The sequence below is a fragment of the Micrasema longulum genome, unplaced genomic scaffold (genome assembly GCF_059751315.1).
Source record: "Micrasema longulum isolate JH-2025_06_02 unplaced genomic scaffold, ASM5975131v1 h1tg000039l, whole genome shotgun sequence".
Lineage (NCBI taxonomy): Eukaryota > Metazoa > Arthropoda > Insecta > Trichoptera > Brachycentridae > Micrasema > Micrasema longulum.
The window spans coordinates 35326-107414 of NW_028277246.1; the positions used below are offsets into that span (position 1 = coordinate 35326).

A 72089-nucleotide genomic window follows, 5' to 3' on the forward strand; every position below is an offset into this window, starting at 1 on the left:
TACACAACAATTGATGTAAAAGTATGTACAATCATGTATAAAATAAATAATACACTGACACTCCGGAACGTGCTTGATTTCCAAAAGTCTTTAAAAAATTTATTACATTTTTAAGCGAGCTTTTTTGCTTGAATTGGAGTTTATAATCGCTTTGAAGTGAGCACTTTTTATTACGGAAGCCTATTCAAAATAAAAATGAGAACTATTTTTAATGTTTATGACGTAAGGAACGCGGACTAATTGTTTGCGGTCATTCCATTGGCTTGTTTCGATCATATGATGTCGATATGACAAGTAGGTAGAACATACCGAGGTAAGATACAGAGAATACAGAAGTTAAGTATACCGTCTCGATATATACAGATGAAGATAGCGATCATAATCGAGGCACTGATCCTCACACTATAGTTAGAATAATTAGAAGGAACATACCGTTTGCAGTTAAAATAAGCCTTGTACATAATAAAGTTAAAAACAAGAAACTGTTTTTTGTAAAAATGCGACTTATAATAGTTTTGCATCCAGCCAACGATTTATGTGTTATCTTATCGAGAGGACTTTGTACTTTTGAATGTTTATTTTTTAAGAGATTCCGCGAATGACGTTTTTAATTTCCGGAATCAGTCATTTTGTGTGTTATAGTGTAGTGAATATATTTTTTTTATTAAAGAAGGTAAAACATGAACAGAAAATAAAAAAGGAAAAATAATGAAACCCACTAAACCGCAAAACCAGCTTGTCAGCAAGTTTCTTAGTTTTCCTTTACAAAGAAAAACGCTAGAGAAATTATATAAATTTAAAAAGTAATATAAACATTATTAAAAAAAAAAGTAATTGTATAATAAGTGTTCTTTGGCCATACTTGTTTACAAACTTGGTACTGACAAGCTTTCACGTCGTGCTAGCCTTGTATTATGCAAATATAAATAATTTTCCAAATTAAAAAAAATGCATTGGTCCAGGCGGAATCAAGAATACAATGATGTGTGAGAAATAATGTAGTGAAATAAAATATTTGGGTGTAATGATAGATTTGAAACTTACGTTTCATCAAAACACTGAGATGGCGATGAAAGAGATTGCAAAAAAAAGATGTTTGGAAGAATTAAAAGAGTTGTCGATAAGGATTCAAGCAAAATTATTTTCAAAACAATTGTATAATAATTATTGAACCACATATCGAGGGGTTGTATGAGTTGTATAAAATCAAAACCAGCAATCTGACTTTTTACTAATTTGCGGTAAACAAGAAATTTTTTTTACGCTTTCATCAATTAGTAAAATTATTGCATGTGTATTGAATTACTTTAGTTAGAAATTTCTAAATATATTCTATTCATCCTAGAATAGATTCAGTTTTAATTAAAACAAAAATCAATTATAGATTTTTTCAGATTGCTGTTATTGATACTGAATTTCAAACTTGGCTGCATATGATTCTAACCGAATGTTATATTTCTGCTTGCTGGTTTTATTTTTTGTCATGTTCAAATATTGCTGTTTTTAATGATTTATTTTTTAAATTTATTGCAAAAAAATAGTATGCATACTTAATAACAGGGAATCTTTATAAAACTAATTAATGGAAAATGAAAACGGAGTGTTCTCTGTTTATGATAGTCTCCATCTAACATGGCTCAGCCTGTTCTAAGATGGAGATTTTTTATCTTTAGAGCATAAATAGTCCTACTACTAATACTACTACTACCATCACGCCATTTCCCCGTAGGGGTAGGCAGAGAGAATGGACCGCCACACACGTCTATCCTGGCATACAATCTTATCTTCTTCCACATTCATACATCTTGTCATACATGCCCTTCGGTTCTGTCTGCTTTTAACAAGACTAGACTTAAGATTTTGGTTTATTTGATCATGCCACGTCTTCCTTGGTCGTCCTCGTCTCACGTTGCCGTTCATTTTTTCCATATATACTTGTTTTACCATTCTTTCGTCGTCCATTCGTTCTACGTGACCAAACCATCTCAGAGACCTTTTCTTAATCTTATCAATTATACTTAACTCAGATTTAATCTCGCCTGATTTCATCATTCGTAACCCTGTCATACATTGATTTCCCACACATTCGTCTAAGAGATCGAATTCCAACAACGTTCACTCGACTTTCATCCTTCCTCTGCCAGTTCTATGTTTCACTTCCATACATAAGTGCTGGGACTAAAACTATAGACCTTTACAAATAAAACAATAACATAAAAAAAGAAAAACTAAAACTACTTCATTATAAATGCCTAGCTAATCAAATGTAAGAAATTAAAAATCGTTATTATACAAATATAAAGTATATATATGTGCCAAGAATACATGTTACTTAAACATAAATAATATAGTATAATATATAATAAAAAACAATATAAAGCAATGAAATACATAAAAATATATAAAGTATTATATAAAGTACCATAATGATTATCAAGTTCGAATTTAATAGGGTTGTGTAAATTAAAACATCATTTTTTTTGTTACAATCTACTTGAAATATTTATTACCTTTTTTTCTACTACTTTTATTTAGTTATTAATACAGTTAAAATTATAAATACAAAAAAATTAAAAGACTCATATTTTTACTTTTGAATAATAATAAAAAAAAATGAATACGAAGCTCGTTCGCAGATTGCTGCATTTGATAATAAGGTTTTTAAAATCTTATTTTCCGTACCAAATTTATGTTTTGAATAGGATGTTACTAAATAAGCAAAAAATATTTCATGTTGCCCCACCGATTTGTATAAAATTGTCGGATTGCTTTTTTTGATTCTATGGGACTGATATACAGTTAGAATTTTCGAAAAATATATATTTTTTATATTACATTTTCGTAAAGTACGTATATTTAAGTACACAGACAGAAAAGTCGATCCGGCGATTATTTTCGAAGTTACACGCTTATTTGTAAGGACGTGTCAGAGCGTTTGAAGGTAGGAGGCTGGAGCGTCGGCGCGGCGCTTACCTAGAGCGCTGTCCCTCTTATTTACCTGCATATTTAGAGCACACAAGAGGGAAGAATGGTCCGCAGACAACAAACACCAACTCGAGTTATTAGAAGCTGCCGAAGGGGCGGAGGGTGTGTTATATGGCCATGGAATAGACGACTCGATGTAAGTTGAAAAAAATATTTTTTTACTCTATGTGAAGTGCTTTTGAAACTTTAAACGAGTTTTTCTCAAAACTATGTTTTTAAAGTCGGTGATCAAGATTTCTCGGAAACTGCTCAACCGATCAGTCTCAAATTTTAACACAAGCTTTTAAATGTTTTTTAGTAACTAATCGAAGGTTTTTTCTCCCCGATGAATATTTCTTTTTATCAACAATTTAAGTTTAAAAATTTAAATTTTCAAATAAGGTAAGTTATTTTTTGTTTTGTTCACCATTTTGTGAAAAGAACCGAAAATATATTGTTATGGTATTTGTTACAATCAATATAGTGTAAAATTTTCCGCAAACCAAGTTTTGTAAAATTTCCATTGAAAATAAACGTAAAAGTTGCATTTTTTAATTAAAAATGATAAAAGCGCCATCTATGAATAATTATTTTCATATTTTCGTTTAAAATCACCTTAACGTTGAGCGTAAGAAACCATTTCTTGGTCCATTCATAAATACTGTCCAAGTTTTGTAATTGAGTTGATTAAGTGGGTAAGCATACAGCTTTGTATCATCTGCAAACATTTTGGACTTTGTATGATTGCTGGTAAATCTTTAACATCTATCTTTTTATAACTGCTTCGAAGAAGAACAGCCATAGAAGCAGAGAGGTACAAACAAACATACGATCCTAGACATCCTCTACACCACCATCAACCAACGGCCTCGTGTCTGAGATCTAGAAACAGGTTTATCAAAGCCACCTCCTCTGTTGAATCCTCACAACGGCAACGGAGACCGTAGATGGATCCAAATGAGGGTATCCAAGGAGGTGAACACCTACCATACTCCCTATGGATCGCCTTCAATAGACTACGGGTGGGTGTTACACGATGTAAGAAAAATCTCCAAAGGTGGGGGTACCTCTCTGGTGATGATATATTGTGTGACCCAGAACGACAGCCACCTATTGATATTTCCGCTCACGAGAGAAGGCTGCACTCTTGGGGACCTAATTATGGCAAACAACAAGGCGATATCTGTCGGCACATATTAGGGTGGCAGGATAGAATCCAACTGGAAAGGCCAAGTAAGTAAGTATAACTGTTTCCTTAAGACTAATAAACGAAGAAGTTCTATCGCTTGTTCTTGGATGAAAATCGTATGTAAAAGATGTGTCACCTCTGACACGCGTGTCATACATAGGTTACCCATTTTTGCATTGGTGTAAACTACTGTGATTTCTTCGAAATGTATTTTACTCAAGCTAAACGCACTAACACTACAGGATTATATTTTAATTTTAAAACAAAATAGTATTTTAATTTTTCTTGGGGCCTCTTTGATATGCTCCGCTGGGTAGCGTAAATACAATTAACTCTATTTCTTATTAATTTTTATTTTACATGCAAAACGCCAGCAATTGTTTGAAATCAAACACCAATTGCGTCTAGCTTTGATAAAACGTATCGTATTAAAAATATGCCAAAAATATTGCGAATCGCTAGGCAACCTCAATCCGTGACTCGTATTACCACTTTGTTTACAAATTAGCCGCAGACATAATAATATAAATGTAAGATATATGAAATGGAGTTATTTTGCGGTTGTTTTCAAGAACCAAAGTCTATTTCATTTTGTGTATTTTGCAGCCGGTTCAAGGATAAGGATTTGTATGAGGTGCAATGCGTTTTCTTAGAACTACCAGTAATCAAAAAGGGTCTTCTTATTTAAGTGCCCTGTCAGGTATCCTTAACGTTGGCAATCACTCAAGCGACGGTCTCTTTGTCCTGTGCTGCCCTCTGCTGGAATCTTCCCCTTCAGGGAGGGTCCTTTTATTTCCTTTAAACCATCAGCGCTTAAAATCTCTTCAGGTTATCCCTGATCACTGGACCAGTTGTTATCAGGTCATAGTATTTTTTAAAAATATTGTTGTTTATCCTTTGTGCTACGGCGGATACCTTAATCAATCTTCTGAACACATCCTGTGGTCTTGTCCTTTTCCCCCTCTCCACGAATACTGAATGGATCTTCTCCCTACTATCCGTGGCTTTGTTATAAGTCCTGTCGAATATACAGATCTAGTGGCCTTCAAAAAGAATTTCTAGGCTTTTGAAAAGTTTAGTAATAATTTCGGCTAACTGATTGGCAACAAATTGAATCCCAGTCAGCGAAGAATTCACTTTCCTCGTTTCCTCAATACAATAGTAGTTTTAGATTACCCGCTTTTAGCACAAAGATGCCAAGTCTACCAGATTACAAAAAGCTTATTCGGGTGGCTATTTGGTTCGGCAACGAGCCACTTTACTTTATATGTGGGCACCGACAAGGAGACTAAGATCCTTAGATGCTGTGTTCAATATGTAGATGGCAAGGTGTCTTATGCCGCCGAAATATTTGCTCCACAGGCACAGTCCTAAAGCCAGTCCGGCCTTGAATATTACGTTTTAGTAGCCAGGATATCTGTCTTCTTTCAGCCCATCAGCGACCTTCTTCTTCTTTTTTGTGGCAATTTTCACCACACTAATGGGATGTTCTACCCAGTGTCAAGTTATTATTATTTAGATTTTTTTGGCATTTTTATATTTTTTTATGTTGTATATCAAAGTGAGTATGTTAGTATCTTATATTACACCATCTACCACATATTGACAACCAAGTTCCATTCCAACAAGATATTTATTGTTTATTTATGCCTTATTAAGTTAGAACTAATATAAACTTTTAATAACATTACATTTTTTCATTAAAATTTCTCAAGAATATTTTTTTTTTCAAATTGAAATATTCAAATGGTTTCTTTTTCTTCAGGTAACTCATTGTACTGAACTGATAAAAGGGTACTCGCAAAGTTTTGCTTTTGACCTAATAAAGCGCAGCCGAAATCAAGTGAGGGTTAATACTAAAGCCCGCCCAGGGAACTGCAGATTGAACCAAAGCTGTTTTATTTTCCTGCTCCAGAACCAATCTGCAAATGGTAATGCCAGTTGGAAGAGCAATGTCTTTACTCAACCGTTTCTTTCCGGATATTGACATCTTTCATATTTGTGGAAAAAAGTTCAGAGAGGATAGCATCCTTTTAATACAATTGCTGGGTATTTTTTTTACCATCTTTATATATCCAAGGCCCAAAATAGCAATATTATGAGTTTTGAGAATAGATGTCTCAAAAGAATCTCGGGTATGCGGTGGTTTGACTTTGTGAGGAATGAGGTAATAAAAGAGCGCACGCAGCAAACTCCGGTGACAACTGTCGTCAAGCGGAGGCTAGGCTATATACTGCGAAAGCCTCCTGAGAGCCTTAACCACGCTTGCCGACTTTACAAGGCATCAGGTTCTCGACGTCCTGGACGTCCACTGCTGACAGTTTGCCGGCAGTTTATGTCAGAACTTCGGGGCGAGAACCTGACTTGGGAGGACGCGAAGATGTTGGCAGCCGACAGAGATTCATGGAAGCTCTTTGTGGATACCATATGCTTCCACTAGGGAGCGGACATTGAATGATGATGATATATTTAAATTTTAGTATGTTTTATCGTGAAATGTATGACTTGAAATATTTTTTGAATGTACATATTTATGTATAAAATAAATAAATTTAAATTAGAAGCAAAAACTTTGAAAAAAATATTGTGAGATTTCTAATTACGCTTTACCAACTCAATGGAGAATGCTAAGTTAACGGTGTCAAGTAGTATGGTTGAAATCAGTTTTTGCAAGATTTAGGGACGGTTTTGAATTACGCTATTATTTAGGTTTTTATGTCAAGATATTTTGGCATCAATAACTAATTTTCCGTTTTTGGTGGAGATTTCTAAGTTTGCTTCATACCCTCACGTGAATCTGTAAATAAAATAGTCAAATATACACATTTTTTCACTGACGTTGACAATCTACAAAATGTTGTCATGTGAAAATATAAAAGAAAAGCTGTCAGTGGCCCTTCGAGATCCAAGCCACAGAAATATCATAATGTATATCAGTAATGTAATAAGTATCCTTCAAACCCTGGATTTTGGAGTAAAAAAAAGGAAAAGTGCCGCGCCTCTTTAATTGTTCGTTCCATTTTGGAGGTTAGATCAAAATACACACGACACGTGCGCCCTTTGATGGAATTTAATGTAGTGTCGGTGGACTTTGAATATAATATTATTATTAACGAATTGAATGTGAAATTAGTATATTATTATGAAATAAGATACTCCGATGAAATGCAAGCTGTTAAAAGCCTTGACTTCGTTTCAAACCTTGAATATTTTTTGCACTGTTGGCTTGTTCCAAATCATAAACGGCGTACCGCAAAAAATGCCTTTGGTGCCGATATAAAATTTAAATGTTTAAATTTTTTTCCCACGTTTTTAAAATTCCTTTTCGTTGATAATTCTGACATTTGCCCAGCAGGTGAAATAATAATTCAATCGTATGAATCTCACCTACATTAATAAAAGTACCAAAATGTTTATCTTCAAAAATAAACAAATGGAAGATTTACGGAAACGTCGATATTTAAACATTGTTAAATGTTACACAATATGGAAAGTGGCAATTTAAACCAGACAATGACAGATCATAAGCCCTGTAAATGCCTAGACTTCCATATTCCCCTCTTTTAAATGTAAAAAAAATAAAAAATAGAGTTCTTAGGATTTACCCAAATATTTAATTTTGAGGGCCATTTTCAACGAGTTGTAAATATTTCAATTTATTTCAACAGAGAGGGAAAAAAAAATTGATAAAAATTATAGGCATTTACAGGGCTAATGACCTATCATTGGCTGGTTTAAGTGGCCACTTTACACGCTGTGTAACATTCACCATTCTGCCCGTGTTTGAACAGCCACATTTCCTCAACTCTTCCATCTGTTGATTTTTGTCAAGTAAAAGAGCTGAAACCTTTATCACAACAACAACATAGGCTCTCTCTGTTGAAATAAATTTAAATATGAATAACTCCCTAGGGAGGAAATCCAGCCAGTCTGCAAGCATTTGGATATACTTAAACATTGTTGAGTTGTAAATAACTCACTATTAGAAAATGAGAATCAAGTTGGGGTAGAGTGGAATTCGAACCGCGGACCTTTGAGCCGCGAGTCCGAGTCACTAGCCACGGACCACAACCCGATTCAAATGTGTTCCCTCTCCGTTGCTATAAATTTTAATCTAAACAACTCCCGAGGGAGTAAAATCCAGCCTTGTCTACAAACATTTGGGCGAACTAAAAATATTGTTGTAAACAAATGAAAAGTGACTTTTCTGAAGCTCGGTGCTCTGTGCTGTAATTCACCACTGTAATTGAGCCTCCTGGTCTGTTGTTGTGCCAATAAAAATTATAATAAAATATTTACAAATTACAATGGAATAACATAGAAACTAAACGAAAAAAGAACGATGGATATCAATATGTAAGCAAACATAAAAATAATTTATTAATTTATTATTGTCAAACATTTCAAAAAATGTTATATCATATTACTATATTTCAGTGGCGAACGGTGTTTTTATTTACAGGTAAGCTTGAAAAATTTTCATTTACTTGTACCTTCATAGTAAGTATATAATATAATGAAAGTGATAAATATATACTATAAATTGTTATTTTTTCTGTGGTTCTGTGTGATACAACAACTCTCATCTATGAAATCAACTCAAGCGACGTAATTTCGTGATATATTATAAATATTGTGTAGCTATATTAGCCATTAATTTAACACATAACTAATATAAAAAAATTAAAAAATAGCACAATAAATTCAGTCAGTATTAGGTATTCTCATTACGATTGAAATGTCAATTGGCCGATTTGTTCAAGAAATGAATAATGCCAAAAACGGCCGCGTCGAGCGCCACGTGTGTTGCGAGTCATATGTCAAAAGTATCGTCTCAAAGAAAAATAGCTCTTAAGAAATACTGTTTTCAAAATCAAGAATCTTTAGAGAATTTGTGTAATCAGCAAGTTTACTCTAGGAGAAAAATTCCGCCACTAGGCAATATGTTTAAAATATAAAATACTTATTTGTATGAAGAAATAAGCTGGAGTAATCGGCTAATTACTCAATGCTGGCGCTGAGCGCGCTTTATTTATATTTGGAGAAAAATACAAATTGTGGCAATGTTTGTTTGTTATTATAGAGAGTCAAATATAATGGTAAGCTACGCATAATCGCTTCTATACACGGTTCGCCCTTGCTATTTTTATATAACCATACATATAAGGATAAAAATAGTTTTTTACTCAGATATTTGTCAATAGATATGCGACTCTCGTCTTGTTTACGTTGATTGAACATCAAGAAATTGATATTCGTGTTAGAAAGAAAACATGAGAACTTCTCCGAACTAGCAAATAACATAATAAATTTTAGACACGACTTAAAAGATACAGGAGATAATTTTTTTAACATAAGTAGAAATGTTGAACAAAGTTATGCAGAAAGCAGCCAGCCCACAGTTTAAAAAATACATTTGTGTTATTGGAGGCAGTAAGGTTAATTCTATTTTCTGCTAAAAAAAGCTAGGCCCTCTTTTAAAAAACTGCAACAATCACCTGAAAACAGTGTTGATCACAAAAACGGTGTTTCTGAATTTGTAGAACACGCCGTTTCCGCGTAGGGGCAGGCAGAGAGTACAGAACACCATATCACTCTGTCTTTGCATACAGACCTCGCTTCCTCTACATTCATACATCTTCTCATGCACGCACGCCGATTATTCCTACTTATGACATGTCCATCTTCAAGTATTTGATAGACTTGATCGTGCCATGTCTTTTTCGGCCTTCCTCGTTTTCTGCATCCATCAACATTCGCGTCGTAGATTCTTTTAGCCGTTCTTTCGTTGTCCATTCGCTCTAACCAAACTATCGCAGCATCCCTTTCTTGATTCAGTCGACAATGCGTATCTCAGGCTTACACAGTTCACGGATCTCGATATTTGTGCACCTATCATACATCGTTTAACCACACATTCACCTGAGGCATCGCATTTCGACAGCATTTAACTTACTTTCATCATCATTTTTTCAATTCCATACTTCACTTCCATACATTAGAGTTGGCACTAGAACTCCATTGTGAACTGCTAGTTTAGCCTCCTGCGATAAACATTTGTTTGCCAAAGCAGATTTCAGTGCATCGTTCACCCTGTTCCTGGCACTCACCCTCCTTTCAATATCTTTTTCGGTCTTTCTATCCCTAGTAGACATACTTCCCAGATACACAAACACCCACAGCACTAGAAAATTCTTACGGTATAGATTGATAGTAACGTAGCGTGTAAACTGTCCATTTAAACCAGCTAACGACAGGTCATAAGCCCTGTAAATGCCTAGACTCCCATATTCCCCTCTCAAAAATGTTTTCCCTTTGTTGCAACAAATTTAGATCCGAATAACTCCCTAGGGAGGAAATCCAGCCAGTCTGCAAACATTTGGATATACTCAAAACATTTTTGAACACTCTTCCCCACTTTAGAAATAATTATTGTTTCTATGGATAAATATTACTATAATTTAAGTTAGTAAAATAAAATTGTTTTCTTCAACGAACTCAAAATGAAAGGAGAATATAAATGTATTATATATACAATGAATTGAGATATCATGTATGAAATATATAACGATGTAGAATATAAATTTATGTGGCAGGTTTAACAATTTATGCTTTATGAACATATTTTTTACAAATGACGTTTAAGCGACAAACTTGTACGCAATTTTTATTAGAAGCGCAGTCGGCGGTCATAAGGCGTGACGTCAAAATGACGTGATGCCAACTGCGAGCCGTTTTGTATGTGCTTATTTTTAAAACCGAAAATCGTAAATGAATAATAGTTTTGAATACATTGATAATATCATTAGAATCGTAAAAATCCCCTCTAAATCTATATCAATTTTTTAACTTTATTCTTGTCTTGTGAAAATACCCACTGTATTTATAATAAATAAATAATAGATCATAAAAATCCACAACGCAATTTACAATTATGTGAGGTGAGTTGATATTTTAAATATTTAGGTGTTGAAATCTCGAACCTCAGCGACCTTTAGTCCAAAGAGATATCTGCCTGAGAAATATCGTATGGCACAATAAACACATGCGGATTGCAAGCATGGTCCGTATGTACTAAACGTGTGTCAGACTAATCGTGACGTGCAGTAGAGACGAGGGCAGATACTGCGAGAACAAAAAATCTGCACAGAACGTCAGAGATAGAAGTACTAAAGGCAATAGCAGGAAAAACCATAAGGGACAGAATCCCCAATCAAGAAATCAGACGGACAGAACAAGGAGAAGATTCTGGAAAGATCGCGTCAATATAATGGACAGCTCCAGTATTCCCTTTGCCTTGGCCCGTGAAATCCCAGCTGGTCGCCGCCGCCGTCTGCCCGGAAAACCACCAAAAAGATTGAAAGACAGCTAGAAATGAGCGTCTCAGGAATAATCCTGTAGCCAATAACAGATCAACCGATCTAAACAAAGAAAAATGAGAAAAAGAAAAAGGATTGAAATTGTTTTAAAAAATATGTTATTATATCTTTTAAATATATTTAGTCGCAGGCAAACGAACTAATTTTTTTACCCGAGAGAAGCCAGTTTATGAATAAAAATCAATCTATTGTAATCTTAGCCTGTTGTTTGGATTTGTATGACCTTTGCGAAATTATACATCTTAAATTATATGGCTTTACTTACAAAAAATAATGCAATACATACCAGTAAATCGTTTCAGAAATGGGTAGTGAAGATCGATTAAGGTTAATCGTTCATTCAATATCAATTTTTATGCAAATATCACGTTTTTTCAAACGGATATAGATCGATGCACTCACTTATTCTGCACACAATTGTGATTTTACAACGCTTATAAAACCACTTAAAAAAAATATATTATCCACAGAACTTAAAAACTGTCACAGTTTTCTTTAAATTACCGCAAACAACTACGCAAAAGTCAGTTTTAACTCAGATGATTTAGTACGCGATATTTTTCCAACTAAATTTTCTTTAACATCGTCAATAAATCAACCGAAAACGTATGTCTTCATTGTATATATACGTAAAACACAAAAGTTTTAATAAATTTAACAAAACCATAAATTTCAGGGAAAAAGGTTAGATCTGGGGTACGTTTTCCCACTTTTTGGCCTTCATTCCAAACTCCATTTTCTTTAATCAAAAAAGACAAGAAGTTTCGAGAACTGCCTCGATAACAGTTCGATCGCTAGACCTCTCTTGATGAAAAGTACTCGGATACTACTATTATGGTTCAATGGAAGCCAGAGTTATGCTCGATGGACTTTACCAGGGTCCATTAGTGGTAGAGTGGCCCCATTAGCCGCAGCAAGGTCCTTCCTGGATTGGAGACAAGTTATGCCAATTATTGCTATTTTTACAATCTCATTAACACGCGAATATTATTCTACGACACTTAATATGTATGTTTTAATATGCATTATTTTAATAATAAATGTTAGTAAATATAAATAATCAATTGTTTACCAATTTTTTTAGTTGTCTGATTTCGAGACATGCCTGTCTCTTCCCCAAAAAAACTAATTATTCACTAGAAACTAATTCGGACGAAACGACGACGAGAACACAAAAAAATAATTTGACATAATTTTTTTCAAGCCTGGGGGTAATTCACCTCTGCTATTGCGCCTCCTGGCCTGGGCCCCGATTACAATGAGAAGTTAACAGAGTTATCTTTAACCGTCTAAGTAAAATCGATGATACAGAAGAAAAAATAGATGGTACAGAAATTGCATTCATGACTCCAGTAAAAAACGTAGGTATTATCATTCATAAGCATTCTGGGTGGCACGATCAGGTTAACGAAGTTAGTCATAAACTTTATAGCAGTTTGCACTCACTTAAAAGATTTTTAGTACGTTTTTCTTCTTCTTTTTTGATATTGTATTTAGTGTTATTATTATTTATTATTATGGATAACTTATATAGCGCTATTTTCGTAATATAATACCTCAAGGGCGCTTTACAGAGTGATTATGCAAATATATAAATTTAATTTCAAAATTTTGATTGAAGAAAAATAATGATCTTTGTCACCACATGCTAAGAGTTCAAATGATTTAGAGAACAAGTGGGTTTTAAGTTTCTTCCGAAACATCACTTTACTCTCACAGTTTCGGACCTCTGCTGGGGTAGCATTCCATGCCGTAGGGCCTGCGACCGCAAATGCGCGTTCGCCGAATTTAGTGCGCGTTTGCGTAGCGGTATAATAACTTTTCCTTTCGACGTAGATGTAGCTGATCCAAGCGTAAGACGTCTGTCAGCTAGTTCATCTGGAATGCAGAGTTCCCTTAAATATTCTTGAGCAGAGTTGTGCAGTGACTTATACATAAGCCAACAGAGTTTGTATTCCACCCTCTGTGGAAAACGTAGCCATTGTAATTTCCGAAGTAGTGGAGTGATATGACTGAACTTAAAAATTCCAAAAATAAGTCTCGCTGCGGCATTCAAAACAGACTGTAGGCGAGTCATTTTATTCATTGGTAGTGTAATGTATAGAATGTAATGTATAGAAAACTATAATTTTTGTTTATTTGTATTTTTTTGTTTTGTTTTAATGGCTGCTGTTTTCTTTTAATAAATAAAATAAAAATAAAAACATTTTTTTAAAAAAACCACCACCACCATTGTGATGATATTAAAATTAGCAAAATTATTTAGCATTCACCAGTGCTATTATTTAATTGAGGACCATGTTTTAAAAACCCTAAATGTCACAAACCAATAATTTTAGTGAAAGTGTTTAAACGGATATACCACGATTTTATTAAAGTTTTAAGGTTTTTTATTGAAAAAAAATCAATTTTCAAAAATATTGTATATACAATATACATATTAAGGAAAATGACATGAAAATGAAAACGTGATATTTGCTATTTTTAGACAACAATTTGACCTTTGTGATTTTTAGTGCGAAATATGAAGAATTTAGTATGCATGGTTGAAATAAAAACAGCGATCTTTCAGAAACATGTATAGTATGAACTCTCCATATTTATATTTGTCAAAATATTCAGTAAACACTGCTTAAAGCTGTGTTTCACAGCCTTCTTTATGCCATGCCCCACCGCAGACTTTTCAAAAGTCAGATGCCCCACAGGCATTTTTAAAAATTAAACAGCAGGTTAATTTTCAAATCATTTTGTAATATGTTTGTAAACATATGAACCCCTAATGGAATTAAATAAAACATATTCTAATACATATGTTAAAAGTGAAACAATTACAAAACACAAATTGAAAACGTAATTAAGTAGTTTCATTTAAATTATTTATTGACAATTCTCGATGGAATTCCATTGTAATAATGTAATAACTTATATTTGCATATAAGTTAATAATTTGTTTTTTTTTTTTAATAAATCAGCAGATAGAATTTAAAAACTCACCCTCATTAGCCCCCTTAGTTAGACCCTGTACATTGAAATAAAACAATAAACATTTTTCATAACATAGAATATCCTCTTAAAGTACACCGCAGAAACGTGTTTCGATCATTTGTCTCACTCTGTTCCATTGCAATATTGCGTATTGTATTTTTTTCAACTTATTTTTAAATGTACCTACACATAAGATAATATTTAGTTTTATATAAATTATCCATACACTGTATAATATTCACCAGGCTGAAGATGCCCATTAGAGGGTGAAAGCGCTAATTGGTCCAAATAAATAAGTGGAAGTGTACCAAGTATTTTTTAAATTAATAACTTATATGTAAATATAAGTTATTACATCATTACAATGGAATTCCATCAAGAATTGTCAATAAATAATTTCAATGAAATATCAATAGATGAAAAAAAGCATTATTGTTAGAGCAAGCACGATAGAGGAAAGAGTGTTGTGCTAAAGAGTGCATAGCTATCACGCCGTTTCCCTGTAGGGGTAGGCAGAGAGGATATAACGCCATATAAATAAAGCATTTTCCATTAATTATTTACAGCGTTTTATTTCGGGAGCAGGGTCCCACTAAAATCAATGAAAATAAATATTTGTCTCAGAAATTGAAATTAGCCTTTCACAATGGAGTCCTGGTGCGGAAGCGAAGTATGGAATGTGAAAAACAAGAATGAAGGTTGATTGAATGCTGTCGAGAGATTATGAATATTTTAGAGGAGGTAATATAGAAGTCTAGGCATCTGCCAATTTTTGAACATCTGTATTCCTTCAATTCTTTCATCTGTTGATATTTGTGAAGTTAAAGATCTGAAACCTTTATTTATGCGGGTGAGATTAATCTAATTCTAGTAATATTACATCAGTAATTAAGTAGAATAAAATAAAAATGAAAACAATAATAAAACACAAGTAAAAATTGAAATTGAGGGCAAACACACACATATCTTGACGCCTAATTTATCATTAAATTCAGCTACGCTCGCTACAAAGAAATTTGATGTCCGGATCTAACTTAGTTATTTCAGTCTTAGGTCCCCTCTATGCCTCTATTAGTTATATCCAATCGATTTCGTTTTTTAATGAGTAAATCGCGTATGGCGCTAAAACCACATTCCACCAAATAAGATGAGGGAAAGGGTAATACTAATTTCCTGGCATCCAAAGTAATATTAGGACATTTTGTGTTAGTTTCTTCGCAAATCCATGCCATTATTCCTACATCCTGCGCAGTTTCAGTGTTTTTAGATAATTATTGAAATTGTAACGGGTTTTATTCTATTTTAAGTACAATTTGTCGTATATTTCAATTTTGTACATCTCAGGCATTTTTTTGTATGACCGATGAGTATTCCCCTACATATACATTTTTATATTCTTATAAGTATAAAAAAAATGGTATCAACAAATTATTCTTAAAAACAAATAATGAAAATTAGTTTACAGTAAGTATATATGTGAAAATAATATAGTATACGGTAATCAAAAATATTTGATAAATTAATATCAGAAAGAGATAAGATAATAATAATACACATAAAAAACAATGAAAGAATTGTATGAAAAAGAAAGTTTTTTACGACATTAATAATTAGTTTCAAACAGTGCATTTAAGAACGTTTTAAAATGGATAATTGTCGTATTAAAAATTTCTATTTCACAAGTAAATTTGTTGGCTAAGGAATGTAAACGCGGAATCGGAGAGTGTCGTGCATAGTTAGTAGCTACGTATGTACTCATAATTGCAATATATATATATATAAACCTTGTATATTGAAAGCAAGGTAAATAATAAAGCAACTCCCATTTAAAAAAAAAAAAAACGACGTTTACCTGTACTTTTAATTTTATTTAAAAATATTTGGGAAAAAACGATTGCATGGACTTAGAAAGAAAATATTTCCAATAACATCGCTGTGAAAAATGTTGGACATTTGATGTTTTTAGAACGAAGTCTTCAATTATTTATAAATTCACATTGCTAGTGCTAAATAGGTAGGCAATCACTAGCAGAAACAAATAATTTATTACCTATTAATAACGTCCTAGCACGTACTCGTATCTGATAGCTGGCGAGAATATTGCACGTTGGATGGCAGCTGTCGCCTGTCGCCTGTCATCTGTCACGGTTACGGCGGTAATGAGAGGAAGTGGAATTTCTGCGAAGATAGGCATTGTTCTTGTACAATGTATGGGAATCCCCCATCATTTGTTTGCGTACGCGTCGATGCATAGAAAACTAATTTCAATACGACAACGTACAAAAGGAATGATTGGAAATAACCATTAATTTTATTGATTTATTTCAGAATTGTATGTTAGATGTGTTCTGCGTTTTAAAGCTTTTCATGTTTTTTAATCCAAAGACGCTAATGAATTATTTTTTGCATATTGTAACAGAGATGAATCACATTTCAAAGAAGAGAATATTTAAGTCCAGGTATTTAAAAGGCTTATTAATTTATTTATTAAATATATGTGACTGTCTTCCGTATGTTAACTGTCTTCTGTATATGACTGTTTTCCGTATGTTAACTGTTTTCTGTATGCTGATGATACCGTGCTTCTTGCTAGCAGCAAAGAAGACCTGCAATTCTTGGTAACAAAAGTCTACAATGTATGCAAGAAAAGCGATTAGCTTATGAATGTTGATAAATCGAAAGTGATGGTTTTTGAAAGGGATGAAAATGTAACTAAATATGAGATCAGTGCGAACAAAGATATTCTGAATCAGGAGAAGAATTTGTGTATCTGGGAAGTATGTTTACTAGGGATGGAAAGACTGAGAAATATATTGAAAGGAGGGTGAGTGCCGGGAACAGGGTGAACGATGCACTGAAATCTACTTTGGCAAACAAATGTTTATCGCAGAGGCAATGGAGTTCTAGTGCCAACTCTAATGTATGGGAGCAAAGTATAGAATTGGAAAAATAATGCTGAAAGTAGTTTGAATGATGATGAAATGCGATCTCTCATGCGAATGTGTGATAAAACGATTCATGGTGCACACATGTCGAGATCCGTGAACTATGTATGTAAGGCTAAGACTTACATAATCGACAGAATCTAGAAAGGGGTGCTGCGTTGGTTTGAACATGTAGAGCAAATGGACAGCGAAAGAACGGCTAAAAAGATCTACGATGCGAATGTTGATAGAAGACCAAAAAGGCATGGCAGGATCAAGTCCATCAAATACTTGAAGATGGACATTTCAAGAGTAGGAATAATCGGTGAGCGTGCATGAGAAGATGTATGAATGTAGAGGAAGCGAGGTATGTATGCAAAGACAGAGTTAAATGGCATATAATATATCTTCTCTGCCTACCCCTACGGGGAAATGGTGTGATGGTTTGTTTGTTTGTTTGTTTTATATGAAGATACAATGTACAAGAAACTTAACAAAAGGAACATAAAACCACGTAGTAAGGGCAAACAAGGGCAATAAAATAATTTTATAAAATATATTCAAGAACACGACCAACATAATATAGGACTTCTAGCTAAGCCATGCCAATCCTTCTTCACCCCACACTGTGTAAATGGCAAAAAGATTTACGAAAGGCGGGAAGATTCAATACAAAGAATCCGAAATTCCAGCCATCGTCAGGTTATGGCTCTGTAAATGTCAAGACTTCCATATTATTCCCTTGTCCAAAACGTTCTTCATCTCTGTTGTAATATCTTGGTTATGATTGTTTTGTTGCGTGATTTTGCGTCACGTTGCGCGTGGGCTCTGTTTTCTTCGGCATAAATGACGTCATTGACGCATTCGAGTGTAAAATGCAATGCTTGCAATTTTAAATGCTGCCATTTTAATCTGTCTCACGAAGTGAGTTTACTAAGGCAAGAATAATAGCACCGTATTTAGCGTAGTATAGTGCTATTTTTTTATTTTGTTATTAATTTAGTATAAAACGTAAGATTCAATATGTCCATGTACTTGTAATTTTCTTCAATTGAACGGTTTGGGTAGGTAGAAAGAAATTGCCTTAAGGCAAAATGCTCGCCCTTATATGTACATAAAGTGTTTTAAATTTAATCTGATGATAATAAAAAAATATTAACCTTTACTAGTAAAACCGTGGTGCAGTTGGTTAGACGGCCAACTGTGAAACTGGCGTTGTGGGTTCGATTCCCGCCAGTTGAAAAGGAAAAATCGTGAAAAATTTCAACGCTTATCTGTTCATGGTTTACCTCTTCGTTCTAATTCTCAAGGCACTCTCTTAATCCCCATCCACAATTCCTCTTTCTTCTCTAACTCATATAGCGTCCATGGGGCTCGACTGTGGAATCATCTCCCATCCACCATCAAAGATGTTACTACATTATCTCTGTTTAAATCACGTCTAAAGAACGCTCTGCTTTCTCTTCCTTAATCTCTCCCCCTTCCCTCTTTCTTCTTTTTTCCTTTATCCTATTGAATAATAGTTTTGATTTAAGGTAATTTATGAACAAATACGTTTATTTCTATTTTGATACATCTTGAGGTTTTTAATCTTTATTTTCTATTGAATATGTTAAGTAACTTGAATTATAAAAATTAAAATATTATTTCATTGGTTGGTTAGAAGAAATAGCCATTTGGCAATAAGCCCGCCAATGTACAAATAACATTATCTACAAAAAGTTAAATAAATATGATGCCTCATGCCTATCGGGCATGTTGAACATTTGACCAAATCAGGAACATCAAACAGATTATTTACAACTTTATACAAAAAACCATATCATATATGATTCTTCCATCACAAATTTTAAGTAAATTTAATGTAAATAAGAGCTTATATTTATTATAGTTTATATTTTTTGGGGGTAAATGCAATTTATAATTTGTGAACCGGAGAAATTTATGTTGGTTTTTTTAAATTTTGTTACAATGGGTAGCATAGAAAGGTGACCAAATTGAAGAATTGTATTCTTTTATACGATGTTCTTTTGTTATGATCACTCTATGATTAATAAATTCATGCTCCTGCCTTACTACTCTGTATCTTTTATTTATTTCATTTGGGAAATCAACAGTTCTACATACATATTTATAGTAAACAAACATATATAGTGTATAAACTCGGAACTAATAACAGATTTCCACAAAGTATACAAAGTTAGTAAATAAAATATATTACATATCAAATAAATACATATAATTTATGCATATAAAAATGTTATTTTCATGTACTCGTAAATATTTTTCAATTATCAAAGATTTTTTATATTTATTTTAAGAACATTAAGTTACTGTAAATTAGGCGGGATTAGGACAAGAATGCTTAAAGAGAGGATAAGGAGGGGAAGGGAGATGTACATATTTATTATTATAATGTCTACTAAGTTACATAATGCATTTTTAGTGTAAATTTGAAATCTGACAGAGTGATGTTTGGGTAATCTATATTTTTAAATGTGTTATTGTACACTGAAAATGTCCTTCGAAAAAAGCATTTTTAACATAAGATGTTTTACTTATTGGTACATAAAACTGGTGGTACCGTCTACAAATCCTGGCTGGCACATGTATTGTTATTAAACTAAGTAGTTCTGTACAGTCAACTATTCCTGTCATAATTTTGTAAAGTAGTAGTTGGTCCGCACACACTCTGCGGTATTGTAGAGAAGTGATTGCATGGAAGGTGGAGGCAGTGAGATTAGATACATAAGAAACACCGGTATTTAAAACTATTATTAGCATAGAATCAATAATTGGTTTAAGTTTTTGTAAATAATCTTGACTCTCTCTTAAAATGAAATTTTTTAATGTACGCTGACGATTTAAAGATATTCCGTAGAATTGAAACATCAGCCGACCAACAAATGCTCCAAAAATATCTCGATACTGGTGTGATATGATTGATATGCACCTAAATGTACAAAAATGTTATAAAATTACATTTACAAGGAAAAGAAAAACAAAACATAAAATATAATTTACAGTTTTAATAATGGGAGCATTAATTCAGTTAACACGATTCGAGTTCTAGGAATAACTCTTGACTCACGCTTTACATTTTCCACTCATTTTAATAATACCGAAGAAAAAGCTCTAAAAATGTTACACAGAATATGTAACAATAACAACAACAAACCATCACGCCGTTTCCCCGTAAGGGTAGGCAGAGAGGATAGAACGCCACATCACTCTATCTTTTTTAAAATTTTATTTTTTTATTTAATTTTTTATTTATTTATTTTTGTTTTTTACAATAAACATAATAATAAAACAGAGTATTAAAAAAATAAAGCATAATTACATATCAATGAAATATATATTAATAGAAAAATAGGAAACAAAAAAATCCCACAAAGGCACGGCCTGTTCGCGGGTATACAAGAAAATGTTATCCTCCTGTAATAAATAATGGACAGTTATAATATTTTTGTAAAACATAAGAAAGAAAAAATAAAATATTCTGTAAAAGATAATACGGTATTTTTTTTATAGTAATTAAAAAAGGAAATAAAAAATATTTTGCATACAGATCTCGCTTCCTCTATATTCATACATCTTCTCATGCACGCGCGCCGATTATTCCGACTTATGACATGTCCATCTTTTGTAAGATGTGTTTGTTAGATTAAGTTAAATAACGAGAGGATGAAAGGCGAGTTTTTGGCGCCTCAAAACCAAAACCAACCAGCTAAGGGAAGGTAACCCCGACAGGAAAATCCACCAGAGAAGGCAACGGGAAACCACTCTGGTCATCTTTTCCCAGGAATCACTGCGGCGAGTACCTACATCAATAAGCAGTCGTCCTGGCTGCGAAATGTAAAATTAGCTCAGGACAGATACATATGCTTTCGCTGTAGTGATCGCCAACGTCGGGGGGACCTGGCAAGGCACTAGAAGAAGAAGAAGATTTGTTAGATTCGGTCATGCCATGTCTTTCTCGGTCTTCCTCTATTTCTGCATCCATCAACATTCGCACTGTAAATATTCTTAGCCGTTCTTTTGCTGTCCATTCGCCCTACATGTCCAAACCAGCGCAGAGCTCCTTTCTTGATTTTGTCGATAATGCTTATCTCAGCCTTACATAATGTACGAACCTCAACATTTGTGCGTCTATCAAACATACTTTTACCACACGAGATCGTATTTCGACAGCATTTAGCCTACTTTCATCCCTGTTTTTCCAAGTCGATCACGCCATTTTCCTACAGGGGCAGGCAAGGAGGATAGACCGCCACACGCGTCTATACTGACATACATTCTTAGCTTCTTCCATATTCATACGCCTTATCAAACATGCCTTTCGGTTCTGCCTGCTTTTGACATGACCAGACTTAAGATTTTGGTTTATCCGATCGTGCCACGACTTCCTTGGTCATCCACATCCAACGTTACCATTAATTCTCGCCATATATATTTGTTTTATCATTCTTTCGTCATCCATTCGTTCTGCAAAATCATTTGTAATTCTTAAATTTGATAATTACTGCTATGGAAAATATCAGTTTACCCACATTTTAGCAGATTATGCAACGTATTATATCGGTTAGTAAAATTGTATTTTTTATTAAATGATTACATAATGAGTAAATCTAGAGTTTTTTTTTACATACATTTACATTTACATTTACATTTTTTTTGCACCACAACAGGCCAGGAGGCCTAATTACAGTGGTGAATTATATCACAGAGCACCCAGGCTTGAGAAAAATAACATTCTTTTAAATTTTTGTGTTCTCACCGGGAATCGAACCCGGAACCTTCCGTGCGTGAGTCAAGCGTCTTGACCACTACACCACGGAGGCCGCCGTAACGTAACATATGATAAAAGTAAGGTGATCAGTCGGACACTTCAGGTACCAATTTTACCAGATGTACTAGACTTTGACAATGCGTTAAAAAATATCATTTAGTTATTCTATTGGCATGGAACACGATATTTGAAATAATATTTTCAGGCGTTGCCTAGTATGTAGGTGAAATAATTCAATTAGATGAATCTCACCCGCATAAATAAAGGTTTCAGCTCTTTAACTTCACAAACATCAACAGATAAAAGAATTGAAGGAATATAGATGTTTAAATAAAGGCAGAATGGTGAATGTTACACAGTGTGTAAAGTGGCCACTCAAACCAGCCATTGACAGGTCATAAGCCCTGTAGATGCCTGGACTTCTATATTACCTTCTCTTAAATGTTCTTCATCTCTGTTGTAATATGTTTATATAAACAGTTCCCCAGGGAGTTGAATCCAGTTCTTATCTACAAAAATTTGGACAAACTCAAAATATTGTTAAATATTATGGAGTCAAAATGTATTTTAAAAAAGCTAACTTGAAAATTGAAAACAACCTGTCAATATGTCAGGCTCTTTGCAATGATTTATTAGTTACATAAAATATATACTATGACAGTACATAGACAAACAAAACGTCCATCACAATCCAATGAAAGATCTCAGAAAAACGAAAACAAATTGGCACAAAAGAGTTGAGATTTGAGTTGGAAAAAAATCGGCCTCTTTGCATACAACTCTCGTTTTGTCTAAATAAAAAATATACATGGTCACTGGTCACAATAAATCCCAGGTCCACATATACCAGCCCAACAAGGCACCAAGCGCGGCGAAACGGAAACGCAAATCAGATTCTCTCCAATCAGCATTGCTACCGGCCGATCGAGATGGAAAATTCAAAGTTATATGAAAGTAAATTAAATAAAGTTATTTTTATCTTAAGGTAAAAATATCTCTTAATAAAAATATGTCTTAAGGTAAAAATAACTTTTTTATTTACTTTCAAATTACTTTGAATTTTCTATCCTTACATCTGTTTTATATAAATACTTTGAACTCCTTAATAAAGATACCAGTCTCGAAGATGTCGCGAAAGCGATGAAACCGGACACTGGATACTCCAAATTTGTGGATTAAAGTATCACTCGTCTTTTAATTTTATAATAAATTACAATGAACTTCCATCAAGAATTTTCACTTACAAACTTAAATGTTTCAATCACTTATACTGCAATTTTATTTAAATATGTATTTTATTAGTGTTTGCAGGAAATCGATGAAAAATAAGTAGTGTTATTTTTTCATTTTAATATTTTTGTACACTATGTATTTTTTTTCATTGTAAACCTAATAAACAACCAGACTTTAAAAATCACCAAAACTGGTCAAAAACCTCATTCAATTATTTTTTTGTATCATAAAGAAAACGATCGTTTGCATTATTTATCATTTATCAAAGTAAAAAAAAACTAATGTTGTGTACATTTGATTATTCACTCTTTTCACTTTTCTATGGCTGGCTGTTATCTGCAAAACTTTGTTTATATAGTACTGGCATTATACAAGAGTTTAAAAATCGGCATTTCGTTTTGACCGAGTCTAGACTAGAGTTGCTGGCATCACGCACCGTGTTAAAAGTTAAAGTATTATTCAACTTATTTTATCCGGGATTACGAAATATTTTTTGAATGAAATGCCTGTAACAGGAGCACGGAGCATGACAGAAAAGGTATTTTCGTGAATTTTTCGTAAGTACGTTTGTAAGTTCCTGTTATAATTTCTGGTAGGATTTTAAACAATTCAGTTCGAAATTTCAATCACTTAGGTATTTACCTAACTATCTACAGTTAAATCATCAGTAATATTGCTTCTGTTATAAAAAAAGTTATGTTTCTATCATCTGACCCTTAATTTAAGATTTTGCCATTTTGTTTCGGAAATGTGGTGAACGACCTTTATGGAATTTTAATTCTTGCATTTTAAAAGTTCAAACCAATGTATTGTGTACAATTGAAGATTACCGAAGAATTGATGATTATCACAATATTGATACACGTCATCTCACGAGTACAGACGGTGATTCATTTGAGGTCAATATGCTTTAATACTTATGCAGGTATTTGAGGAAAATCTAAATGCAAATATAACTACGCACGAAAAAAATACAAGGAAAAGTGGCGCTTAAAAATACATAACGCAAAAGGTCGAAGAAAGTGAAAAACGAATAATTTTGATACAGAAGGCCTTACTTATAAATCGTGTATAAAGCTAAGCTTGAGAATAGTGGTAGAATAATGATGGTATAGCAAAAAGTATTACTTATAAACCTCGCACAGAGTTAAACTCGGTTTAAATCTGGGATAGCGACCATAGAAACTTATACTTGCACATTATGTGATATAACACTGGAATAAACACGCGATATTACTTGGCTTCATTAACAGAATATCCTCTGATTTTACTAATGTCCGTACAATCAAAACTCTTTATTGCTCAACTGTTCGCCCTCTTCTAGAATATGCCTCCTAGAATAGTGGTCTGGTCTCCATTCTATGTCAATCGCATAAATCACATTGAATCAGTCCAACATCGCTTGCTTCGAAAAGTAGCGTGGATGCTTGGACTAGAGAGAGGTAATTATTCTTATGCTGAAATAGAGTCAATGTTAAATATTTATATTCTACAAAAACGTAGAACTAATATTGACTCCATATATATGTTCGGCATACTAAAAGAGTTGCGTACTGAGCGACGTCTACAAAGAAACTAAAGGGTCAAAACGTAAACCTACTCATTTATGAGTAGTTGAGTCGCCTTCTGTTTGATGTGCGTATGCGGTTTCTGGACTTTTCTTAATTCTATGTGTTACTCGTTTGACGAAAATTTATTTCTGCAGTTAGTAATAATATTGATGGAAGAGTCGCAACTTGTAAAAGAACGGCTTTTGTTCTCAGAATTTAACCTAAGCTTTGCTAAACGCTGTATAAAACAAAATACGCAGCAGCGTTGGGAGCGCTTCGTCTACAGGTAAAATCACTAAAATGTACTTTCGAAACGACCCAAATTTTTACCGGACACGGAGCTATGAGAAGTTATCTATATAGGTTTAAATTAAGGAATGGTGAATATTGTCCATACGATAATATTTCTTCACAGAGTATCGAATATCTGTTATTTCAGTGCCAATTTTAAGTTTACAACGCCATTATCTTGAAGCAGAATGCAGGAAAGATAGAATATCCTTAACAGATATCCACACTGTCGTTAAAAGTAGTTGGTGATTAGACTGTCAATGGTGATTACACTCATAAAGGAAATAAACCAAAATCAGTGATCGACGATTTTTTCCGAATACCTTAGCATTGTACGGCTACTAAATACAGGGGTCTAAATGTACATATAAAATGTTTGAAATCAACAGGGTTATTTGTAATAAAAATAACACATGTTACATCATTAATAAAAACAGATAAATATTAAGTTTATATTTGAAGCACTAACTGTGTGGTTATTCATTATAATAAAATAAATAAAACAACTTTGTTTTTAACCACTAATTTTTATTTTTCACCGACCGGTAAACCTTGAACCCGGTAAACCTTGACAAAGAAACTTGTTTGCTTTGAAACCAGTCGGTGAAAAATAAAAATTAGTGGTTAAAAACAAAGTTGTTTTATTTATTTTATTAAATATTAATTTGTTTGAAACATGATGAATAAAGCAAGACGCAAGACGCAAGACGCAAGACGCAAGACGCAAGACGCAAGACGCAAGACGCAAGACGCAAGACGCAAGACGCAAGACGCAAGACGCAAGACGCAAGACGCAAGACGCAAGACGCAAGACGCAAGACGCAAGACGCAAGACGCAAGACGCAAGACGCAAGACGCAAGACGCAAGACGCAAGACGCAAGACGCAAGACGCAAGACGCAAGACGCCAGGCATGGTAGCCGAACACTCAAATCACTATACCGTGGGGCGGATTTTTCTCCACTCGATTGTCTTATTAAAGATTTTTAGCTGATAGTAGCTATATAGTATAAAATACACGCACACGGTTCTAGTTCTATTTATCACACAGAACATTATTTTTCCGCCTGGAATCCCATCCAATCACCTAGACTCATTTAACCAGTCGGCGACTGGTCATGGATCCTTTAAGACTTCCATAATATTTTCCTTTCAGTAAAGAAATATAACTTTTTCACATTTTTAAAGCAATAAAGGTTTATGAAATACTGTTCAGTAAAAAAAAATTCGCTTATATTAGTAGCATAAAAAATAGTTTTAAATTTGTAATTTTGACTTCGCCCCTAATACGTCATCATTCATGTTTATTTGTTCCTGCCATTGAAATTTGTGTAGAACAATTACGCGAATCTTGACGTCACAATAACCAAGGCCAAACACGTCGCGTTTTTTACGAACGTATTTTTGAAAAACATATTTTTTACATTTATTTATGAGAACATTTCTCCCCAATATTCATATTGATTTTGAAAAAAAAAATATTTAAAAAATATTAATTTTAAATATTTTTATCGGTATTCGTAGCATGTGATATTTCCTTACTAGCTTTTTATTCTTGTTGAATTATTTGTTTTATTAAGTAGGGAAATTAAACGAAACCACATTCTTAAAATGTAAAAGTATACAGTTGCCCTTGGACCATGAGCGACCCACTATTCGTGACTGCCATTTTAAATACGTTTTTTATTGTTTTAAGCATATTAAAAGATTAACTGTGAACTTGCGGTTATTCAAACATGGTTCATTAAACCCATGTGGGTAGTTATCTGCTCGCGAACTCGCCATAACGATAATTACACCTTCAGAGATTGGGAATAAACACCATGATGCAATAAGATAATAAATAAGCGCATAAAGTACGTGCATTTTGCACTTTGCCAAAGCATTATTGGATATGGTATAGTAGGCTGGGGTAGAACAGGGGCGAATCGTCAAAATTAAGCTAGGGTTTCCTAGGACAGCGGTGCCCGTATTTTAACGGCCGTAGTGAACGGTGATGCGGTAGACAGCCGTCGTAACGTCGACTAGAGAGTGGTTTCCTAGTGAAACGGTGTTAAATGGTGTTGATAACACCGTTTTCCTAGGAAACCACACTCTAGTCACCGTTACGACGGTTATCCACCGCATCACCGTTCACTACGGCCGTTAAAATACGGGCACCGCTGTCCTAGGAAACCCTAGCTTTAAGCTCGGGTTTCCTAGGACAGCGGTGCCCGTATTTTAACGGCCGTAGTGAACATTAATGCGGTTGACAGCCGTCGTATAGGTGACTAGAGAGTGGTTTCCTATAAAAATGGTGTTGATAACACCATTAAAAAATAAAACCACTCTCTAGTCACCACTACGACAGCTGTCCACCGCATCACCGTTCACTACGGCTGTTAAGATACGGGCACCGCTGTCCTAGGAAACCCTAGCTTGAGCGATCATGCACAGCTTACCATTATATTTAACTTTCGATAATAATGTTTTATAATAAATATGTTGAAAAATAACAATAATAAAATAATTCAACAATGTTTGAGTATGTCCAAATGCTTGCAGACTGGCTGGATTTCCTCCCTAGGGAGTTATTCATATTAAAATTTATTTCAACAAGGAAAACATTTTCGAGAAGGGAATATGGAAGTCTAGGCATTAACAGGGCTTATGACCTGTCATTGGCTGGTTTAAGTGGCCACTTAACACACTGTGTAACGTTCACCATTTTGCTCATGTTGTTGTTGTGATAAAGGTTTCAGCTCTTTTACTTCACAAAAGTCAACAGATGGAAGAGTTGTCCTCAAATGTGGATGTTTAAACATGGGCAGAATGGTGAATGTTACACAGTGTGTAAAGTGGCCACTTAAACCAGCCAATGACAGGTCATAAGCCCTGTAAATGCCTAGACTTCCGTATTCCCTTCTCAAAAATGTTTTCCCTCTGTTGAAATAAATTTAAATAAAATGGTTGTCATTTATTATTAATCACTACCGCCGTTTATATCTTCCCACAAAAAATATCTATGAAGTGCGCCCAGTGCCCAGCCCGTTCTCAGTGAACGATGAAACCAGCCAATTACTTCAGCTTATTTCTCCATACAAAAAAATACACTATATTTTACATCTTTAACACGAGTCAGCTTTTTTTGTACTAAAACAAGCTTTCAGATTACAAATATTATTTGAAGATTCTCTATTTGGAAATTAGTATTTAAAACATTATTTCCGAAAGACTATATTTCTGTGATCGGATACCGTTGAAATATTATGTATAACATAGGACATGTGGCGTTTGCAGTAGCCGTTTTTGGCATTGTTGATTTTAAAAGGAATCGGCCAGTGCTCAGTGTTGACAGTTACTGCTGATAGTCATTGTGGTATTTCTCAATAAACTTTTGTACAAGTTGATGATATGGTATTATTGACTCCATCTATTAATTGTATAAGATTGTTGCTCAATATTTGCGAAAAATATGCAATTGACTATAATATGATATAGAATGCCAAAAAATCTGCCGTACTTATATTTACACACAAGAGTTCATTTTCTGAATTCGTGCACCCATCACCACCTGTATTTCTGGACAACAACAGTTTAACGGTAACTGTAAAAGTCATGTATCTAGGGCACATTCTGACTGATGACTGTAAAAATGATCAGGACATAGAGAGACAGAAAAGGGCCATCAATGTCAGGGCCTCTATGCTAGCAAGACGCTTCGTATTTGACGTCCATGTATACAGCGGAACTATGGAACAATTATACGCCAGCAGCATGGAATAAATAAAGGGTCACGTATAATATTTCATACGGGCAATTATTCGGACTGCCTATGTACTGCAGTGTCTCCGAAATGTTTACAGCTAGACGGGTAAACATCTTCGCTGCCTTATTTCGCCAAAGAGCCTGGAGCCTATGGGAACGCCTAAAAGCTCTCATAACGCGCTTCTCCAAGCCATTGCAGGGTGGATCCATTCACCGTTGTTCAAGCGATGGCGGGATATGCTAAGACCACCATAAGTGCTGCAAATATAAAATTTTGTTTATATTTATGTGTTTATTTTACTGGAATGTATTAAAATAGTGTAGAATAAAGCTACGTATTTTGCATCCTTACAAGCGTCCAAAACATAAAAATACTGAGTTTTGAGAATAAATGTCACAGAAGAATCTTCGGCGAGCGTCGGTTAGACTTCGTTTTGACTTTGGTTTGACTTTGACAACTGTCATAAAGTGGAGGCGATATGGTTAGTGGGGTCATATACTGCGAATGTCTCCTGAGAAGTTTAACCACGCTTGCCTTTACAAGGCATCAGGTTCTCGACGTCCTGGTCGTCCGCTGCTCACTGCTCGCCAGGAGTTTATGTCAGAACTACGGGACGCGAACCTGACTCAGGAGAACGCACTGGAGCTGGCAGCCGATAAAGATGTATGGAGGCTTTTTGCGGAAACTATATGGTCCAACCAGGGAACGGACATGAAATGATGATGAAATGTTGATTGTTAACAATTTTACACTATGAGCACTTATTTTAATTTTAATTCTGTATTTGTATTGCCAATAAATTATTATAATATGCACTGTTTTTTGCCAATAAACATCGCACTGAAATTGAAAATGCAATCATTGAATTTTTAAAACAAATCTTAAATTTTTCATCAATAATAGTTTCAGCGCACAAATTAAAAAAAAATGGAACAAATTCCAGCACAGGAAGAATTGTAATTAGTAAAAAAGCCTGCGGCTATTATTGGACAAATTACACACGGCTAGTTTGAATAAAGGGCTAGAAATGAATATTTCCAAGACTGAATGTATGGTTATTTGGAAAATGTCAAAAACTTTCCCAATGACTTTAAAACTTGAAGCGCAGGTTATTGAACAAGTTCAAGATGGGAAGGAACCGAAACCACGACGAAGAAGCGTAGTGAGGCCCCAGACTCAGACCAGATAGTCAGTGAATTGTGGAGGTCCAAACGGGAGACCTTTGTTCAGCACTATTTCAACTGTTCGCCCTCTTAAGGAATATGCTTCCGTGGTCTGGTCTCCATTCTATGTAAATCGTATAAATCACATCGAATCAGTTCAACATCGCTTGCTTCGAAAAGTAGCGTGGATGCTCGGACCAGAGAGAGGTAATATGGTATTCATATGCTGTAATAGAGTCAATGTTAAATATTTTTAATCTAAAAAACCGTAGAACTAATATTGACTCCATATATATGTTCGGCATACTAAATGGTATAATCCATGTGTCATCATTACTGGGACAGGTAAAATTTTATATACCGACTCGAACTTCGACGAATGTGTGAGAGATCAATGTATGACAGGGTTACGAATTATGAAATCAGATGAGAGTGTAAATCTGAGTCGAGTACAATTGATAAGATTAAGAAAGGGTCTCTGGGATGGTTTGGTCATGTAGAACGAAAGGACGACGAAAAAATGGCAAAACAACTATATATGGCAAAAATGAACGGTAACGTAAGATGAGGACGACTAAGAAAGACGTGGCATGATCAGATAATCCTAATCTTAAGTCTGGTCTTGTTAAAAGTAGACAGAACCGAATGCTATGTATGACAAGATGTATTAATGTGGAAGAAGCTAGGAATGTATGCAAAAATAGACGTGTGTGGCGGCCCATTCTCTCTTCGCCTTCCACTACGAGGAAATGGCGTGATGGTAGTAGTAGGTTGAGAAACAATGAACAATGAACTTTTCATCGATCAGCATAGAACAAACTATTGCATTAATTCTCCAATGACCCGTCTGGACTTTTTTTTTCAACGAGTTGTTGTTAAACGAGCGCTAAATTAAAAGTCCAGATCTTGTCTTGATATCCCTTATGTTTGTCAATGCTTCTTTTATAATATTTTTAACTGTTCTTATTTTGTAATCTTTATCCTTATGAATTACATAAATGGAAAATGTCCGTAAATAAATAAACACCGGACTCAAGAAGAAGGCTGAGTTAGTAAGTATAGTTATTGTAAAATACGATATGTAATGCAACGCGTTGAAATGTTGCAAATGGGTGTAGAGGTTCCGCAAGAACGATAACGTGTGGGCGCCCCAGCCTTGTCAACATTCAAGTAAAACTGAATGTTTCCTGGAAGGAAGATGCGTCTGCGTTTATGCATTTTGCTCTTCTTGCAAAAGGGTGACCACACATTACATAAATTTGAAATGCACAATTAATAATGATATTCTTAACCACAATACATGAGACTCAAAAAACCTTCATTCATCTGAATTTCGCCCTTCGAAGTTCGTCAAAACGTCTTTCTCAATTTAAAAAAACTGCCCGATAAACTAAAAAACGGAAAGACGAATAACAAATCTAAAAGTGTTGAAATTCAAAAATATTACTAAAATCTTTTTGATAGTAGTTTTTTTTTATTTACAAGTAATTCAAATAGATCAAGTCAAAGAAGGAATCGTGTGTTAGAAATACCACATTGTAAAACGAGGCTCGCGCAGAGACATGCATATTTTATAGGCCAAAAATTTTTTTTTTACTGATAATATTTCATTGATTCCGAACTTTCAAAATTTTCCTTCTTTTAAAAAACACGCACTATCCCGGATTCAAACTAAAAATGATGAACTCTTTTTTTCTATGATATATTTTGTTACCTTTTAATAATAAGGAATATTTTTAATATTTTTTATTTTATTTTTTAATTACTATAAAAAAATACCGTGTAATCAATTAAAGAATATTTTATTTTATCTTTCTTATGTTACACAAAAATATTATAACCGTCTATTTATTATAGGAGCTAAAATTCATTAACATTTTCTTGTATACCCACGAGCAGGCCATGTCTTAGTGGGATTTTTTGGTTTACTATTTTTACTATTAATATGTATTTCATTGCTATGTAATTATCCTTTATTTTTCAATTACTTTGTTTTATCTCTTACGTGTATTGTAAAAAAATCCAAAAAAATAATAGCTAAAAAAAAAAGAAAAAAAAAAGTGATAGTTATTTATATAATTTATATAGATAGTGTGTTTTATATTTCTAATACATATTGTGTTTTCTTACTATTTTAGATTCTATTAACTGATATTATGTATTGTCACAAAAATATTTTATTTTTATATTCAGTCCCAGTTTTTAGAGAGATATAGAGATAAAACCGTTTCCTTCGACCGCTAGAGCGTTTGGAATATCACCGCTGGAGTATAATATCTTGTTACATGTATATAGTTGGGATAATTTACATACCGCCATTTTTGTGAAAATCACCTCAAGGGCTGTTCATGTATTTTATCGATAATAATCTTTTTTTTTTAAAACGGTCAATTTTTATTTTAATTTTGATTGTACACGGTGTTTTAGGGCCAGACCGTTAATTTTCAGAGGTGCATTGCTTATGAAAAACTTTTTTTTAAATCCTGATATTTTTTTCCAAAAACTCTTTTTTTTTCGTGATATTATTTTTTAACAATTTGAAAATAGAGTTAGCCCTTAATTTCTCAAACTGTGTTTCAAATATTATTATTACAGTCATTATTATAGTTTTTATCTAGATTTAGATTTAGATTTATTTATTTATGACCAAATATAAGGTTTTTAAACTTTACATATTACATTACATTACATATTTTATTTGTACGAAATATTCTCAAACTGCAAAAGTGCTGGTATGAGAGGATATTATATAATATATAATAACAACAATCTATAACAGGTAATTCAAAACTTGAATATAAAAAATCTGCCCAATATCTTATTCGCTAGATTAGAGCAGTTTTTAAAAAACGTAAATTTTAAAATAATAATATAAATTATAAATGAAGTAAAACATTACACGAGGTTCTTTTTGAATTATTTTTTTAAACAGATATGAAGCTGTTGTGAATATCAATTTACGAGTATAAATTATGATTTGTCTACTTGTAACATTTACCATTCTGCCTATAAGTAGTTCCACAGTGTGTAAAACAATCTCTTAACCTAGCGGAAGGAAAAGAGTTGAGTGCAGCCGCCGCATGTATAATATAATTATAAATCTGAAATAAAAATAAATAAATAGCATATTTCGTATCGTATGGGTACCTCAATATAAAATTTTATGAGTCGTTAATTTTGGCATTCATTCCCTGCCAAAATTGGACTTTAAGATGATAAAAGTTTACCGATATTTATTTTATAAGTTCGATAAATATAATTATAGAGGTCAAGGCGATGGCTACCTTCTTCTTCACCCGCAGGGCATCAAATATCGATGATATGCATATAATTATTGTATTATTACACCCACCTCTCAAAATGGAAAAAAAATTAACAATGTCAAAAATATAATCATAATTAATCACGTCAATCATTGAAGATTCAATGACGCAAAAAAATAAATGGACAGCTGGTTACAAGCGCAAATAAAAAAAGTTATCCAGTAAGTAAAGGAATAATTTGTCTATTTGATATATGTAAATGAATATAATAGGGATGAAGGGAGGGTTGATGACATGTTATCTATTATATGTTATATGTTGTTTAGTTCTTACATATTAATATTAGTGATGCACTATGGATAATGGATGGCCTTAATTGGACGGTGTTATGCAATGGGGAACTGAAGTTCCTGAAGGGCTGAAGCCCTACGGGAAATTGGATACAAAAAATGTTTTCTTACGCGGGGTAAAAATTAAAGCATTAAATTGTTCTACAAAGTTGTACGGAAATGTACGGAAAAAATAATAAAAAAATATTTTGATAAAAACGCACTACTTTGAATGACGTCACTGGTTCATGTGAATCAACCTATGATCTGAGAGCTATGGAAAATTTCCGGTCTGCTGGTCGCTTCTGGACCAATGAGAAGAACTGAATGAGAATAAGCTGGAATGAACCTCTGACGTTACACGCGGAGTTATTACAGAAATACAAAACTTAAAAATATCGTTGCGCTGATACAATGATGTACAAAAATTTTAAAAAAAATTGACTTAGTTTAATAGTCTATTAGCAAATAAAAAAATTAACTTATTTTATTATGTTTCTAAAAATAGCAAATAAACTCTGTTTTGCAGCGCTGAATCTGACAAGTTCATATAATAAAAGTCCGCAAATATTTCTTTTGAAAAATGCGTGAATATGATATTTTACGGATTATATTATTAAATATCCCATAACTACTTACAATACGAGCACTTTGATCAAAGTGAAGTCAGAAATCGTGCAGTTTTGTAAGAACAAAGAGAGCGACGCTGAACGAAATGCGTATTTATTAATAACTTGTGTTGACTCGAACGTTTGTCGAGCGTGAAAGTCGCATGCGAAAAATTCATCCAACAAAGTATTATAACCGTCAACTGTGCGACAATATCATAGATTGGTGTATTTTCACTACATTCTCATTTGTTTTTTCTTTTGATGTATGCGAATATGCAGAATGTTTATAATCTACTTCACGTATCAACCATGTTTTGCGTATGTCCAAATGTTTTTTGACCGGCTGGATTACCGCCCTAGGGAGTTATTTAGATCTAAATTTATTGTAACTGAGAGAGAAAACGTTTTTCAGAAGGGAATATGAAATCCTGTTCATGTAAAGGACGTATGACCTGTCATACTGGTTAAAGGAAATGTACATGTTCAAACAGAGGCAGCATAGCGATTGTTGCTCAGGGTGTAAAGTGCCGGGGGAAATTCTCCTAATAACCGATTATTTGCAGCTTAACATTTTTTTTGACATCGGAAGTAATGTTTTAAGATTTATATTAGGAAAAAATACGTCACAAGCCATCGTTTGCATTTCTTGCTTTGGTAAATTAACATCATATTTCGTTTAAGACTTCATTCCACACAGCGAGCCAGTGCGCCTCTATCGGCCGAAATTACACGAAATCACACTTGATTACACGAGTTTGCGCGGCCAAAGATAAAACACGAATTTTATTACGTCCTTAAACCCCACATTTTAGATTCACGTTAGAAAAATTACACTTTCGATTACTGTTGAATCTCACAGCTTTCCTAAATGCACTGAGGAAGTTCAGTGGCTTTTTTAAATATTTTTTTTTGTTAATAGACTATTAAACTAGGTAAGTAAGTTTTGTATTTCTGAAATAACTCCGCGTGTAACGTTAGAGGTTCAATTCCGCTTATTCTCATTCAGTTCTTCCCATTGGCCCAGAAGTGACAAGCAGACCGGAAATCTTCCAAAGCTCTCAGGTCATAGGTTGATTCACATGAACCAGTGACGTCATTCAAAGTAGTGCGTTTTTATCAAAATATTTTTTAAATATTTTTTCCGTACATTTTCAAGAAATTTTGCGCTACAATTTAATGCTCTAATTTTTACCCCGCGCAAGAAAATATTTTTTAAATCGAATTTCCCGTAGGGCTGGAGTTCATCATTCAGTCTTTCAACACTTCTTCATAAGGGCTATTATTCTTAAAAACAAAGCTGTTTCACTTAAGACCGTGGAAAGACGGTAGCATTTTACGCACAAGTTATATGTGAGAAAGAAATAACGAATATATCGTGGGTACACTGGCAAAAAGCTCCCAAATCCCTGTTTTAAGAAATCAGGCTTTTAAGTCCAATTTTACACTTTTATATCTTATTTAAATAAAGTAAGATGTTAAGGGCTGATTTAAGAACATGTTTTGGATTTTTCCCTTTCTTCATTTTACATTAAGTCAATATTAAGTTATTTAAATCTTTTAGCCTGAATAAAATACCAGGTATACGACTTAACCTTAAATTTATTTTTAAAACTACAGAAGTATGAAATTTAATATGGTTTAGTGTATTTTGTTAGCTTGTAGAGCGTTAAAATCTTTATAAAACAACATCATATAGTCAAATCCGCATATTTTCGAGTTAACGTTTTTTGCCAGTATACCCACGATATTATGCCTTATGCTAATGAAAAATACTATTGATGGCTGTGTTAGTACATTAAATAGCCGTGCGGATGAATCGTTCGCTTTTGGGGTACGAGTTCCCGCGGGTTCTAGTTTTTATAAATTATGTTTTTTTTTCAAATGCGTTTTTTGTCAATCAAATGTTTGTGTAATATTAGAAAATATTTCAACTAAAACTATTAGCCACTGACGCCATTTATTATGAATTATTTATCAAATATAATATAGACATTTTTTTGTATTTACCATACTACCGATATGGACATTTTATCAGAATTTTTGCAGCTTACCAATCTAAAAACTCACCGCTCGCAGCTGGTAAAGTGGTCACGTAAATCAGCTAATGACAGGTCAAAAAGGTATTATATATAATTATTGCATATTTTGACATAGACTTATTTCTCAATTTGAAAAGTTCTTTAGACACAAGCGGTAAATGGCATGATTCTAACGCCCTATGGCAGAAATGATTAAAAAAAGGCGCGTGCTTCTATTTCTGGAAGCAAGTTCTATTTTAAGACATACATAAAGTATACTTAATGAGTTTGTGTACGAAGGCCATGTCAATATGAGTATTTTGCAGGGGTTGTTTAACTTTGGGGCGGGGGATACAGAATAAAAAGAAATACTTTCGATTAAAAAAATAATTATAAAATCCTATAATATTAGAAACCAAACACTGATTTGAGTTTACTGAACACTTTATTTTATTTTTACAAATATAAAAACTAACATTTTGTGACAATTGTTTAGCTTTGTTAGGGAATTTTCAAAACTTAGCTTAATAAACTAAACTAATAAAATAAATGAAACAACTTTTATTTTTAACCACTAATTTTTATTTTCCGCTGACCGGTTTCAAAGCAAACAAGCTTCTTCATCAAGGTTTACGTAACTAATGAATTGATTTCTTTTTTATTTTTATCATGTTCAAACAAAGTTGTTTTATTTATTTTATTATAATGAATAACCACAAAGTTGGTGCTTCAAATATAAACTTTATAAACTAAACGTAATATACTCGAACACTTGGAAATTAATAAATATCTAAATAACCCTAATTTAAAAATAATAAAAGAACAAACCAACCTTATATCTTCACAACTATTAAGCATATTTAAATAGACTGTCATTCTTTACTTTGCCCCTTTATGTACTCATGTTACAATTGCATTTATATATTTTGAAAAGAAATTCTTAAAAATAGAAATATTGTATATTAATACATTTATAGGTGCGAAGGTTTTCACGGTCACTGTTATCAATATTATGTATCTTTTTTGGGTGATACCGTGTATGTTGGATTTGATCCGACGTTTCGGCTACCATTGCAGGAGCCATCTTCAGGGAAAACTGTGTGTTTTATAGAGAAATGTATTCTTTCCTACAAAACAAGAAATGTGCCTACTGCTGACTGTGACACGGTACAAATTACTAGTACTTAAACACATACATTTCTCTATAAAACACACAGTTTTCCCTGAAGATGGCTCCTGCAATGGTAGCCGAAACGTCGGATCAAATCCAACATACACGGTATCACCCAAAAAAGATACATAATATTAATACATTTATGTTTGTATAAATTTCTTCATAATATTTCAATCATGTTTTACAATTGAAATGAACAGCAACTTATTATAATATTATTGATATATTTTCGACAACAATTATTAAGTTATAAAACTAAAAAGCTTTATTAATTATCTCACAATACATACATGTATGTCCATAAATATTTTGTTATATTTTTCCGAAATTCAAATATAAATACCTAAATTCCCCATTACCTATTAAACACTTATACCCGTATACAGAGACAAAACTTAAGGTGAGGAAAGTACATTCTATTGTCTTCACCTTCGGGTTATTCTCTGCATTTGAGATTAGAATGTACTTTCCTCACCTTAAGTTTTGTCTCTGCATACGGGTATTAGCCTTGCCCTTAACCATTGGTTTTTCCCTCAATTATGATTAATGTACATGCTATAGTTCATCAGATTATTTTTATTTTCTATTCAAGTACCTTGACTTATATAACAATATAAGGACATTCAATCCATCTAATCTTCACATTCGTTTGAAAATACCGTAACAAAGCGAAACAATTGTCAAGAATTTTTTGTTTTTATATTTGTAAAAATAAAATAAAGTGTTCAGTAGACTCAAATCGGTGTTTGATTTTTAATATTATAAGTTTAAATATGGAGTTCTACAAAATAAACTCCAAATCAATCAATCAATAATTATAAAATCGTGGATTTGTTTGGTACACCATGTCAGTTTATAGTCCACATAATTTGGTAAACTCACGGCAAAAAGTGCAATGAAAGGAGCAGAGTTTAATTCAGTAAAAAGCGCGGTTTAGGAAATTGAAAATGTTTAAAGAGTAACTCGTTCATTGACAAAAACACATAGTATTTTAGAAAGAGCGAAAGCGATAGGAAGACCCGCGGTCTTTTAAATGATTTTCGCTATGTGGAGGGAGTGCTTTCACTGTTTATTATTACTGGAATTTCCAAATAAACGAATCAGCCGCGTGATATCCGACAGAGATGGCCCATTTCCCATTTCGCACGCATCGTTCAAATCCACACGGTTCAATTAGGGTGGATCGACATTTATTATATTCTTTTGTATTAATTTCAAATTTATTCAACGGCCACAAGTAAAAATCCTGCAAAAGCAAATCGAGTGGAAATTAATGAAGTAATGGTGTACAGGTTATTGCGTTTGCCTGACATTTAATAAATATAACAAAACAATAATTATACTACTGCAAGTGGTTACGTCACATTTACTTTATGTGTATATGACACATTTGCTAAGTTGAGGCGTTCAAATTTATTTGCTACCTACTGGACCCTGGTTAAGATGTTGCAATTCCTAGCGTGGGTACCAATATTATCTCCGGCACCAAAATAACAACTAAACTGTCATTGTGTGTTCATGTGCCTTTGATATTCTCACCGCGACCACGAATAAGTTATTTTTGCGATCAATCATTCATTTAATCCGCTGTGTCAAGTAATCACATATAATAATCAAGAAATCACGTCAAATGCCCCTTCTTCCTGACCACAGGATCTGATCCTGCCTGCCACGAGAGAAGTTCCGAACAAAAAAGTGCCTGAACCCCAGTACAAAGTAGGTAATTGCATTCATTGTATTAGGGTTCGGTGGCAAAGTAAATAAAGATAACCCCTAATCGTGAACCAGACCAATTTGAGAGTTCATCTGCCATCTGGCAAGTGGTGCGATCAGTAAGATTCACCCGGATATCATCTGACCTGCTATCGTATATTTTATCAATAATATCAATAATCATCAGTTCAAAAGATTTTGCTGGGATGAGATGTTGAGGACAATGCAGAAATTCAATCATACATTTTCCGTGTGTAAACAATATTGATTATCAAAACCTTCAAATGACAAATTGCTGACACGAGCGGATACTAAATCGCTGACAGCCACGGAAATAACATACGAAATCAAGTTCCCACTAGGAAGTAAAGTGAACTCTGTCATGATATTAAACATAACAGGTACCGCGCCTAATTTTTTAACATGTAAAGTTAATTTACATGTGGCAATATTTAATTAATTTACAAGTATGCGAGATATGGGCGAGAGCGAAAACGGTCGTCAGGATGAAAGACATAATTCAAAATGGCGAGAATACGCAAGCACGCAAGATTTCGCTGTCGCGAGAGTAATATAACGGGGGGAAGACATCCATGAAATCAAAATGGGACCGAAATTGTTACTGTAATTGTTTTTATACCGCAAAGCTAATTTAGATCTGACGCGATAACACATTATCTTTTCTTATTTCCAAACAGGGTTCTTTTTGTTGACTACCTGTTAAATTTACAATGCCATATATGCATAGAATTATAATAGTCCAGAAACCGCATACGCGCATTAAACTGAAGACGACTAAACTACTCATAAATGAGCAAATGTAAAAGTAATTAAAAGGTAATAAATAAAATAAAGAATGAAAAACATGCTTAGATGTAAAAAAAAAACATATTCAAAAAGGAATTTATAAAAAGTGTTAAATAAATAACAACATGAAAAATGGACTGAAAAAAATTAATGGAATTTTCAAAATAAATATGGATATTGTGGAGAAATGTTTTCATACATTAATTTAAAAAAAGAAATAAAAAAAAATTACGTCATTAGAAAAACGCGACATGTTTGGGCTTGATAGTTGTGACGTCAAGATTCGTAACAATGCTCAAAACAAACCTGAATGGTCAGGAACAAAAAAACACGAATCGTGACGTAATAGGGGCGTGGCCAATGGAATGGCCGTTTTGCGGGAATTCAAAATCACAAATTAAAAAATATTTTATTTTCTACTAATAAGTGACAATTTTTTTTTCATAGCCCTTTTTTACTTTAAAATGTAAAAAAAATGTGATATTTTGCTATTTCAGTACACTTAACTATTGGAGTGTACTGAAATAGCAAATTCTATAATTGAAAGCTGTCCTTTGAAAGTCTACAAATTAATGGATCGAATGGAATTTGTAACGTGGATCTATAGCAGTAGTCGGCAAACCGCGGCTCGCGAGCCACGTGTGGCTCTTTAGCCACTAGAGTGCGGCTCACGCAGCGCAAACTTCTAGTACTCTTGCTACTTGGATTATTGAGGATATTGCAAATGCTGTCATTAATTGCATGGAGAAGCATCATATTGAACTAGATTGAATTGTTCCAATTTAAACAGACGAGTCTTAAAGTATGACCGAAGTGAGAGCGGTTTTGTTTCTATTATCCAGGCAATAATTAATTATGAGAGCCTGAATTAATGTTATGGATTTGATGATCAAGATTGTCAAAGAAGTGGTCTCTAAAGCACTCTTGAAATAGAGAGTAAATACCGAAATTTTCACTGCGTTATAAGGTGTGTTTGCTTTCAAGAGGCAACAGTTTAATACGAAAAAAAAGGTGTGTACTGCTGATCTTTGGCTCTTTTGACTTATGAGTTTGCCGACCACTGATCTATAGATTATATAACTTATTTTACTAGGAGGAAAGGAATCTACCACCTGTTTCATGTACCAATAAGTAAAACATAGTATGTCAAAAATGCTTTTTTTCGTAGGACTTTTTCAGTGTACAATACAAAATTTAAAGACAAAGACTACACAAACATCACTCAGCCAGATTCAAAATTTACACTAAATATGCATTATGTAACTTAATAGACATAATAATAATAAATATGTACATCTCCCTTCCCCTCCTTATCCAGTCTTCAAGCATCCTTGTCCTTATCCCGCCGAATTTACAATAACTTACTGTTCCTTGAAAAAAAAAAAGATCTTTGAAAAATATATACGAGTACATGAAAATAACATTTTTATATGTATAAACTTTTATGTATTTATATAATATGTAATATATTTTCTTTACTAACTTTGTATACTTTGTGGAAATCTGTTATTGGATCTGAGTTTATGCACTATATCTGTTTATTTACTATATGTATCTAGAACTGTTGGTTTCCTAAATAAAATAAAGTAAAATAAAACAAATTAAATCTCGTCGCAGCATCTCCTCGATTTCATTGGATTAATCTGTTTTTTGTATTTTATAAAATATTCTAGTCTCATTGTTCTTTAGCTTGTAATAAATCATTAATTTCACCCATTAATCAAAATACGAGTAGCTTATTTGAATAGTTTCGGGTTTAATAAATCTGAGTAATTAAATTAAGAGAAGTTGAAAAAGGCAGATTAATACTGTAAACGTGATTGTATTAAATAATAAACTCTGTGAACAACATTCAAACGCCTTTTGTTTCAATTTCCAAACTATTCCCCCGTAAATCCGTGAGAGATCTAGTTAACCTTCCCCTCACTAATCATCCAAAAATTACACATGATCCGAACGGGGAACCAAACGACCCCAGCGCTTACTTGTATAAACATCAGGAGAATAAAACGTTGGAAGTGTTTCATCATCAGCCGTCTCTTGTCCAATGGTGAACATGGGCCTCCTCCTTTAGTCTCCATATTTCCCTATCCTGAGCCAACCGCATCCAACCACGACCTGCAACTCGTCTCATGTCATCAGACTACCTTGTCTGAGGCCTGCCGACACTTCGTCTACCAGTTCTGGGTCGCCATTCTAGGACTTTTTTGGTCCATCTCTAGAGTCTGTGATTCTGGCTATATGATCAGCCCAGCTCTATTTCTGGTTGGCACATCGGTGACGTTTGTTCTCGCACTAATCCATGTATTGGTTTTTCTTTCTCTCAACGAAATACCCAGCATTACCCTTTTCATGGCTCTCTGTGTCACTGATAATATGTGTAAAAATTTTTTCGTGAACACAAAAGTTTCACAGCCATATGTCAGTACAGGGAGAACACAAGCATCAAAAAGTTTCTTTCTTTAAGTAATGTGAATACTTGGAGATTTTAGGATATATGAGAGGTTACCAAAGGCAGCCCATGCTAATCTATCTTATCTTTCCCGAGCTTTATTTCGTGTCCTAGGTATATATAACTATCAATATTTTCAATGATTTGTCCATTTACTAAGATGTTAGATGATTGGTTTGCATCTCTCATTACTTTTATTCATGTTTTCGCGTACACATATTTTACTCATTCGTGTATTTTATTCATTTTTGTTAGTGTGCCGAATGCTTATGTACATAAAGTGAAATTGACCAAATCAGTTTATGGGGGATTCGAATCCCCCCCCTTCGGTCCGGCTAGGTTAAGTACTCTACATTTCTTATTTTTATGGAGTATTATTCTTGATGATTGAGTGAGAAAGGGGGGCGTGAGAAACAATGATTTCTAACTCACCTACGAAACTATATACAAATTAACTTACCTTTATATTTATATAAATAATAATTCTGTACGTGTGATGTTACTGAACTTCTCCTAAATGGCTTAACCAATTTACGTGCGGTTTTCAGAGAAATGTAGATCTTTGCGCTGAGCGTGTTCGTAGATATTAAAATTTTAAATCGAACATGTAAAAAAAGTTAGAAGCATAAATCTTTTTTCGTCGACCTACCAGGATCGCACTCGATGAGAATGCATATACAAAAAATGGAAGGATGTTGTTTTCATGTGTTTGAAAATTTTTTGTTTTTTAAACAACATTCACTTTTTATGGATCCCAATCAGATTCCTGCCTTACATTCCTTATAATTTCTCCCCATTTGTTTCTTTTTAATGGATTTTTGGTAATACTAAAATAATATTTACTGACATTGAACACATTTTGCAAATTGCATTCATGAATAAAGTGCTTCCCCGATGGTGAGACGAGCCGAGTTTGACATTTGCCTTAAGAATTCTATATTTGAAAATGAATTATTTTTTGTTCTAGAATTCAACCATAAACAAGTACCTAGGTACCTACTTTTCAATGAAAAGTCTTTTTCCAAGGTAATAGCAGGCAAGCCAACGTTCGGGTCTGCGAGTTATATATATAATAACACTAGATAGTAAATAAGTTGTAACACCCTTAGTTACAGCTTGCCCACCACATACCGCACACCGCATCTGAGGACTTAAGTCTCCTTTACGGTGCCTACATACACGGAAAATTTGCCCGTTATATATGTTTGGATAATTTATACAGCGCCATTTTTGTGAAAATCACCTCAAGGGCGCTGTACAATAAATAAATATCCCAGCACGTCTTGCAGCTACAGAGTGTATGGACGGTTGGGATTCTAGTTCCTCGTCTCTAATTATGATATATTACAATTCTGATATAAAGGAGCTAGATAACAGCACATCTTGCAGCTACAGAGCGCATGGACGGTAAGAAATCTAGCCCCTATTTACATTTATTTTATTTTTTTATTTAACAGTGAAGTTTAAAGTTTAAGTGATATTTTAAAAACGAAATAAAAAGCAAATTTATAATAATAGAAGTACAACATTATTTTTGGTACGTGTATTTTTGTACATACACAAATCTGGATTTCTCCCAAGGGGGAGTAGGTGTATATATTTTTTTTTATTAATATCCCTACAGAGATGAGGTAGAATTTTTTCAAATTCGAATATCCATACGAATATCCATAATCCTGAATTTGAAAAAATTCTACCTCATCTCTGTAGGGATATTAATAAAAAAATAATAGAAGTAAGTTAACAACAAGTCTTGAAGCTACTGAGCGCATGGACGTTTGAAATTCTAGACCGTTGCCGAACAAGAAAAGCTGCCCGTAAAAGCTTTCTGTAATCTAGTAGCCTTAGCGTATTTGTGCTGAAAGAAAGTAATCCAGAAGTACATAACATGTACTATATTGGATTTAAAAAAGAGGAAAGTGAATTTTTTACTGATTGGGATTAAATTGATTGGACATGATCAATTCGCCGAAATGATTACAAAACTTTTTAAAAGCCTTGGAATTCTGTTTGTAAGCAACCAGATCTGTATATTCGACAGGGCCCATGACAGGGCCACGGATAGTAGCGAGAAGCTCCATTCGGTAATCATAGAGAGGAGGAAAGGAACAAGACCACAGGATTTGTTCAGAAGACTAATTAGGATATCCGCAGCAGCACGAAGAGAAATCAACAATATTAAAAACAAATTATTTTTGATCAAATTTACCATGACTTGATAAAAACTGCGTAGTCCAGTGATCGGGGATAACCCAAGAAGATTTGAAGCGCTGGCGGGTTGCAGGAAAAAAAAGAAAAGTAATCCTCGCTGAAGGGGAAGATTCCCATCGCGATTGCCAAGCATCAAGAAGAGCGTTTAAAGACATTTTTTTATATTTGATTGAGTCATTCCTTCAGTTGTTAATAGACGGACGCCACCATAACCGAGGAACGCTTTTTTTTGTGGAAATTTGCAGATCGTCGCTGAACCTCCAGATCTAAAGGAAACACACCCGTTTTGCAAGATACAACTTAAAATTAGTTTATTTTTACTGTGTTCTAACAAATAAAAATATAATACTAAATTTTATTAAATATTAGTCGTTTTTTTTCTCATTTTTTTCTCATTTTCGAGACGTACCCGTCTCTTCATCAGGACGCCAATTAAACCAACATGCAAACCATCATGCATTACCCACTATACACCTTCACCATAGTTGTTGCACAAAAATATAAAACCACCACGACATGCATTTTAATGAGCACATGCAATAATTAAATTATGAAAATATTCAGTTGTTTGAGAAATAAATGAAAGTGGAAATTTGCGGATTGTCGCTGGACCTTCAGATACCAGTCCAGGGATTATGAAATATTCCAGTGTACCCCTTTTAAATAAATATTTCGTATCAACCATGTCGGCAATCGAACCCGAGACTTCTTGCATGGGAGGCAAACGTGCTGATCATTGCCCCACGAGGCCGACGACATTTTTTTAGTGTATTTTATTTTCCTTTCCAACAAGAGGTGAATATATTTCATGGAAATTTTGAGAACCCCTTTATATGTCAATATTGGTTGGGAGATAACATACCCGTGCTACGGTAAACATTGGTAAACGATAGGTATAATGTCTCTGAGAAAAACAGCAAAACCCACGCTATTTCGAGCACAAATAGTAAACCATTGGATAAATAAAATAAAAACAGTTATCGAAATTAACACATCGTTACGCGATTCATGTTTTTTTATCTTTACAGTGATTTGTTCCTAACAGCGCTAGTTAAATGATTTTACACAAATATAACAAGAAACAGGAATTAAATTATCCATTCAATACAACAACTTAATGTTCTTCAAAAAAAAAAACTTTTATTTTTGAAAAATATATAAACGAGTACATGAAATAACATTTTTATATGTATTTATATAACATGTAAATTTTTTTATTATTTTTTTGTTTTTTTACGATAAAAATAATAATAAAACAGAGTATTAAAAAAAAAAAGCATAATTACAGAGCAATAAAATACATATTAATAGAAAAATAGTAAAAAAAAAATCCCATTAAGGCATGGCCTGTTCGTGGGTATACAAGAAAATGATAATGAATTTTTGCTCCTATAATAAATAATGGGCAGTTATAATTTTTGTGTAACATAAAAAAGAAAATGTAAAATATTCTGTTAAAGATTATATGGCATTTTTTTATAGTAATTAAAAAACGAAATAAAAAAAAATTATAAAAAAAGACAAAAATACTCCTTGCTATTACAGGGCAACAAAATAAATCATAGAAAAAAAGAGTTCATATCTTTAGTTTGAATCCAGGATAGTGCATGTTTATTTAATAACTTTGTATACTTTGTGGAAATCTGTTATTGGTTCTGAGTTTATACACTATATCTGTTCGTTTACTATAAATATGTATGTAGAACTGTTGGTTTTCCAAATAAAATAAAATCAAATACTAGCAGGCAACAGCCGGCTATTTCCGACTGTTAGATGCTAAAGAAATTCGGCCCTTCGGGCCACATTTTATCGGCCCTGTGGATCTCAGTTGATTGATTAGGATTTCAGGCTCCGTAATATTTTGCCCCTTTGAGACTATTTCTGATTTTTTACTGTTCGGAGCAATCTAAATGTAATAAATAACAATCTATCACTCAAAATAATACCACTTAAACCACACACAATTTACAGATATAATACATGAAATATCAATCGACTGACATTAAATAGCGAAGAATCTATAATTTAAATTAATAAGTCAGCTATTGCTAACTGTTATATGCTAGTAATCAGCATTGCGGGCCTTAATAAATCTGTCCCAATAACCTTATTAAATCGGCCCTACGTGCCTCAGTTGATCGGCTCATAGGGCCTTGGTTAATTAAAATCTCAGATGCACTATATTAGTTTTCCATAATACATTTTTTTTAAATTATATAAATCATATTTCATAATTATATACTACATTAAAAAATATAAATAAATAATACATAAATAATATATACTAACGACGAGTTCAATGGTATTTCATAAAAGTTTTACATAAATTATAGATCATCAATACTCTATAATTTTAATTTGAATAAAAAAACATATTAACTATAACTAAGAGAATACTATGAGAATAAAACTCAAACTACTTCTACTATCTATTAAAACAATTAGCAACGAGAAAATGTTTAAAAAGGCTATAAAAAAATGGATAGTGGAGCTAGGTAGAAGTAAAATAGATTGTCTCATTCGCCCAAACCAATATTGAATCAACCGCTCCACTAGTGAATAGCTTGTGTTAGGTTTTTGTTATTTTCATTGTGCGTTTTGTAATATAAATAATATAGTTGTACATATATACCTAGTTTTTTAAAATATGAATATTTTGTTAATTATATCTGTTTATTAAGTTAGTCTTCTTTGTTAATTTTCAAATGTAAAAACATTCCAAAAAATTATATTGTTTAGTGTCCTCGGCACATTATGACCTGAGGTCACATTATTTTTATTATTAATTATAGTTTGCAAGAGAAAAACATTAATAAATAAATAAAATAAAATAAAATTAATAATCTCATCCTCCTCCATATACAAGTAGAAAAAAGAGGTGGGGTATTTCAAATGACCAGATTTTTACCATTAGATTTTCGTTCGACCATTTTAATTAAATTCGATCATGAACATCAATTCAATTACTTTAATCCTATCAAAAGTAAAAACCGTGCTAAAAGAAAAACCTTTTAAACCATTTCCGAGATCGAGAGGGCCATGCTAGAGCAGATGAAGATCCTTCTGAAAGAAGCCTTCCAGAAATGCTTCCAATCATGAAATTAACGTTAGAATAAGTGCATCGTTAGCCAAGGAGATTTATTCAAATTTGATGCAAAGTTATTATAATACTTCGTTTGTAGTTAAGTTATTTACCGAACTTTTATCAGCCGGTACATATCTATTAAAATTACAAAGTCAAAACTTACATATTTTCCTTCCGGGCATTGGAGTGTCCTTTGATACTACGGCGTCGTTTAATATTATAACTGAAACAATCACAAAACAGAGTTATTTTTGGGGGCTATTTAAAACACTACCAATATTCAATACACTAAAATTTTTTGTCATAATTGCATTTGCAAATGACACTGCTCTAGTTTTTACTTGTGACAAATGGGATGAAACTTATTCTGCGGCTCAAAACAGCGTCAATCTAATAAAAAAAGTGGCTGGATAACAGTGGCAAATGGTGATTTTATTTACTGGTAAGCTATAAAAAAATCATATATTTGTACCTGTATAGGAGGTGCATAATATAATGTAAGTAATATATACAATAAATGGATATTTTTCTGTGGTTATGTATATATACAAAAACTTTCACTCATGAAATCAACTCAAACGATGCAACTTCGTGATAAATTATATTATATAGATATATTATCCATTATTTTTATACATAATTCATTTAAAAAAAAAAAAAATACCATCATGAATTCAGTCGATATTAGGTATTCGATTGAAATGTCAAGTGGCCGCATTGTTCTAGCAATTACTAGTACTAAAAACGGCCGCGTGGAGTGCTATATGTCCCGCAATATGACGCATGAAATTATGGTCTTATGTCAAAAGTACCATCTTAAAGAAAAATAGTCCTTAATAAACAATGTTTAAAATATTGTTTTCCAAATCAAGAATCTTCAAATAATTTGTGTAATCTGCAAGTTTAATCTAGGAGAAAAAACCCGCACTGGGGTTAATACATTCAAAATATAGTATACTTATTTGTATGAAAAAATAAGCTGGAATAATCGGCTAGTTTCTTGGCTCACCGCGGGCGCTGGGCGCGCTTTATTAAAATTTATATTTTTATTAGGATAAAAATACAAACAGTGGAAATGACTTAAAATAAATGGTAATTATTTATTTGTTTTTCTGTAAATAAAGTTACAATAAAACATTATTATGGTTAGTCAAATATAATGGTGAGCTGTGTATAATCGCTTCTATACACGGTTCGCCCCTACTGGATAACAATATCTGAACTTTAAATATTGACAAAACAATATATATAGCATTTAGTTAAACCACAGTGGGACCGCCTAAACAAAACCTTCAATTAAAAATATGCTCTGAAATACTTGAATCAGTACACCATTTAAAATATTTGGGAATAATTATTGATAAATATTTTAAATGGACAGAACACATAGAATATATAACACAAAAAATTAGAAAACTTTCCCATATCTTCAAGTCGATACGTAACATTCTATCCCTAATTTAACTCAAACAACTATATTTTATTGTATGTAACTCAATTATAACTTATGACATAATAGGATGGGGAGACATTAATAAATCGATATTAAAACCTCTCAAATCTGCTTAAAAATCAATTATTAAAATAATTTTGAAAAGGCCCTTTAGGTACCCCAGCGTCAAGTTATTTAAGGAATTTGAGATCTAAGATATCTTATTAGTCTGTGCTGAATATAGGCATCTTCCAATTTTTCGACGTTTTTCTATCCATTCTGTATTTCCCCCCATGCCCCGCGAATCCGGCGACGTCGTCTGTCCACCTCCTCTGCGGACTCCCCTCTTTCCTTTCATTTTCGCAGGGTCTTTAATTTGGAATTCTGGGGGCCCACCTATCAACTTCTTGTCTCGCCACGTGACCCACCCACCGTTATTTTGTCTTTTCACTCTTTCTGCAGTATCGATCACCCTCGGTCGGTCGCGTTATTTATTTAAACAAAAATTACGTATTTTTATTTAGTCCACAAAAAACATATTTTGCTGTTCAAATTATTCGCCTGTTTATAATAACAAAACAAAAATAAACTCGAATTACGTTTTGATTACATTACTTAATATGTTTACTGGATCGAATTAATGATATTTTGTAATTCATAACATACTCAGAAAACATAAATAGATTTTCAAATCAAAACAAGTAACTTTACATAAATCTAATTGGTGTATCTTCCAATTTATTATGTTTGCGTACTTAACAAGGGGCTGAGGGTTATAAACATCTTTGAATCTTAATTGGTTATTACAACTACAAATTCAAGTCCAAAAATATTTTTATTTATATGTTTTTCAATAATTGTAAAACGAACTTTACATTATTTTTATTATATAAATAAAACACGAGTGATACTTTAATCCACAAATTTGGAATATCCAGTGACCGGTTTCATCGCTTTCGCGACATCTTCGAGACTGGTATCTTTATTAAAAAGTTAAATGTATTTATACAGAACAGAACATACAAAACAGAGGTAAGGATTGATGATAAATACATTGAACTCCTTAATAAAAGATACCAGTCTCGAAAATGTCGCGAAAGCAATGAAAACGGTCACTGGATATTCCAAATTTGTGGATTAAAGTATCACTCGTGTTTTATTTATATAATAAATTACAATGAACTTCCATCAAGAATTTTCAATTATAAACTTAAATGTTTTACATTATTTATTTATGTCAATACCGTGAAGGCCATGACAGCGTTTTAACATTTATTTATTTATTCTATAAACGGCCTAAGGCAATTACAACAGTTATTCGAAGAAACATATGTACAAGAAACTGAACAAAAATATTACAACACTTCGTAGCAAAGACAAATAAGGGCATATACAATCTTTATATATATAACTCCTCTGTAAGTGTGATATCACTGAACTCCTCCTAAACGGCTTAACCGATTTACGTGTGGTTTTCAGGGAAATATAGATCTTTGCGCTGTGTGTGTTCGTAGATATTAAAATCTTCAATCTTATATGTAAAAAAGAAGTAAGAAGCATTAATGTTTTATTCACCGATCTACCAGGGTTGCATTTGAAGGGAATGCATTTACAAATAAATTGAAAAATGTTGTTTTTTGGGTATTAAAAAAAGTTTGCTTTTTTGTTTACATACAGCATTTGTTTTTTGTGGATATCAATCAGATTTTTTCCTTAAATTCCTTATAATTTCTACTCATTTATTTATTTTATCTGGATTTTTGGAAATACTAAAATAATATTAAATTCAATACATTTTTAAAAATCGTATTCCTACATAAGTACGTTTGCAAAAAGAATGCCATATTTGAAAAAATATTTATTTTATTTTTTGGAATTTAACCATAAACAAGTACCTCGGTACCTCCTTAAATTCAATATTTGAATATTTTCAATTTTTAGTTTTGGAATTTAATCACAAACAAGTATCTAAGTACGTACTTACCAATGAAAAGTCTTTTTCCAAGCTTATAGCAAGCAAGCCAACGTTCGGGCAGGACAACGTCTGTCGGGTCCGCTAGTATATTAATAAATTCGGAGGTTCGATAAATCAGTAGGGTCGCATTGAGTCACATCTAGCTGGAGGGTGTGATTCTATAAAATGCTGCGAACGTCCAGTTGCATTCCACCGGCACCACTACTGACTAGTCCACCTCGTTAGCGTCCACGTCGCAAACCCTGGACAATGGAATCACTTTCGTAACGGTATGATCACAGCAGATAACGAGAGGATGAAAGGCGAGTTTCTGGCGCCTCCAAACTAGAATCAACCAGGTAAGGGAAGATAACCCCGATAGAAAAATCTACCGGAAAAGGCAACGGGAAACCACTCTGGTCAACTTTTCCCAGGAATCACTACGGCGAGTACATCTAATAAGCAGTTGTTCCGGCTGCGGAATATAAGATTAGCGCAGGACCAAGGTGCTTTCGCTGCAGTGATCGCCAAAGTCAAGGGGACCTGACAAGGCACTGCAAGAAGAAGAATATATTCATTAACGCGATCAATATATAGGACTTCAAGCTAACCCATGCCTATCCGTCTTCATCCCACACTGTATTAATGGCGAAAAGATCTATCCGAAAGAATTCCAAGCTGTGTGACGAATTGACTAGTCTCTCTATTCTGGGCATTGGGGCATAAAAACAAAAGTTGCTCTTGGAAGATTTGATGAATAGCAGATTTTGACTTCTGGAAAAAAAGGGAACAGTCTCAGGTTGGAGAAAAGGAGATTCAATCTAAACCCACGGAATCATTTCCTGGGCAATATGGTTGTTGATGGTTGGAATAAGCTCCCACAAGAGCTGATCTCGATGTGTAGTCTCAATGGGTTCGAAAATGGACTGGATTTGTTTCGGAAAAGTTTAAGTGCGCCAACAGCTAAGTTTCATTAAAATAGATTTAAGCATATCAGCTTTAAGCTGCTCGCTTAAAATTAATATAATAATAATAATAATTAATTCTTAAAATAATAACCTTCTGTGGGTCATCATTGTAGGAAGAGAGTCCCGGTTTCACTTCATAAAAAAGTTCACTGTCCAATACTAGCTAACCACCTGAAAAGATAAAGAGAAATATTGTTATCACAACCAGTAGCTCAATCACAAATAACTATAGACGTGCTTAAAAACATACTAAGCATTTGAGCGATCACAATGATCAAATTAACTTAAGTTATCACAGTCATAAGTCAACGCGCGTGTAATCTCTAAGTCAACGCTCGTGTTGGTTTGATTTTTGTTTTTCTCGTAAATAAATACAGTTCATTCGCGATAAATCAGTGTTTACTATAAAAAATAATACAATATATTGCGTTTGCAAAATAGTAAGGAGTATCTAATACAAAAAAGTGAAAATTAAATTACAATTACTATGATGACAGCTTTTCTTGACATTTGATTTGCCGATCGCCGGCTAAATGCAATGAGTAGCATGATAAATAAATACAAATAGCAGTTTTTGAATATTTTCTATGTTTACACCGGTAAAATTCAAATATGTGATTGCGCAGCAGGATTATACGTCGCGAAACGTAAATATTTTGACATTTAATATTAGGTGTTCACGGATGTTCCATTGTGATCGCGAATACGATAAACAACCATGCTGAAAAATTGTTATCACGTCGCTTATTAGCACTTGTTAGTTATTTGTGATTGAGCTACTGGGGTGGTATTCTAAACGCGAGCGTAGAAAATACTTTTCCAGCGCGTATTTAATACGTAAATACGCGATCTTTCCTAAATGAGTTCATTCATAATTTTATTTTTATTGGCATCCACAAGTAAGTTGTTTTAAAGAAAATCATTCGCTTTATTTTTAAACATTTCTCAATATTTATTTTGAGCTATGAGCATTTAAAATGCAAATACGCTCATAATTACTCAGCTTACAATTCACGTTAATTCAATACTTTAAGACAACATTTGCCAAGTTTTGACTGACATATGACAGTTCTAAAATAAACTGTTTACTCAAAACCAAATGAATAGATTTATTTATGATAGTCACAAACATTACTATTCGTTAAAATAATTAAAAAAAAGTTTTTTTTAAACAACAAGAAAACAAAGAGTTTAAATCTTTTTAGTTCTCAATATGGAAGATTGTGTTTTTTTTATTTATGTTTTATTAATATTTTTACAATTAATCATTAACAGAAATGGGGGTGGCTAAGAAGTTTCATGAATAGATATTTGAACATTGTTTTTATGTGATTCTCTCGCAAATGCCCCCCCGATACTGTGCAAAAAAGAACTTAAATCGACAGAATAATCGTACATACATTCTTGTCTAATAATCAGATTTAAGATTTTAATGGCTATAAAACTTATCCAGGGCAAAGTTCATTATTTTGCAAAAAAAAACCATGCGTAAATTGCTCCAGTAGTTTTTTAGTCTGTCGAGGACGCACGTATAAACATTGTCTTTTATATTTAAAAAAATAAATAGACGAACTGAACCTGACAATGCTTTGCTATTGCAAGATTTGGTATGCACTCGTATGTATATTAAATGAACACAACCGAAAGTTTGATATAAATTATTATACTTAGTTAAAATTAGATATTTATTTATTAAGGAAATCATACAGTCTTTATATAAAACAAGGTACAAAAGAACAATTTAAAAAAGTAAGACCAATTACAGATTTCACACTAATTTATTATTAATGCAGGAGAAGAGGGTAAAAATAATTGAATTCTAAAAAAGTAAAAATATGAGTATTAAATAAAAAGTACATAAAAGGTAGAAGAAATTGTATAGCTCCAACTCTACTTTCATCACTCTCTCTCTGTTTCCATGAACATTTAAATTTCTTTGTAAAAATTCACATCCAACAATAATTTATTAGATGCAGGTAGTAAATGTACATATGAATATGTATAAATTAAGAGTTGAAATAAAAAATTAAAATTAAAATTAAAAGTAAAATTTAAAATTAAAAGTTTAAATTAAGAATTAAAATTAAAAGTTTAAATTAAAATTAAAGTTAAAAGTTTAAATTAAAAGCTTTAATTAAAAGTTAAATTAAGAATTAAAATTAAAAAGTTAAAAGTCAAGCAGGAGATAAATTTAAAATGTCTTTAATAAACTTAATGTACATATACATTATTATTTTTGTGTTTTGGATTATATAAACTGAACGTTGTTATGCAGGAAGCAGCCAGCCATAGAAAAGTGAAACTGAGATAATAGCACCTTTGTGAAAAGAGTGAATAAACAAATTTCCACAACAGTTGGAATGTTTTTGACTTTAACAAATGATAAACAATCAATATATTCGTTTTTTTCAAATTAAAAAAAAGAATTTAGTTATGTATTTGACCAGTTTTAATGATTTTAATCATTTTTAAAATTCGTTAAGGTTTTCTAGTGCTGTGGGTGTTATCGGTAAATTGAGAAATGCCGTTTTTGTGATGGACACCATTTTCAGAAGGTGATTAAAAAATATATTTGTATGAAAGCGGTCTGGTTGTTTTTAGCTGGACAAACAATTAACCTTTAAATTGTGCACTAGCTACTTTCTTCTATAACTACGTGCAATTGTGAGGACATGTGGTGAAAGGGCATTTTGTCAAGTATATGAACATATTTTTTTTGTCATTATCTTAAAAATGCCTTCCCGATGCTGTGCTAAAAAGACCACTTTACGTCGGACCTTTAATGTCTTATTAAAATAGACAAAATCAAGGTTTCGTTGTCCGCACCTCAAAACCGAACCGCATTTGCTCATTTTTTTTAAAGAGTAAAAAAAAACTTTTTCTGTATCGGAACGTTTTCCTTTATTTAAAAATAGTTATATATTTATATGAAATACGTTTAAAGATGCCACATAAAACTGAGAGCTTTTAAGGGTTTTTAGATGGCCCTAGTTCCTATAATAAACAATTTATCAAAAAAACAGAACCTCAGGAACACGGCAATGGTAAATTTTATAAAACTCTATAGTGTGTAAAATGTTCATTGCTCTATTGCCATTTGCCAGGTAGAAAATAAGGGAATACGTTTATGTGAAAAAAAAATCCTGTTTGGTATGCAAATTTTATTTTTGAAGATAGTTTTATTGAAATTCTCTTCTGTTTATTCTTCTGACTTCCCTTTTTGATCCAAGTATTTTAAGTTTAAGTTTAAGAAGCCTCTTCGCACTCTGACTCCAAATGGAAAATATTTTTCAGTCCACACTCGTTTAGAAGGTTGCAAAAGTTCTTACCCATTGATGCTTAATGCACTCTCGTACAAGAAGTACTACTACTCTTTCTAGATTACGGTGATGTTTCCATGACTGATTTAAGCTGCGAGCAACTCGATAAACTTAAACGACTTCAGAAAACATGCAAAGGGTATATTTTTGGTCTTAGGAAATATGACCACATTTCTGATCATCGTAGGCAACTGAAATGGCTCAAAATTAGACAGCGGAGAGACTTTCACTCCCTCTCACTTCTGTTCAATGTACTTTATAGTCCTTACGCTCCTATATACCTTCGCGAAAAATTTCAACGCTTATCAGTTCATGGTTTACCTCTCCGTTCTAATTCTCAAAGCACTCTCTTAATACCCATCCACAATTCCTCTTTCTTCTCTAACTCATATAGTGTCCATGCGGCTCGACTGTGGAATCATCTCCCATCCACCATCAAAGATGTTACTACATTATCTCTGTTTAAATCACGTCTGAAGAAACATCTCCTTTCTCTTCCTTGATCTCTCCTGCTTTCCTTTTCCCTCATTTTTCCTTTTTCCCATTGAGTAAAAGTTTTGATTTAAGGTAATTTATAAACAAATACGTTTATTTCTATTTTTATATACGTATCTTTAGCTTGTTTTCTTTCTTTTAAAGATGTTCAAATATGGGCAGAATGATGAATGTTACACAGCGTGTACAGTGGCCACTTAAACCAGCCAACGACAGGGCATAAGCCCTGTAGATGCCTAAACTTATGTATTACCTTCTCTTAAATGTTCTTCATCTCTGTTATGATATGTTTTATTTCATTCGTTGGTTAGAAGAAATTGCTATTTGGCAATAAACCCGCCAATGTACAATTAATATTATGTACAAAAAGTAAAATAAATAAATAAAATAAGATGTTTAAACAAAGGCATTATAGTGGCAAGGATTAGTGTATAGGGAAGATATAGATATATCCACTCTATTTCCTCATCCCTAAACCTTCTTACGAGCTCTTTTTTTTCTCAAGTCTTTTGTAATATATTATTTTTCTCTTTACTGTGTAACATGTTCTCTCGTTATATTGGCGAAAAACTTAAACTGGATGTATGTACTATTTATTATATATTGTATTCTTATATAACAATTGTTGTTTTTCCTTAATAAATAAAAATAAAAAATAAAATATAGTGAAAAGGATTTAAGTGGCAAATATACACAGTGTGTATATTTGCCACTTAAATCACCCTGTAAACGCCTAGACTTTTCTTTTCAAAAATATTTTTCCTTTTGGTATAAGGTTTTTGTTTAGTATTTTTTAATTGATTTAATATTTTTTTTATTAATTAAAAATAATTATATGTCTGGGTATTAATTTAAAAATAATTCAACACATCATCAAGATTCCTTTTCTCACACCTAATGGTGCGTAGTGAACTGCATTGTTATTTCAACCCCAGTGTTCCTCGATCCCCTTTTGTTTCATAATAATGAAAATATAACATTTAGTTATATTTTAATCCATTTCAAAAACCATCACTTTCGATTTATCAACATTCATAAGAAAATCACTTTTCTTGCGTACATCGTAGACTTTTTTTACAAAGAATTGCGGGACTTCTTTATTGATAGCAAGAAGCACGGCATTATCCGCATACAGAAGACAGTAAACAGGTATACCACTCATTTTTGGTCCCATTCTATTTATTTATTTAAATTTTAAAGTAGGGCACACATATCATACATATTGTTATGTGTGTTCTAATAATAACATTGCAAATATATTTAATTTATAAATTGTTTATCACATATGTCTTGACCATTATTTTAAATTTTGATATGTTTTTTTCTTCATAAATATTTTTTTCCATTTCGTAATACTTTTTAATTGCTTTAAATAAAATTGAATTTTGTGACTTTGCCTTTTTCCTAAATGGAAGTCTAATTTTGTTCTTTTCTCTAGTATTGTGATCGTGTTCATGCTGGTTCCGATCAATTTTTTTCCGAAATTCTGTTTTTTTATTAGAGTTTATAATTTTATGAACAAATATCATTGTTTTGTAAAATATTCTTTGTTTATATGTTAATAATTTCATTTCATTTACCATCGACTTTACCTTCGTGTATCTGTTTTTTTTTTCAAAATGATTCTAAAGGCTTTATTTTGTAATACAGTTAGTTTATCTATGTTTTCTTTGTTTGATAAAAATAAAATGCTACTACAGTAGTTAACGTGTGGTTCAATAATTGCTTTGTAAATAGTTTTGCAAGAGTCCTTATCAATAAATCTTCTGATCCTTCCCAAAATTGATATTTTTTTTGCAATCTTATTTATTAAATGTAAGTTTTGAATCCAACATTACACGTACATATTTAATTTCAGTGACTTCATTAAGTTTTTCATTTTCTATTACAATTGATGGTGTAATTTCTATTCTTTTGTTTCCTATATTCATATATTTAGTTTTGTTAACATTTAATTTTAATTTATTAATTTTTAGCCACAGTGATACACTTTTAATATCATGATTTAGTCTGTCCATAATTGTTTTGTAATTTTCTCCCGATATATATATTAAGGCATCGTCTGCAAAGAGTCTTATTTTTGAATATTTGAATGTTTCGACGATATCATTTATGTATATAATAAACAAAACCGGTCCGAGAACCGATCCTTGTGGTACTCCCAATGAAATTTTGAGGGGCTCAGAAATTTCATCATTCACCTTCGTTATTTGGTATCTATCGCCAAAGGTACTCTTCAAACCATTTTATGGTTTTTCCTTTTATTCCTATTTTTTAAAATTTTTTAATATTTATTTCTCGGTCTATTGTTTCGAAGGCTCTTTTAAAATCCAAAAAAACTGCAATTACGAACATGTTCTCATCGGTTTCCTCTTTCCAATCTTCTAAAACCAAGTTAATAGCCATTTCACAAGATTGATTGGTTCGAAATCCACATTGTTCTTTGCATAATACTTCCCATTGTTCCAAAAAATTAACTAACTCATTCTTTGCAATATATTCCAATAATTGTTCATATTTTGGAAGGGTGTTTATGGGCCTGTATTCTTCACACTTCACTGATTTTTTTATTTTTGCTATTGAAATGACACATGATGTTTTCCATGATTTCGGGAAGACTCCATGCAATAACGATTCATTTATAATATCCAATAAGTAATTTCCTACGATGGGTAGAGTCTTTTCCAATAATTTAATTGTAATTCCATCTGGACTAGGTTTTGATTTAATTGTTTTAATTATTGCGTAAAGATCTTTTTATGTTAATTTTTTTAATCTTAATTTGGTTTCCTGTTCTTCATCTAAGTTAAAATTATAATTTATATGTTCTATATTCTCATTTATCTCTTCCACCCTTCTTATAAAATATTTGTTAAATTTATTAGATATTCCATTAGGAAATTGTATGTTTTTATTTATTCTTAAATATTTTAGTTCTTTCATACAGTCATCGATTTAAAAATAATATGTTGAACAACCATGGTGACATTACACATCCCTGTTTGACTCCTTTAGGAATGTTTAACCTCGATGTGAATGATGAGTTAAAGCAAATTGTGGTTATTCTCCATGCGTGTACTTACGTAACTTCTAATCGCCAGTGTTGCTAAGGGTTGACCCACATTTTCCGCGCAAAAAAATCAAGTGGATATATTAAAATTTATGAATGAAATTCCCGTGAATGAAATGTACACATACTATTATAATGAAGCAAGGAGCCAAGTTTAGCTGAGCGTGGGATGCAGAAATGGAGTAATGAGATAAAATAAAATAAACACACTTAAAAGCACGCATGGGTTCATAGTACATAATCGATGACACATACGTGCTAAAACGTTTCACCTGAAGTAGCGTGATGACCGAAGAAAGCAATTTCATCATTTTCTATAGAATCCAATATCACATTTAATGCAACTCTATCAGTATTGGACATGAAATCGGGATCATCGTTCTGCAGTACATTCACATCGTCCCTACCATGAAGAAATGAACTACAAAGGAACGTCGCCTATAAAGAGACCTTAGGGAGGGGCAACGCCGTAAAAAACCTAAGAGTGATAACCTAATAGAGTCGCCCATACGGAAAAATACCGCTTCTATGATTATGGACCACGCTAGCTACATATTGCAGCAATACAACGAATTGAGATTGCGTAAACCGAAACCGTCCATTGCACGTTTGATGTTAAACTGAAAACCAAACTAAAACAACACAGCACAGTTTTGAAACGCTTTTGCTCTATAAAATAAAGTTTAAGGGCTTCTCTAAAGAATTATTACTCTGAGTGAAAAACAGTGATATAAAACGTTGAAAAGCGTTTTCGTTTATTTTCATACGGAATTTTGCTAAAAAATGAGTGAGTAAAGATTCCAAAACAGACCTACCTACTTTTGAAAAATGGCACCAAAGAAATACATCAAATTGAAGGCTACTTACTGAACGCACTCCAACACCAGCATCACCAGCCGCCTAACCCTTCTTGGCTAACTTGGAGTTGGTCAACGCACTGTTCACCCTTCAGCCGGAGGTAGACCGACCAAGGGGTTTGAAATTTTCCACCAGTAAATAAATATCTCTATACTGGAGGCCATCAAGTTTGTCAGCGAACAGAACGAGACACTTAGTAAACGTGACAGAACTAGAAGGAAAAGAAAATGAAAATGATAATGATAAAATTATCCCATCAGTAAATCACAAAAAGCCACAATCAGAATAATCAATAAAAAACTCCATCGTTATCCATCAAGTTTACTGTCTCAACCATTAACCAACTGTTCACTAAATATGTACTTGCATTTACACACAAAAAAATACCCACGCAGAAATATACAGACCACTCACACAACACTAGAACTAGGTATCTCAAATAAATCCCTCATTGTCCCCAAACTAAGGACCACATCGTAGTGGAATAAAACTAAACAACCAACTTTCTTCATCAATTAGAGTTATCAAACCACTACCGAGGTTTTTAAGAGCTGTGGTCGTGTGGCTCTTGGACAAGGCACAATGCCTTTAAAACATATATTTTATTCGTGTATGAATTTTTAATGGACATATGTGTATATGATTATGTACTTATGACGACAATTGAAACACTACACAATACAATGACAAGAAGGATACAATTTATAAACTCATATATACGTTTGTATGTATGTATGTGTATCTAATGATGTTTATGTATATGTGTTGTGTATATATGTATGAATATTTATGTGGGTAGGTGTATATGTATGTGTATATATATGTGTATGTATATATGCATGTATATATGTGTATGTGCGTGTATGAATATGTGTATGAATGTTTATAAGGGTGCAAACGTGTGTGTATGTATATGGAAATATATAAATAAACATATATGTTAGTCTGCCTTAGCACGGGTCTTCTCCTACTAGGCATTACTTTATAATATGTATTTTTTTTACATACAAAAAAAAAATGAACAAAAATTATGTATATTATCATGTAATTGTGGGAGGTATAGTGAGCAGTGATAGCGGGGTGGTCCGCGGTCATTCGGGTGAATATAAAAAATTTAAGCCAGTGCCGTGGATCTCCTTGCTGTCGCTTCTTGCTGAGCTGCTTGCGGGTGCGATACCCTACCGTTACCACACCATAAAGTACACCTTGCATCTATCTTGGTACGGGTTTACCTGCATAGATAGACGCAACAAAAAAAAACATAATACTGGAATTATTCAGACAACATTTAAACAAATATTTTTTAATGTAAATACGCATTGTATTAATATTATTTTAAATATGTGAAAGTGATTTTTTTCTTGATGCTCAAGAACTATTAGTAATATTATTATTATAAAAAAATACATCAAAATCAACTTGAACTATTGACATATTGATACACATATATATGCCCTGAGCCCTAAAAAATTATGACATTTAGTCATGCCCAACGTGTATTCAGTAGTTCTTCGACCGCCAGTCGGACGTGACGTTTAAAATCAAAACAAAAATGCCTATTTGTGTTATGAAAGCGTGTAAAAATCTTTCGCGTAAACATTGTAAAAACGATTGTGTAACTTTTCATTGGTAATTATTTGTTCACGAGTGATTAACAAAGCTAAAAACTATTAATATTATAATATAAATATTATTTTTTGCAAACGTCTAATTACGCCTAGCGGCGCAGTTGCGAAGCTATTCTTAGTTACAGGGATGTACTGATAGGAATATGTTTTTGAAATATAATAGAGGTGAGTTAATATTATCTTTTTGTTTCTAAAAATGTAGTGAAATTAAATAAATGGGTGGAAATTATAAGAAATGATTGGGATCCCCCAAAAACTAATGATTGTTGAGGTTATAATACAAAATAGCAAAACATAAGTACGCGTCAATTTTTGGTAGCATATGCATGCTCGTTGAATGCAGCCCTGGTATAAATAAACAGTAATTAGTAACTATGGGTGCGTTTACGTGTTACTACTTTTCGCCATATTGTGACGCTTTGGACCGGGAGCAAGGAGAATTCAAGGGAAGTCGCTAAGGAGTTCCTTCATGAAAACTTCAAATACAAAGAATAAGTAATTTGACGGACGTATTGTTAAAAACAATACATTTCAGCCAACCAAAGAACAGACTGGTCAAAATTTTGTACTAAAAAAACATAAATATATATTAAAAGATACATACATAACATGTTAAAATAAAATATTAAGAAAAAACCTAATTAATTAAAAATAACAGCTGTTTTTCGATTGGGAGATAAGGCTTGCACATATTAACATTAATATATATTGTTTAAGTACATTATGTTATACGTATTAAATGATGTGGAAAATGTGGCATCAGATAATGAGTTTGGAAGGAGAGAGAAAGAGGAACCACGGAAAGAAAAAAGAGTAAAAATTATTAAAATCTGTGAGTGTTGTCAATGTAAATATACTTTTATGGAATAACTTGTGAAGGACTGAGTTAATTGGTGGGAACACTTAGTGACGAGGATCATGAAGGAACTCCTTAGCGACTTCCCTTGAATTCTCCTTGCTCCCGGTCCAAAGCGTTTTGCCCATATTTGAACATCCATATTGTAATATGTTAATATAAACAGCTCCCTAGGGAGTCGAATCCATTTTTTGTCTACAAAAGTTGGACAAACTCAAAATATTGTTGATTAATTTACCTGGTCCATGAAGAAGTAGAAAAACTAAAAAAAATAAGATTTTCAGGCGTTGCCTAGTTGGTAGGTGAAATAATTCAATTAGATGAATCTCACCTGCATAAATAAAGGTTTCAACTGCTTAACTTCACAAACATCAACAGATGAAAGAATTGAAGGAATATAGATGTTCAAATATGGCCAGAATGGTAAATGTTCCAGCGTGTAAAGTGGCCACTTAAAGCAGCCAATGATAGGTCATTAGCCCTGTAGATGCCTAGACTTTTATATTACCCTCTCTAAAATATTCTTCATCTCTGTTGTAATATGTTAAAATAAATTCATTTTACTCTATAGGGCATGTCTATGTATTATATTATGTCAATTGTAAGTTATTCTCATATTTATAATCTCCGTACAAAATCAAAAACGTTTTTCTATTTTGATATTATAAGGAATGTCATAATATTTTGCCTTTAATCTTTTTGTCTACGAACATTTGGACAAACTCAAATATTGTAAAGAAACCAACTGGTCCAAGAAGAAGTTTAAAAATTTAAAAATTGTTTTCAGGCGTTGCCTAGTATGTGAAATAATTCAGTCAGATGATTCTCTTCACAACAATAAAGGTTTCAGCTCTTTAACTTCACTAAAATCAACAAATAGAAGAATTGAAGAAATATGGATGCTCAAACATAGGCAAAATGGTGAATGTTACACAGTGTGTAAAGTGGCCACTTAAACCAGCCAATGACAGTTCATAAGCCCTGTAAATGCCTAGACTTCCATATTCCCTTATTTAAGGTATTCTCCATCTCTGTTGTAATTTGTTAATTTTAATCTTAGAGTATATACATACATTCATTATTGATGTTGAGATGAATTTCACATGTCGTAATATTTTGGTTATAATTCAGGAATTTACTAGTGCTATCTAATATTTAAAGTATTTCCAATTTAATATAACAGGTTTTATATTCACGAGACACAATCGCGAGGAGGATTCAGAGATTGTTTTTGTTAAAAAATATCAAAACATTATTTCATCACTTTAAATTTATCCGTAGCAATGGTATTGTTGTCAAATATGTCCATAGAATGATAAACTGTCATAATAAACCCATAGAAAAACAGAAACACATTATTATTTCGAACCATAGATTTATTATGTTTGTCATTCATTTAATATTTTTATTTTTTTTGCATATCGTATTTTTAGTTTGCGTTATAGAATTCTTTGCTTGGGAAATGGATTTGAAAAAAAAAATATTTTCAATCAAATATGACATGTCTATATATGTATTTATATCTTTTTACAAAAAATTCAAACAGTTTTTTAATTATGTGCATATTCATAAAACGAATGTATTAATAAGAAAAAAATAATTAATAACCAAATGAAAATATTTCTTTTAGTCATCTCCTGTCTAGCTTCGAAAACATTGAGATCAAATTACCACCCTTGTACGGAAAAAAAGACTTGATTTATTGGGTCCACGTGTAGTATTTAATAAACATGATAAAAATAAAACAGGAACAAATTCAATTTCAAATAAAATAATGAATGAAAAGTCTTACTTACATCTATGACATTGAAATAGAAATAATAATTCTATTGCATTTAGGTGCATATATTTTTTTTATCATGTTATCTAAATACTACACGTGGAGCCTTTTAATAAATAAATCTAGTCTTTTTTTCCTTACAAGGGTGGTAACTTGTTATCAATATTTTCTAAGCTAGACAGGAGAGAACTTAAAGAAATATGTTTTTTTCTTGGTAATTAATAGGAAAAAAAACACTTGCTTTGTTGGCTCCACGTGTAGTATTTAGTTAACAAAATAAAAATGAAATAGGAAAAAAATAATTAGTTACGTAAACCTTGACGAAGAAGCTTGTTGGCTTTGAAACCGGTCAGTGGAAAAAAAAAGTTGGTGGTTAAAAACAAAGTTGTTTTATTTAAGTATAAAATTAAAATTAAAATAAAAATATATTTTAAATTTTATTTTATAAGATAATTCAACAAAGGCACATATTGGAAAATATACAATTCAAAGAATCGATGATACAATGTCACACGCACGATATATCTCTTGAATTATAGAATTACATTTGTTGTTTTTTTTATGCAAGAGGTCTCGTGTTCGATTCCTGACATGATTTATATGAAATATTATTTAAAAGGGTGTTTTTACACTAGAATATTTCATAGTCCCTAGACTGGCACCTGCTGCGTAAGATTGATCACCTTACCTTCATGTAACAAAATTATCAATATACGCTGCGATTGTTTTACCGATGTAGTGCCATTTGTTACACAAATATATTAAATACCTACGTTAAAATAAAATACAAAATTATAAATGAATATTTTTACCACTCTTACAAAAAGCTAACAAACGTATTTGTCTGTTATTAGCGTGTCAAAAAAAATGAGCTGGAATGTTGCGTACCTATCATAGAACGAAACAATTCAGACCAAAATGGACACCAAGTCATCGGAACAATACGCACCATCCCTCGGTTACAGCAGTTTCAGGAAAAAGCGAGCAGCCTGTTGGCCACATGTGCGGCTATGACACCTACAGTTTACAATAGCTACCCTTTGGATATCTTTATTTATTTCGTTCGTTTCTCCCCTGCAGAAGTAAGCAACCATTTTCTTCTATTGATATTTTTTAAATATTTTTTTTATTCGTTCTAAAAATTTATTTTAATGTGCCAATATGTTTCTTGCTCATAATGATCATGTGGTCTCGGATGTGACAGGGTTGAATAAACACCCTGGATGTTGAACATTCCTCATGTTAATCTTTAAAAAAATCTTCTTTTTTTTTACAAAAAGTCATTTAAAAAAAAAAATATATAAAATCTCAAAATGTAGTAAATCGTCAGTTTCTCGGACAATCAGTTTCTCCACAAACCTCTACCCCTCTCCTACCCAGCCGCTTCCATTGTTCGCGTCTGGTGCGTATCGCTTCGTTGGTCAAATACTAAAAAAAAATGTTAATGCAAAAAAATATGTCAATCGGTTGCTCCGTTGAGACGTGAAGAAAACACGAACAAACACACTTACGCATTTAAAATATTGGTAAGGACCTCTCTTCTTCTTTTCTTTTCCACATCCGCTTCTAAGTGGAGCATGTGGACCTCACCAGTTGCCTCCAGGAGACCCTATTGCCAGCCAGCACTCTCGCCTCCTCCCACGTCAATGCAGCGCCCCTTAGTTCCGCCGAATAAAGTCGAAAGATCGTCTTCGACGGCCTTCCAGGACGGCACGGCTTGAGCCCGCAGGTTTAAAGAAGAGGCAACTTGGGTTTAGGCTCTCCTGAGGCATGCGCAGCACGTGTCCAAGCCAAGTCCACCGCCGCATCCCCAAGACGCTCGTTAAAGGAGGCTGCTGCGTCCGTTCTCGGACATCAATTTTAGTTATAAAATCGAACCTCCTTATAGCCATTATTCTCCTCAAGCATTTACTTTCAAAACTCAGAAGTTTGGTGTTCTGAGCTTTGGTAAGGTGCCAAAATTCGCACCTATGTTGAATAATCGGCATTTCGATTTGATCGAGTATAGACTACAGTTTTAGACAACACGCATCATGTTGAAAGGTAAGCGGGTTGCGAGCTCTTTGTGCATGCTTCCATCCTCAGTTATGTGAACTCCTAAGTATTTAAAAAAGTTGATTTGACATTGGTAATGAAATATACGTTTTAAACTAAAAACTATTAAAAATAAAATATCAAAAATAAATTTAAAGTTAATCTAAAGAAATTTTTTGAACTCAACATTAAATTTTAATTAGTATGAATGTATTATTGTTTAATGTTTTTTCTTTATATATCCCATGTTTTTTTTTCTCATGTACTCTTATTTAAAATTATATAAACTCTTATAATAAACAATAAACAACTACAACAGTGTAAGTCACTCTCCAAGCACAAGAGTTACTCTCTTTTTTGGAGAGTTACAGTGTTAACATTTACTAGATGTGTAAAAGTAGATATGTTTAGAATTTTTTAAAAAACATACACCTTTTTTGAAATTTATTTAAAAAAAATTAAAGTACAAATTTTTACAAATTCTTTTTTTTATCAGTCTTTTTTTGGTTGGCTAGAAGATATTGCTTTTAGCGATAAGTCCGCCAAAGTACATGTATTTTGTAATGGAATTTTAAAGTGATAAAAAAAAATTATTTTGCTTTAAACATTTTTATCTCAGTTTTTTAGGTTCAACTAAGTTAAGCAAATGTGTTTTCTACATAATATTTGATGGAATTCACGTTTTGCAATATATGTTTTATCGCGAGAACTTTATTAAGCTTTTCTTGGCGAAATGCCATCACAGATCGAGTAGCGTGCCCAAAATAATAAAGTAATACCACTTTCTTTCGGCATTTAAATCTGTCCCTCCATACACCAATCACATGTAAAAAATACATTATGTCTTATGTAATCTTCCCGAGTATTTAAAAATATCTCCCGGGTATGAAATTTTATTAAAAAGGTACGATTTATAATTGACTTTAATCAAATAATTAACCGCGTTTAAAATAGAAGTTTATGCAACATACTGAGTTTGTCCAAATTTTTGTAAAAAGGAATAAATTTTGCCGCTAGAGAGTAATAAGAATTAACATTTAATAATATGATAATTTCATTTCATTTTTTTTTTCATTTCATTTTTTTTTTTTTTTGCACCACAACAGGCCAGGAGTCATAATTACAGTGGTGAATTAGAGTAACAATCACCATTCTGCGAATGTTTGAACATCGATATTTTTTTAATTCTCCCCTCTGTAGATGATTTATGTGAAGTATGTAAATCCTCCACTACCTGACGGTACAAATTTGTCCAAGTGCAAAATAACTCATATATTTGTATAATGAGAATGAATTTGATGAAACTAACCACTGTTGGTATATATTTGAACGTTTTCAAATAGCTTCGATTATTATGAAGTAATTAATTCTATCGTGGAGTGGTCAGAGCGGTTGCCTACCATGCAAGAGGTCTCGGATTCGATTCCCGACATGGTTGGCATGAAATACTTATTTGAAAAAGGTGTTTTGAAACTAGAATATTTCAACTTTGCTGGACTGGCACCTGAAGCCTAAGACTGAACATCTTACCTTCACGTAACAGAAAAGATACGTTGCGGTTGGTGTAACCAATCCAGTGCCCTATGCACCATTAGTTGCGGAAAGGGAATGATGATAATGATGATGATGATTAGTTTTTGCGTAGGGCTGTCACCTTTTTGGTTGTGTTAAAATACTATCCTTTACAAACTTCAATATTAAAATAATGAATAAGAACGTTATTTATTATTTATTGTTTTTGTTTGTTTATAATGTTGGTTTTGATTTATTTTTTGTAAATATATCGTATCGCAAAAACTACAGCTTTTTTATGTTGCAATTCCTTGACGGTACAAATGTGTAGCACTGCTTTTTTAAAAAAATAAGAGTAGTACGTTATTTTTTTTCAAGTTATAAATAAAATCTACGAAAAAAAACTATATTTAAAAACTCTACGAAATCTATATTCAGGGATCAAAGGATTAAAGAGCCAATAATATTCATAATTATAATTTAATAATCTTTACTAAGCACTTTTATGCACCGGCTATGCACACCACATAACCGAACATCGCACGCAACTACACTGGCTCAGTATCAGGCATAGAAGAAATATTCACATTCTATCGCTTCTTCACAATATTTTAAATAATCCCATTTCGCCTGTTTATCTGAGAGAGCTCTTCCAACCTCTATCACAACACGGACTATCTCTTAGTTCTAGTAACGAAAGAACCCTTTTAATACCCTTTCATCGCTTTAATTTTTTGCGTCCTCTTTCACAGTAGTAGCTGCTCGATTGTTGAATAATCTACCCACTAATGTTAGAGACGACCCTTCCTTATTTACATTTAAGACATGATTAAAATGTCAATATCTAAATATTTAAGTTGTTCCTTTATCCTTCTTCTTTCCTTCCCATCCCCTTTCCTCTCTTCATACTATAGTGTTAATTTTTTGTGTATTTTTATTTTCTTAATCTTTGTTTTTAATTTTTGTATAAAATTGTAAGATTCAATATGTCCATATGTCCATGTACTTGTAATTTTCTCAAACTAAACGGTTTGGGTAGGTAGGAAGAAATTGCCTTAAGGCATTATGCCCGCCTTTATATGTTTTTAAACTGTATATGTATAAAAAGTGTTAATTAAATAAATAAACACTTTTAAGAAAAAATCACATTTGCATCGCAAAATTAATATTAAATTCTAAAAAAAATTTAGTGTCAATTTTTTAAAAGAAAATCACACACGTATTTGTTCTACAATCATGGCAAAATAAAAGACATGTTTTTGGACCATAAGACGCACTTTCTCACTCATTTCAAAATTCAACCAAAAATTGGTGAGCGTCTTACGGTCCGAAGGTCTTATTATCCGCAAATACGGTATTTGAAAACGCAAATTATTTTTTCAACGCTTTCACGACATCTCCAAGATTTTATTTTTATTATTCATTTATTAGAGAAGTACAAATCTATATACATAAAAAGCAATGTTCGTATGTATGTCCTCGATGGACTGAATAACTACTGGACCGATTTGCGAGCGGTTTTCAGCGGAATGTAGATCTTTGCCATGAGCATATTTATAACATTTAATATTGTCAATTTATTAAGTAGAAAAAAGTTAGATGCTTAAATTGTTTTTTATCGCTCACCAGGGCTGCATTCGCCGAGAATGTATGTACAAAAAAATTTAAAAGATGTTTTTTTTTATTGTTTGAAAAAAATGTTTTTGAATGAAAAATATCATGTGTTTTTTTATGGATCCCGATGAAATTTGTTTCTTGAATTTTTCAAAATTTCTGCCCATTTATTTATTTTATGTAAAATAATATTAACTGACATTTTATACATTTTTGAAAATCGCATTTCCCCATACAGTGCTCTCCTGTTGGTTAGAAGGTCAAAGTTTGACATTTGCAAAAAGAATTCTACATTTGAAAATTCATTATTTTATGTTCTGGAATTCATAAATCATAAACAAGTACCCAGGTACAAGTACGCTAATTACAATAATTGATATTAAACTTTCGATTGTGTTCATTTCGTCTATATACAAGTATTGACTTAAATCTAGCAACGGCAAAGGATTGGCGGGTTCAGCTCGTATTATATAAAATAGTAACGTATCTCTAACTCCATGAGACCATAAATAAGCCCTTTGTTGAGTTGGGAAACCACATAATGGAAAGTGGAAGGATACATACTATGTAATGTTATTAAAAATAATTGTTTAGAACCACTAACTACCTTTTATGTGTCTTCCGGTTCCGAGACGTACTTTTCATTTCGTCAGGACCTAGAAAATATGTAAAACCATTACAGAAATGATTATTACAATTTTGCTATGATTTTTTTAGTATTACAGAATGTTATAAATCCGGTTTATTTGATGAGATTATGCGGATTTTATGATCAGATTATCTAAAACGGATCAACTTTGGATGGCTTCAGCCAGACAACAGAATTTGATTCAGGATACGGCACTACCCTCTGTAAGGAGTGACGCTTTACCCACCGTTAAACTACTGGGAGTCTTCCTTAATTCTGACCTTTCTCTTGACGCCAAAATTAGCATAAAGATAAGTTCATGCTTCTACCAGCTGAGACAGATTAAATGCATACGCAAAAATTTGCCAGCTGATGCCGTCCGTCAATTAATGAATGCGTTTGTAGTGTCTTGAGTCGATTATTGTAATAGTATCTACGGAGGTCTACCAATGAATAAAATGACTCGCCTACAGTCTGTATTGAATACCGCAGCGAGACTTATTTTTGGAATTTCTAAGTTCAGTCATAATAAAAATTGTAATGTGAATATCAATTTCATATCACCATCTAGACATCAAGCAGACTGGTGAAAAAATAATCTATTCATCTAAAGTCTTTTTTTGATATTTATTTGTGATTTTCAAAAATTTTCAAGCGAGTAACTTATAGCACGTGAACATTTTCCTAAAGAACTGCGTGGTTTGAATTATTTATATGTGTCCCCAAAATGTCTGGCGGAGCGTGGATGATAAAAATAAACACAAAAATGATATTCCAAAGAATCCAACTTTAGATTATTATAAATTTTATCATTTACAACTCGTTGAAAATGGCCGGAAAATCGAAATATTTGGGTAAATAATAAGAACGAAAATATTCCGTTATTTTCACAAAAAATAAATTAATATCAGAAATAGACATAGAATTAAGAATAGTCCAGAAACCGCATACGCACACCCAACAGAAGGCGACTAAACTACTCACGAATGAGTAGGTTTACGTTTTGACCCATTAGTTTCTTTGTAGACGTCGCTCAGTACGCAACTCCTGATTTGAATTGAACTATGCCGTGTTGTGTCCCTTTAAAGGGTAGAAATACTGCAAGGACCTTGAAGAAACAGGATGGTATCGCATTTCATGTGTAATTAGCAAACTAATGTTTAAGTAGCAAATGCATTATTTAAAAATTATATTATTTTTCCATCTGTCAGATTGTCAAAGAAACAAAATGGAAATTTCGTTAGTGTTGCCAGGGTAGTAATTTTTTTTACCCTACTTTGCTCATATGATAAGAAAATCAATAAAAAATTGGACTTCGGGTTAAACAACTCTGTGGTGGACATTTGGCCGACATTATCTTTAAAACATCAAATATTATTTAACATGATATAAAAATATCTGTTTTATGTAAAATAAAATTTGTTTTAAATTTAAAGATCAAAGTTCATTAATTCAAAAACTCTAATGAATTCATTAATTTCCTTACGATTTCTGAATTTCTACATATTAACTTATTTTTAACGGGTTTTTAGTAATGCTGAAATAATTTCAACTGATATTTTATACATTTTTGAAAAACGGATTCTTACACAAAATATTCCACTGTTGATATGTAGCGCAGAGTTTTACATTTTAAAAAAGAATTCTATATTTGAAAATAAATTATTTTATGTTTTGGAATTCAACTATAAACAATTACCCAGGTACCTAATTAAATTGAATATTGGAATATAATTAATTTTTAGTTTCGGAATTCAATCATAAAGAAGTACCTAGGTACCTACTTATTAATGAAAAGTCATTTTCCTTCTATCCGAGCAGTTTTTGCATACTTTTACGAAACAGTCAGGCATTTCACTTTTCATTTATTTTAGTTCCGAATTAAATGTCAAGCTCATGTCAAAACACGGCTGGCGATTAAAGAATGGCTAAACTTACGTTTGAAATGGGTTGAGTGTCGTAATTATAGAGGGTTGAGGGTAATTTGCGCCTTAACTTTTCTTCATTAACACGTATTCCCGTATTTTCTCCCTGGATTATGGCACCAGAGCAGTGCTTTT

The 72089-nt window shown here is 32.7% G+C and overlaps 1 long non-coding RNA gene across 1 annotated transcript; it reads right to left on the reverse strand.

Annotated features, from left to right (window-relative positions):
• Positions 1-21278: 21278 nt before the first annotated feature.
• LOC148285369 (uncharacterized) lies at positions 21279-36636 on the reverse strand. The gene is made up of 3 exons (XR_015822282.1): positions 36488-36636; positions 22665-22742; positions 21279-21373 (listed from the first exon to the last, which is right to left on the reverse strand). It is a non-coding gene; the product is annotated as an uncharacterized LOC148285369 (long non-coding RNA).
• Positions 36637-72089: the final 35453 nt, after the last annotated feature.